Source organism: Eleutherodactylus coqui, chromosome 9, assembly GCF_035609145.1.
Source record: "Eleutherodactylus coqui strain aEleCoq1 chromosome 9, aEleCoq1.hap1, whole genome shotgun sequence".
Classification (NCBI taxonomy): domain Eukaryota; kingdom Metazoa; phylum Chordata; class Amphibia; order Anura; family Eleutherodactylidae; genus Eleutherodactylus; species Eleutherodactylus coqui.
In genome coordinates this window covers 47023214-47095302 of record NC_089845.1, presented here as the reverse complement: position 1 = coordinate 47095302, position 72089 = coordinate 47023214, and the positions used below count along the sequence as shown (strand labels likewise).

General features: G+C 45.2%; 1 long non-coding RNA gene across 1 annotated transcript; it reads left to right on the top strand.

Moving 5' to 3' along the window:
• The first annotated feature begins 32859 nt into the window (after nucleotides 1-32859).
• On the top strand, nucleotides 32860-67673 carry LOC136578772 (uncharacterized). Its single transcript, XR_010786658.1, has 3 exons — nucleotides 32860-32920; nucleotides 33223-33376; nucleotides 67654-67673. It is a non-coding gene; the product is annotated as an uncharacterized lncRNA (long non-coding RNA).
• The last annotated feature ends 4416 nt before the right edge of the window (nucleotides 67674-72089 follow it).

The window sequence follows — 72089 nt, the reverse complement described above, 5'->3', positions numbered from 1 at the left end:
ATCCCACTTTGGATAGCCTCTCTGGGTATTCCAGTCCTGTCATTCCATGTATTAGTTTAGTTGCCCTTCTTTGAACCCCCTCCAGTACTGTAACATCTTTCCTGAGCACCGGTGACCAGAACTGTGCGCAGTATTCCATGTGGGGCCTGACTAGTGCCTTATATAGTGGGAGGATAATGTTCTTGTCCTTCACCCCTATACCTCTTTTAATGCACCCCAAGACTTTATTTGCTTTTGCAGCAGCTGAGTGATTGCTCCAGTTGAGTCCACAATCCACTAGTACCCCCAGGTCTTTTTCCATATCACTTTTCCCTAGCAGTAACCTATTTAGTGTATATTGGTGATATCCGTTTCTCCTGCCAATGTGCATAACCTTACATTTATCCACATTGAACTTCATTGCCATTTTTCTGCCTAAGCCCCATGTTTATCTAGGTCCATTTGTAGCCACATATTGTCCTCCGTTGTATTAATTGTCTTATATAATTTTGTATCATCTGCAAATATTGATATTTTACTGTGCAGATAAATATATTGAACAGAATGGGACCTAATACTGAACCCTGTGGCACCCCACTAACAACAGTGGCCCAATCAGAGTATGAACCATTTATTACTACCCTCTACTTTCTATCTCTGAGCCAGTTCCTTACCCAGATACACACGTTTTCACCCAGTCCGAGCTGTCTCATTTTATATATTAGCCTATTATGTGGCACAGTGTCAAACGCTATAGAGAAATCCAGATATACGAGATCAATAGACTCTCCCAGGTCCAACCTAGACCTTACTTCATCGTAGAAGCTGATCCAATTGGTCTGACATAATCGACCCCTCATAAACCCATGCTGATGAGGAGTTATGCCGTTTCCCCTGAGGTATTCTATGATGATGTCTCTCAGAAACTCCTAGAATATTTTTCCAATTATTGAAGTGAGACTTGCCGGCCTGTAGTTACCATGCTCTCTTTTAGACCCTTTTTTGATTATTGGCAATGATTCAATCCAGCAGTGCAACCCAGTTTCAATAGAGTCCATAAATATAAAAAATAGTGGTCTAGCTATCACGTCACTTAGTTCCCTTAGAACCTTTGTGTGTATTTCATCCGGGCTAAGCGATTTATTGATTTTGATCCTCTATAACCGGTTCTGCAGTTCCTCCTGTGTTAGGCATGCAATATTTAGTGGGGGTTCGTTTTATTCCCCTGCATCTCGTGTGGCATTTCATTTTCATTTGTGAATACACAAGAAAAAAAACTATTTAATAGATTTGCCTTCCCCCTCTCGTCTTCTATGGTTTCTTCTGCATTATTTGTTAGCGAGCCACTGCTTTCAGTGCAAATCCTTTTACTGTTTATATAACTAAAGAATAGTTTAGGATTATTTTAGCTTTCTTTGGCAATCAGTCTCTCTGCCTCCTCCTTAGTAATTTTGATATTTTCTTAACATGATTTTTTTTTTCCCTGTATGTTTTTAGTGCTTCTTCGCTGTCTTTTTGTTTTAGTAGTTTAAACGCTTTCTTTTTTTTATTTATTGCCCCCCTTACAGTCGTGCCACATTGGTTTCCTTCTACTTGTAGTTCTTTTATTTTTAAAGGGCATGAACCTCTCACATGAGGGGATTAGGATGTTTTAAACTACTCCCGATTGTTGTCTATACAGTTATTTATGAGGACATTGTCCCAATTAAATTTATCGATAATAGTTCTGAGCTGATCAAATTTTGCTTTACTAAAGTTTAGTTTTTTGTCACTCCCTGGTAAGGCTTCTTGTTAAATGACAGCTGGAAATTAATTATATTGTGGTCACTATTTCCCAAGTGTCCTTGCACCTACACCCCCGTGATTCTGTCCGGTTTGTTACTTAATCGTAAGTCCTGAATGGCCCTCCCTCTAGTTGGCTCCCGTATAAGTTGGGTAAGATAGTTATCTTTGATTGTTCTCAAGAACTTATCACCCTTGTGAGATTTGCAAGTTTCGTCTTCCCATAATATATATCCGGATAATTAAAGTCCCCTATAATAATTACTTAATTGCGGTTTGACACCTCTTCTATCTGCCTAATAATAACATTTCTGTTTCTTCTGTTGCTTTTGGTGGTCTATAGAAAACACCTAACATGATTTTGTTATTTTTTTCTTGCTGTATTTCTACCCACAGAGATTCGACACGTTCAACTCCTGCACCTATATTTTCTCATAGCTTCGGCATTAAGTACGATTTAACATACAGACATACTCCTCCCCCTTTCTGGTTTCCACGGTCTCTTCTGAAGAGATTGTAACCCTGTAAATTCACCATCTAATCGCACTTATCATCAAGCCATATTTCTGTTATTCCAACTATATCGTAATTTTCATCAGACATTCTCGTTTCAAGCTCACCCACTTTACCGATCAGACTTCTTGTATTTGTTGCCATACAATTTATATGGTGGTTGTTGTTCTTTATATTCATTTTGCTACTAATGGTACTATTGGCTGTTCCGTCAGTTCTAGCTGTACTAACCCAACCCCCTTCTCGACACCCATTTCTATTTCGTGGTCCCAGGTCACTATCTACACTGTCTACCCCACTATTTCTCTTTTTGCCCTCCTCCCAGTCCCTAGTTTAAATGCTCCTCCAACCTTCTAGCTATCTTCTCCCCCAGCACAGTTGCACCCTCCCAATTGCGATGCAGCCCGTCCTTACATTAGAGCCTGTAGCCGACAGCAAAGTCAGCCCAGTTCTCCAGGAACCCAAACCTCAGCGCTGAGCCAATCAGGGGGCAGGTCTGACTCACACCCCCTTCACACCCACTGCAGGCCGGCCGCACGGAACTCCGACTGCCGGGAGCAGGTGAGTATGTATATTTTTTTTATTTTAACACTTTTCTGGATGAATTGCAGGGAAGGGCTTATATATTTAAGCCCTTCCCGACAATTCATCCCACACTCGCCGGCAGCGCATTGCTTTCAATGGAGCCGCTGTATTGCCGGCTCCATTGAATGCAATGCGCTGGACAGCTCCGGCCCGTTTCTAATGAAACGCAGCTAGGAGCAGATTTTTGGGCGATTTTCGGGCACCGGTCACGCGATTTGCGGATGCGCATCCATCATGCGATCCGCAAATCGCGCGAAAAAAACGCCCGTCTGACTAAGGCCTTACAGTTTAACTTAATTGTCCAAAATCAATATTTTTTCCTAACATTCCCCTAGTAACATTGGGGGAAATTTATTAAGACTGGTGCCACACGATCCACCTAATGTATAAAGAGGAGCAGGTGTCTTCATACATTAGGTGCATCTCAGTCCTTCCATGCGCCTACAAAAATGTATGCCAACTTTCTCTTACAATTTATGCCAGTTTCTGATGTAAACATATTCCCTTCCGACAAGCCACGCATACTTTTTCCAAAAATGGCATGAGCCAGTGTAAAAGTCGAAAATATTTTGCACAAAAACTTGTGTCAAATTTTGCAACTTTATTGCAATTTTTCGGTTGATAAATCTTCCAAATAGTTTGTATGGCTGAAAAAAGTGTACATCAAGTTCAGTCTATTAATCTGCAATATTGGTCCAGAGGAAGGCAGAAAACTCCTGGATGTAAAAGCTAATTTTCTTCATCGAGACAAATTCCTTTCCAACTACAAATCTATCAGAATAGATCAGCAACCCTCTAATGGCAAAGTAGTGACTAGTAATATTGTTGTGCTTAAAAAAATGCCCTTTTTGAACTCTTTTAGTAAATTTACCATCACTGTGTCCTCAGGCAAAGAGTTCCATAGTCTCACTGCTCTTACAGTAAAGAACCCCCACTTTCTTTTTATATACTTGATGTACAGGCACCCCCTTATTATACCCTGTTTCCCCGAAAATAAGACCTACCCCGAAAATAAGCCCTAGCATGATTTTTAAATAGTGCCCAGGTAGCTATACATGTAAAAATGAAATATTTTGGAGCAAAATTACATATAAGACCCTGTCTTATTTTCAGGGAAACATGGTAGTTACCATCTTGGGTATAGATAGATAATGGGAAAGATCTAAATTAAATTTCATATTTTTGTGATCTGGCCATGCGTTATTCAGTTTTTTTCTGTGTGTATAAGGATGCATTCATATAATTCACATTTGTCTAGCCAGTCCTTTTTAGACCTGATCTGGACACAGCTGCTGGAAGAATTGTACACTTTGTGTGCCTATGAGGCGTCAATAGCTCTGGGAGATGTCTGGTGTCTGGTGTGTGTTTTCAATGATGTACAGTATTTAGGCTGCCAAGTATACAATTTATTTAAGTCAAAACAGATCATAGGACAAGACAGTCTCATCAATCTCTTACCTCTTTATGGTCTTCTTCAGTAGTAGTCTTCTTGGCTCTTGCCTGTTCTAGGGTTGAATAAAGGTGCATCATTATTACTATTTGGGTTATCTGATGGCGTTTTAGATTTCAAAGAGTTTTTTTGTTATTTTTATTTTGAAAGTAAACTATATATTTAAAGAGAGATGACAAAATGTAGGTGTCATGTCTATCTGCTGAGATCTGTGGTACTACAGGTTCCCTGGCGTTCTCCTGCTCAGGTGTGGGATTGTGTGCCTCCAGTCAGCTAATCACTCTAGGTCAGTACACATAAAGCTGTCTTCCCAGGTGTGGGTTTGGTCAGCTGTCTTCCCAGGTGTGGATGTGGTCAGCTGTCTTCTCAGGTGGGGATGTGGTCAGCTGTCTTCCCAGGTGGGGATGTGGTCAGCTGTCTTCCCAGGTGTTGATGTGTCCAGCTTTCTCTGTTCTCATCCACTCTCTCTCTGTGTGGTGGAAGCAGGTTCTATGTGTGGTGGCTGCAAGAAAAGTTTGTGTCTTGTGGTTTTATTATGTCTCAGGTCTCCTGGTTAGTGAAGGGACTAGTGGTATTACTGGTGGCTGTGACATGGCCCGCTAGCCTACATATTTTGGCCAAAATGTCAACTAATACCAGTGGCGTAGCAAAGTCATGTGGTACCTGGGGCAGAAAATGTTTTTTCACCCCCTCTCAGTGATAGCACCTGCCACACCCACCTTCCTATGCCACTGCCCAACACCATTACTGCCTCCTCACCACTGCCTATCAGACTATTACTGCCCTCTCACTGCTGCCCCTGATACTATTACTACCCCCTCACCACTGCCTCTGACACTATTACTGCCCTTTCATACTATTACTGCCCCCTCATTGCTGCACTTGACACTATTACTGCCCCTCATACTATTACTGCCCCCTCACCACTGCATCCGACACTTTTACTGCCCCCTCACACTATCACTGCTTCCTCACTGCTGCACCTGACACTACTACTGCCCCCTCACTGCTGCCCCTGACACTATTACTGCCCCCTCACTGCTGCACCTGATGCTATTACTGCCCCCTCACACTATCACTGCTCCCTCATCGCTGCCTCTGACACAATTACTGCACCCTCACCACTGTCCCTGACACCATTGCTGTCTCCCTGATGACACACCATTGCTGCCCCCCTGATAACACACCATTGCTGCCCTCCTCACACATTATTGCTGCCCCCTCACACGACTCCATCCTCCTTCCCCCTCAGCCTGACACCCTGCTCCTGCCGCCGCACTAACCTCTCATCCAGTCCACTACTAGCGCTGTACTTCAGTTGGCGATAACTTCCACAGTCCTACCATCACTCCCCTCGGAGCTCCTCCGGCACATCCAGCGGCTCACGTCCTTATAGCACGGGCTCCTGTGCAGGACACCGCTGCAGATTGTCACATGGTCCACGGACTGTACAACGGGGGGAGAAGCAATGCTGACTACCTGCTGTGACGAACTGCTCATTTCCTCCTACTTCAGCCCATCTCCTCCTCCCAAGCCTCACCATGCTCCGGCCTCTCATCCTCCGTAAGTGTGGTACCTGGTGCTGCAAATTTTTTTGGCACCCCCCTCAGCAATAACACACGGAGCATCCTGTACCTGCCGCACCCAGCTTCTTACGCCACTGACTAATACCTGGCATTTATAGCATTAACATCTGCTACTAGTGTTTGCATATTGGCTGCTTTATGGTGTGATTATGGCTCTCTGTGTCTTCTTACTCTGTTCAATTGTCCCTGTTGGTGGTGGCATGTATATGTGTCCTAGCCTGGGGGTGTAGATTCCTAGGGGCAGTAAGATCCAAGATCTGAAGACCCTTGGGCTGCCCCCTATTGGGGCGATGTCCCCACACAGATAGGTCCTTGGTCATCTTCCTTTGTAGAAGATAGGGAGAGGTGCTAATCGGTAGTTGTTTCACCTTGTGTTCCTTATTCTTGATAACGTTCATGTGGGCCCGCTGCTCACTTGCCCACATGAACGTATTAGTAGGCATACAAAGTTTCAATTAATATTTTTAGACTATTACACACATAAAGCATATCAGGATTGTAAACTCGTACAACAATTGTATAAAGTGGATCCATCACACTCAGTACTAAAGGCTGCAGGGTTGGGGTGCCAAACTAATATATACAAGTAGAAGGAAATGGGCACTCCAAAGAAGTGATAGTTTATTCACATTTAGTGTGACAAATCAGTCCACGATTAATGGACCTTCCTCAATCCCAGGATTGCCATGAATTAAGGGTAAGACTGTATCTGATATAGGTACTGCCAGCTATGGAACCTAAATTGCTGTAATAATGTTGTTCCATTCCATAAAACCCTTGAAATTCATGCAAAGCAGTGAGGTAGCGTGAAATTATACCCCTAAATCAATTTTTATTTAAAGGGAAGGTACAAGCTGTCTGGGAGACAGAGATGTCTAAATGCATCATATGACCTTATTGATCTCAGTAGTTCAGCATGATAGGTGTCACATGAACAATCCACTCCCATCCCATTGACCATGCAGTTTTTAGTGCACAGACAGCTGGCTGCCACACTATATATTAGTAATAAGGTCCACCAGCTTCTGCAGTTTTTTATCAGGCTCCATATAAAAAAAAAATTCTACACAATGTTTAACACATAAATTGTGCATCCCCATCCTTAGGCCTTATTTACATGACCATATATATGCAGCTAATTTTAAAAAATTGCCACCATCTGAAGCATTGGATTCCAATGTATTCATTCAGATGAACGATTTTTGGGCAAGAAATAAGACATTGCGACTGAAAACAGCAACCGATTTTATGTGGTGCGTGAAAAGATAGGTCTTGCCCTATCTTTTGCCAAACTTTGCTGCAAGCTCCCGTAAACTTCCAAGGGAGCTGAAAAAAAAGGGTAGGAGTTTTGCAGCATCCAACGCTCGTAAAAGAATACAGCTGGCTCTATTTAAGTATTAATAGTCATTCCGAAGATTTCTGCCGAATGAAGGATATTTTTTTGACATAACGCGGCGGCCGCCCATGCAAATGGCCGGTAATACACTAATTAAGATCGGGACTTGATCGCGGCTATTCTTCTTTTATGTGATTTTTTACGGCATACGGACGAGCGCAAAAACACATGCGGTCATGTGAAAGAAGCCTCATAGTTCAAGTCCCATGATGTGGTAACTGCTTCAATCAAAGCCCCGCACACCGATGGCTGTCAATGATCAGAAGATTTTGGAGATAAGAAGGCAACATTATGTGCAAAATCTGCAGCCATTGGCCTCGATGGTTGACGGCGATGCAGTTTATCACATCATGGGACTATACATTTATTAGTGCAACCTGAAAAAAAAAACAATTAACTGTTCCAATAATAATTTGGGTGTGCCAGAATTACTGAAGTGATTAATTAGGCATTCACTTAAATTAATAATGATTGTAGAAATTTGTTTTCACGATGAGATTCGAGATTAATTTTTAGCAGCTCATCATTCAGTATCAATGTGTCCAGTGACAATGTATGTGACAATGCTTTTATTGTATCCACCACATGTACAGGACTACTGTTATAAGAAAGTACGGTACAGTACATACATTACCGATCCTTTCAAAGTATAATGCACATGTAGACTTAGAGCTTTTAGAACCTCCCATGGTCCATCTCAGTGACAGTATTTAGGTGATGTCACATTTATAAAAAAAAGCTGATGATTATCTACTACAATCTTTTACTTTATAAGATAAATATGAAGTCAGCGTAACTTTAATTTATATTTTTGTCTTTGTTCATCCTAGTTGTAAATCGTTTGTGGCGTTACGAATCTGTGTGGAAGTTGTATGTAAAGTGAAAAATGGAATTCTGTACTGTTTGGGGAATTCAGGAAAATCTTTCCCTAAATTTACAAGCTCCTTTATGGTGATATGACTCAAAATGACCTATAGGAACTTGAAAGGTAGAACTAGCAAAGGAGGTAGAACTAGTAGCGGAGGAGGAGCTGTTGAGCTGAGGAAATATTGCAGTTGAATTCAATGACTCATAGATGGCATTTTCTGTGATTGCAGCCATTCTCTTTCCTTTTTTTCTCCATCCTGCCCATACCGCTATGATACCTTCTCATGCTCTCAGAGTTTACTTATTAAATATCTTTGGCCCCTCACTTCTGTCGCCATCTCCAGCCTTTATAGAAACATAAATAAATTCAGACCAAAGACCACTTCCCTAAATTAATTCAGATTCTAGACCAAACTCCTTTAAATATGGACAAGAATTAAGATAAGGATTTGAAAGGGAGTGTAGAAGGACATAAAACTAAATAAGCACATTGCTGAGAAGCAGGAAAATGATATAAGAACATGATTGAAAACCATGAAAATGAGCTATGAGGACCTTACACAGGGACATGATTGATGATAAAGGCACAGTAATAGAGATACAGGGTCACCATTACAAATAGTGGTGGCAAAAAAATACTGGGTACTACATTTAAAAAAAAACTAATAAAAATATGAGCATAGTCATAAGCTTTTTACAATTCTTGTCAAGCAAATGAGTGATGGAATAATTCTCTATATCATCACCTTTTTGAAACGTAGCTACCCTATGAGTCAATATCCAACCTTTCAACAGGTCTTGCCACAAGGAATGTAAACCAAACCAGAATATCCATGTACAGACAGCTTTTTGGGGGTCATTGCCGCTCATCAGTGTAAGTAGTACTCTGGGTGGCTAGGTGAGAGGCCATCAATGTGAGTCCAAGGGTGGAAGGGTAATGTTCTCCTTGTGGTATAATTCTTGTCAAATACATATCTGCAGAAGCGGAAGCTGCAGACTACTTTATGTATTATTACAGCAGGTAGAGTATAGGCATAAGCTACTAAGTTTTGATTAAACTGTAGGTAGCCATTGCAGCTACACAGTTAGGATGAGTAGCATTGGAAGCTCCAACTCAGATCACACTGGCTTCTATGTGTTATAACCTGCCTGGATGGTGGTTTACTAGGCATGTGGCCACTTTAAAGGGGTTGTCCCGCGGCAGCAAGTGGGGTTGTACACTTCTGTATGGCCATATTAATGCACTTTGTAATATACATCGTGCATTAAATATGAGCCATACAGAAGTTATTCACTTACCCACTCCATTGCTGGCGTCCCCGTCTCCATGGCCCCGTCTAATTTCAGCGTCTAATCGCCCGATTAGACACGCTTGCACAGAAGGGTCTTCTCCCTTCTGGTCGGTCCGGGCACGAGTGGCGTTCTGGCTCCGCCCCCTTCTACGCGTCATCGCGTAGCTCCGCCCCGTCATGTGTGCCGATTCCAGCCAATCAGGAGGCTGGAATCGGCAATGGACCGCACAGAGCCCATGGTGCACCATGGGAGAAGACCCGCGGTGCACCATGGGAGAAAACCGCAGTGCATCATTGGGAAAGGACCGGCGGCCATCTTTAAAAGAGGAAAAGAAAATGCTGCGCGAACTGGGAAGGAGGTAAGCGATTTTTTTTTTTTTTTAATTACAAACGGTATTGATTTTAACGGGGCAGAATGCGGGGATAGGTTGAAAAAAAAAATTGCATTTCGCCGCGGGACAACCCCTTTAATGATGCATTACACCAGTGATCAATGACATGCGTGAAAGCAGTGATCTGTAACATGTATAACACTAGTGATCTATGACTTGAATGACAGGTGATATAACAGATCTAAGAGCAGGAAGATACTTTGGAAGGCATTTAGTATTAAAATGGTGCTTTGGCCTCTTCATTTCTAGAACAGAAGGCATAAAATTTTCTTTCCTAGCAGTTTCTGGATTCTTCTGGCAGATAAAAAATTATGTTTCATCTGATGACGTATGTACAGAGATACAAAGGCACTTTATGAAAGGATGGCATGATAAAACAGAAGGTGGCATGGACTTTGTAGGTATAGGAGAGAGTAGAGGGGACACAAAGTGGCAGGGACTCTGCGGAGGGAGGCAGAGATGAGGAGTGGCGTTTTGGAAGCTGCAAGGATTAAATTAGAAAAATTGCCTTATGTATTTGTATTGCTAGGATTATATATCATGCATATTGAATAGTATGTATTACTACTGTATCTAGTATTTAGTATTCTTGAGTAGTTTTCCTTGTCTTCATTGGGTAAGTCCACTTCAATTTTGGCGAAAATCACAGGAAAATCAAGTTTCCCAAAATGCCTACAACAGGGGTCATAGTGCAGCCAATCAGCAACCAGGGTGCCTTGATGATGTCACGAAATGATTCCTTCATATGGGCCTCAGTTTCATTGGATGCTTGCATCACATGACCTAGCCACATATAACATAAGCACAGTGTAACCAGCGGCTATTTTACAGCTGAGCAGAGATTGGTCTGTTCTTAGGGAGAGATATTCTACAGAGGATATATTGCTACTGGTGTGAAAGCTTGCATACCAGCAGAGAAGTTAAGCAGGGATCTATTGAAGAAACCAGAGAAAGAAGCTGCATAAAGTTTTTATGGCCATAGGATACATGGTCTGTACATTGGGAGAGGGTATAGTTCTGCTGCTATCACTTTATATAGCAGCAAAGCAGACAGACACACTGTACTTTGGCATAGAGAGTATTGCAGTTCTCTGTTTGTGGCCTCAGTCATTCAAAGTTGTGAGTCCAGCCATTACAAATTATTTCCAGGTCTTACACAGCTATCTGTGGTGTGAGGGGAATTCAACTACGCTGCACAAAATGGGGATAGTTCACAAAGATACAAGCTATACTCTGTGGCTTTCCTTTCTCACATATTCTGCCACCCGGGGATTATGGCCCATTTAGTGGGCGGTGTTTTTTGTGAATCTAAAACAAAAAGAATCCCAAACAGGGAAACAGCCAAATAAATAGTGCGTGTAAGTGGCCTCAGATGTTGTTCAAAGTTGTGAATCAGGCCACTGCAAACTATTTGCAGGCCTTATGCACCTACCTGGGGGGTGATAGGAATTAAATTACACTACGCAAAACTGGAACAGTTCCTAATCTTTTTTTTAGCCTTCTGTTCTCGTATATTGTACCACCCAGGGATTGCAACCGAGTTGTCAGTGGTGTTTAGTAAATATAAACCAAAAAGAGTCCCAAACACGGAAACAACAAATATAGTGCATGTCAGTGGCCTCAGACATTGTTCAAAGTTCCGAGTCAGGCCACTATGAATTATTGACAGACCTCAGGCCGCTTCCACATGGGATGCTTTTTACTGTGATTAGCAAGCGTTAACGCCACGCTAATTGCGGTACAACACGCTCCCATTGATTTCAATTGAGCCTTGCAAACCTGTGTTTGAATGCTGCGTTTTTAATGCCCCAATTTTCGAGCGCTGTCTGTTCTATTTTTGTGCTTTTTCGCATTTTTTAACGTACCGCATCACCCATCACAATGATGGGGTGCGTTAAAAAATGCTGTCCAACGCTTTGACATATATTCAAAAATGCTGCTCAAAATCGCGGTAAAATGCTGCAATTTCGAATACAGTGTTTTGTGAACGCATGTGTGAGAGTGGCCTTATACATCTACGTGTGGCATTCTGAAACATGAAGGAAGCAAGGGGTAGAGGACATGCTGGTAGTCGTGGTGGTGGAGGTGTTAGAGGGCAAGCCAAGTTGGCACTTCAAATGGCTTCCACTGAAGCAACAACTCCACGTTCTGCAGTAGGTGAAGCAAGCCCACTGCCATTCCTTAGAATAGGTTCTGCCCATGCGTTACATCTGCAGCATGCAGATCAAGTCATGGAGTTGATCACACAGCATACCTCAAGTACCACCACTTCCTCCCAGTGGCACTTACATAACAGTACATCTGCACCAGTTGGCCAGGAGCATCCTCCGTCTACTTCACCTTTTGCCCAATCCCCCTCATGGATCAGTCTGAGGAGCTGCTTGATCATTCAGTGTCACAGATATCAATGGGGAAGTACAAACAATGATAGGGAGAAGACCAAAACATTGAATGTACTGATATCAACCATTTTTGGTCAGCCTTCCACCGGCAATGTGTACTCAGGGTGATGCGGAAACAGAGCTGCCAGCTCCCGGTGCTCACTGTAGCATACAGTTCCCTCAGGAGGAGAAGGACAACAGGGAGGAAGAGAAGGCGGAAGCGGATAAGGTACTTTATCTAACATGGAGAGATATGATAGCAGCTCAAAAAGGGTGGAGGAAGAAGTCGATATTGTGGGACAGTACCCGACCAAGACAAGGAGTAGGATGTCGGTGAAAAACAAAGGGGCCATCAGTTACTATTAGACACAGCAGCAGCACCATCAGGCCTACATCTAGGTCTGGGCATCCTGGGCATTCTATGAAACCACAGGTGATGACAGAAGAGTGGTCATCTGTAAGTTCTGCGGTAAGAATTGAAAATGTGACAAAAATCTAAACAACCTCATCACAATGTGTAGGAACAGCTAAATGAATTAATACTAGCCTCTGCCTTGAAAAGTCCACCTGGAGGGCAAAGATTCTGCCTCATACTGTCCCCTCTTCTGCTACTGTAGCTGCCTTTTCCTAAATCTCCCTCCCTGTTCATGCAGTAGCCTCTGAGATGCAGTTTTGTGTAGGGTCAGTAGCACACCGACTTCTGGCCTCTCCTCTGCAATTAATGACCACGCTGCAGGCTTCAGAGCCAGGAGTGGTAAATGGAGAACAGAATTGCTGTCTTTCGTTCATCTTCATGCTAAAAAATAAAACTTTTTTAAAAAGTTGCATGTACTCTATAATGGTACCAATGGAAAATTAAAGTGATCACACGAAAAATTACATCACATAGATTCTTTGGCAGAAAAAAAAAATGCTATGGGCTTAAAAAATTCAATTTTTTGTGTTTTTTTAATTGTGGAAAAGTAGTGGCACATAAAGAATTATACAAATTTGAAATGATCAGAATTGTATTGACCAGCAGACTAAGGTCTCGTTCAGACGAGCGTGTTTTTAGCGCAGAATAGGTGTCCAAAAAGATCGCTTGTATAAGAACCAATGCTTGCCAATAGAAGCGTTCACATGAACGATTTTAAGACGCGCAAAATACGCTCCGCTGCCAAAGATAGGACATGCAAGTTCAACGTGTATCTAAAGGTGTGTGTGCGTGGCCTATCTTTGGTGCGTTTTTTACATAGATTCCTATGGGAGATGGAAAACACACACCACGCATCTCGGATCGAGTGAACAGGCTACTTCACAGAGCTTGAATTCATCTGTTCATGCAATCTTTAGAGCAGCATAAAAGCGATCTTTTTGCGTGCCTAATCTGTGCAAAACGCATGCTTGTTTTAACGAGGCCTAAAGGTAACATGACAGTTATACCATATGGAAAACCCCATGAAAAAAATAGCAATGCTCAAATCTCTGGGGGTTGTTTCTGCCCCCCACCCACCACCCCCACTTCAAGAAGAAAAGTTTTGCAATATATTATGTAAACTATAAAGTAGTGGCATTGAGAAATATATATACAGATGATAGTTAAAAAAAATTTCTATTCTTTACATAAAAAGTCTAAAGATAAAAGATACAAATTGGTATCACCGTGTCCAAAAAAGTCCGAACTACAAAAATATATATATTTTTTATTAGTATAGTATGTTGTTGTTAGCCATTTAGTGATTCACAACCCTCAGTGACCCTAAAGGCGAACTCCTTCCATGTTTTTCGGTTTTGCGCTACTTCTTTCAGTTGTGTGATATCCATGCCAGTATCGGCCATTGTGTTCTTTGGCGGCCGGGTCTTCTTCTGCCGCTGATCTGTCCAGGCATTATAGATTTTTCTAGCGACTCTGCTCGTATTACATGGCCAAAATACGTGAGTCTGAGTCCGGTCATCTTCCCCTCCAGTGATATATCGGGTCTTATACAATTCAGGACTTCTCTGTTTGTTACTCTCGCCGTCCAGGGTATACGCAGCAGCTTTCGCCAGCACCACAGATCAAATGCATCAATCCTCCTTCTATCAGCTTTTTTCGCAGTCCAGCTTTCACATCCATACATGACTGTGGGGAAAACGGTGGTTTGTACTATCCTGCGTTTAGTTGCGATGCTCATATCCCTACTTTTCCAGATTTTGTCAATGTTTAGCATTGAGCTTCACCCCAATGCTATCCTAAGTTTTATCTGTGACATAGATTCTCTATCCTTGTGAATTTTCGAATCAAGGGAGATGGAGTCTTGCTTTAATTTGAATTTTGCCCTTTTTTGCAGTCATCATAATTTTTTTCTTATTAAAACTCTGGTAGAGGCCCATTTTTTTACTTTCAATTTTAATCTTCCATATCGGCTGCTTCAGACTTGCTTCTGTTTCTGCAAGCAGAGTTGTGCCATCCGCATAATGGAGGTTGTTGATGTTTCCACCACCTAGTTTCACCCTGGTTTCCAATTCATCTAGGTCCATTTTCCACTCGATCACTTTCGCATATATGTTAAACAAGAAGGGTGAGAGGATGCAACCCTGTCGGGCGCCTTTGATGATCCCAAACTAATCCATGTGCCCATACTGTGTTCTCACATTGGCTTCTTGATTGGTATAAAGTGATTTTATCAGCTTGTCTAGATGTTCCGACATGCCCAGCTCTTGTAGAGCCTGCCATAGCTTGTCATGGTCGATGCAGTCAAAGGCCTTGATGCAGTAGATGAAACACATGTAGATATTCTTTTGATATTCTAAAGCTTTTTCCAAAGCCCAACGCAGGTTTGCAATATGGCCACGGGTGCCGCGTGCTCGCCGGAATCCTGTCTGCGCATCATAGCTGCCACTTCGACTACTTACCTCAGTCTTTCCTTGATGATTTTGAAACGGATCTTGCTTGCATGCAAAATGAGGGCTATTATTCAGTAGTTGGAGCAATTCTGTGAGTCACCTTCTTTGGAAGAGGGATGAAGACAGATCTTTTCCAGTCCTGTTGTCATTGCATGGGTGCCCATACTCTCTGGCACAACACCATGATGATTTTCACTGAAACTGGCAGCAATAGGTTTGCTGGTATGTTATCTCTGCCTGGTGCTTTATTTTTGGCTGGTTGTTTCATTGCCATAAAAACTTCTGATTCCATAATAGGGGCCTCCAATTTGAAATGTTCTGCGTTATGCAATAGTCCAAGTATGTGGTTGTACACATATAGTTCCTGTTACATCCGCTCGGTGCACTAAAGCGCCACTCCTCAGAACGGGCACAAACGGGTCCTATTTAAAACCACAATCACTCACATAGTGTTGCATAGACCAATTGCACCTCTCCATGCAATGATAGAAGGACCGCTGTCCCTTACTAACCAGGGAAAGTGGGGAACCCCTGCCTAAAAGTGGGGTCATCATCCTGATAAGGTGGGCCACACTGTCTTCTTCTAGGACCTAGCTATCCCTGATTAGGGAACTGGAGAGATGCACTAAACACACAGGACATGACACTGTTCTCACACACACACTGTACACAGAACAGGACTACACATAAAGCACTTGTCTGGCACCCTGCACAGACCTAAGATACGTCGCTGTTCACACCAATATGCAGTGCAACACAAACCACATAGAATAGGGCAGTTCACACCTCATGTCTAGCCACCAGCACAGACATACAGAACATGTCGCTGTTCACACCAACATACATGGTTGTGCACACAACATACAACACGAACCCCACCCAGAACTCATATGCATACCAAGGGTCAATCATAGCCAGTCCAAGTGTCCTCACACCAGGGGAATAGAGAGTCAGCCACCGTGCTGACATAGGGAACAGTGTCAGGCATCACCCATCTGACACACACATAGGACATCAGACGTTTGGAGGCAGCACCTGCCCAGAGATAGGGAGAAACCTGTGTGGTCACCGTACCACACACTACACACTGCACGTACGCCAGAACACAAGGAGGGGAGAGACAGCAGGTGCCCAGACCATCTTCAGGGGAGGAGAGAGGGACACTACAGACAAGCATGCACCACACCAACTTTGAGTGGGATAAACAGTGAAGAACTAAAATGACCAGCAATCTCTCCCAAGAGTTTGCTGGTATTTATCTGCAGCAGACAAGGGGAATTGGCTAGTGGAGAATACCACACTGAGCCAGCTCAATTAACCCCTATTTGTGAAGGTGTGCACAAGGGAACGTGTTGAACCACAGGTCCCAGATGCACAACCATAACAGTACCTCCCCTTTCAAAAAGGGGCCTCTGGACCCTGTGGGCATAAAAAAAAGAAGAAGAAAAAAATTATGCAACTCCTCCAAACCATGCACGTGTACAGGATTTATCTCTAAAGGCCCTGACACCAAGGCAAAGGTGGCAAAAAGGAAGGAGTAACAAATAGTGCACATAAAAACAGGACAACTGCACCTTACACAACCAGCCTCAGCCACAGTAACCTGCAAAACGAGTGCACTAGTCCAGAGGGAAAAAAGGTGGAAATCCCTCCTGCTGACATAGCGTGCACAGGCCTTATCCATACAGGCCTAGTGCAGACGCCAGCCAGTCAGCAGCAGAAAGGAAAACTAATACATGTACATACCGCACAGGGGTCTGTAGCAAACAGTAAGGCTGGTCATTATGTTAAGTTTTACTGGGCGCACCTCGCCAAAGCCCACAGGATGCGCTTGCTGGAGCACCGAAGGTACAGTGAACTGTATATGGGAACCTGGACTCACGAACAGACATAACATAGAACTGAAAAACGGCCAACACACGCATTAAAAACATCCCCACACGCATAAGCAAATGGAATTGCTGTAATAAACACAAGGAATTAGTTTGGGAATTGGCCAAGTTACTTAAGCCACAAGCCCAGCTTCAAGGGTCCTCGTGTCTTGCGGTCCCTACTCTAATGAGACAACAAGAACCAGAACCCTGCCTGCAAGCAGAGCCATCGCCTTGATAAAGGCGGCCCTGCACTTGAACGTAAAGGCCACACTAGCCTAGAGATGATACATGATCCAGCAGCACAGGACACAGCTCACACACCAACACACTAGGGCTAGAATGCAAGACAGAACAACCACAGAACAGGACTGTCCACACCTGATGCCTGGCACCTGCACAAACACTGGACTCCACACCCAGTCAGCTCAATTATCCGTCACCTGTGAAGGTGTGCTTCTGGAACCCTGAAGAACAACAGATCCCAGCACCACAACCTGACAGCTCCTCTGTGTATTATCTCTACCTATTCTTGATACTCTGTTGGTCATTCAGTTTCTTCCCATTTTTGCCTTCGATTTTGCCGATGCGTGCAATGAAAGTTTTCTGGTGCAACTTTACCTGTGGGAATAGGCCTCGGATATGGCCTTTCATGGCTTCTGCTTCGAGTTGTTTGCAATACTCTTCCCAATCCATTTCCTTGTCTTTCCTTGCTGCTTGCTGAAAATTTCGGCATTTAGTTGCCGAACTTTGTCTTTGTTGCTGGTCACCTTTGCTGCTCTTCTTTTATTGGCTATTCTGAGGGTTTGCTCGAACAACCAATAGCGTAATTTCTCCTGCTTCTTATAGGTGAAATGCTGGGGATAAGTTGTATACAAATAAAGATTATTATATTATTATAGATGCTTACTGGCTGTTTCAATAACCGTGGACTGTATCTCACATTTGGATTGTAGTACAATACTATAATATTATTTGGTGAAGGCTGTAAAAATAAAATACTGCCAGAGTAGCTGTATGTTTGGTCACTTGGCCCACCCTAATAGTGAAAGAAAAATTAGACCAAAGGGTAATGTCTCCCAAAATGGTAAAAAAAGAAAACAACTCACCTTACAAAAAACAAGCCCTCACACAGCTGTGTCGACAGCAACATAAAAAGTTGTGGGTTTCTGAATTTGACACCTATTTTATATAAATACTTAGTATTTTTTAAAAGTAGTAAAATATATCAAAGACTATAAAACAGGTATCACCATAATTGTATTTACTCATAGAATAAACTTAACATATAATTATTATAGTCCCCTATTCCAAAATTCACACAATTTTACACAGTTGCAGACCATATGCATTAAATCTCCAACATCCATAAAACATTTTGGACAGTTTGAATTTAATCTAATATCCATGTTAAACAACTTTAATGGAGTATAATAAACTCTAAGCACTAAATACAATTGTGATACTTGTTTACTTTCAGATAGAGATTAGAGATGAGCGAACGTGTTCGTCCGAGCTTGATATTCGTGCGAATATTAGGGTGTTCAGGATGTTCGTTATTCGTAACGAGCACCATGCGGTGTTCGGGTTACTTTAACTTCCTTCCCTGAGACGTTAGCGCGCTTTTCTGGCCAATTGAAAGACAGGGAAGGCATTACAACTTCCCCCTGTGTTGTTCCAGCCCTATACCACCCCCCTGCTGTGAGTGGCTGGGAAGATCAGGTGTCCGCTGAATATAAAAGTCGGCCCCTCCCGCGGCTCGCCTCAGATGCCGTGTGAGTTAGATGAGGGACAGTGCTGTTTGTAATGGAGCTGCTGTAGGGAAAGAATTGGTAGTTAGTGTAGGCTTCAAGACCCCCAAAGGTCCTTATTAGGGCCACTGATAGCTGTGTGTTGGCTGCTGTTAGCAGTGGCAAGTATTTTTTTTCTCAAAATCGCCTCTGCAGAGCGTTGCACCCGGCATTAGGGACAGAAGTGCTGCATAGGCAGGGAGAGTGTTAGGAGTGAGTGTAGCCTTCAAGAACCTCAACGGTCCTTTCTAGGGCCATATTTAACCGTGTGCAGTACTGTGCTGGCTGCTGTTAGCTGTGCTGCATATTTTTTTTCTTCTCAAAATCGCCTCTGCAGAGCATTGCACCCTCCATTGATACTGCAGGGAAAGAATTGTGTAGGCAGGGCCACAACACAGTTATTATTCATTGAATATACGCAGTGCTGCCTTTTGGTGGAAAAAAACTGAAAATAATTCTATTTGTCCTGCCTCTGTCCGTCCTAAGGGCGGTGGACACGTGTCGGCTGCGTGTGCAACGTTTAAAAATCAGACGCACCCAGCTACGTTTTACTCCTGGCTTCGCCATTTGCTTTCCTTAATTGGGAAAAAAAAATACCTGCTCTGCCAGAGTTAATAACTCTGCTACCCTCACGTTCTGTGCCACATTAGCAGGGCCACAGCACAGTTATTAAACTTCTCATGTTCATTGAATATACGCAGTGCTGCCTTTTGGTGGAAAAAACTGAAAATAATTCTATTTGTCCTGCCTCTGTCCGTCCTAAGGGCGGTGGACACGTGTCGGCTGCGTGTGCAACGTTTAAAAATCAGACGCACCCAGCTACGTTTTACTCCTGGCTTCGCCATTTGCTTTCCTTAATTGGGAAAAAAAATACCTGCTCTGCCAGAGTTAATAACTCTGCTACCCTCACGTTCTGTGCCACATTAGCAGGGCCACAGCACAGTTATTAAAGTTCTCATGTTCATTGAATATACGCAGTGCTGCCTTTTGGTGGAAAAAAACTGAAAATAATTCTATTTGTCCTGCCTCTGTCCGTCCTAAGGGCGGTGGACACGTGTCGGCTGCGTGTGCAACGTTTAAAAATCAGACGCACCCAGCTACGTTTTACTCCTGGCTTCGCCATTTGCTTTCCTTAATTGGGAAAAAAAATACCTGCTCTGCCAGAGTTAATAACTCTGCTACCCTCACGTTCTGTGACACATTAGCAGGGACACAGCACAGTTATTAAACTTAGATTATTCATTCACTAGAGGCAGTGGGGCCTTTCGTTTTCAAAAAAGGGAAAAAATTATATTTGGCTGCAGTCTTGCGCCAATTTATTTCCTGCCTGTGAAATCAAATCACTGGTAATACAGCATGCTGAGGGGTAGGGGTAGGCCTAGAGGACGTGGACGCGGCCGAGGACGCGGAGGGCCAAGTCAGGGTGTGGGCACAGGCCGAGCTCCTGATCCAGGTGTGTCGCTGCCGATTGCTGCGCGATTAGGAGAGAGGCACGTTTCTGGCGTCCCCACATTCATCGCCCAATTAATGGGTCCACGCGGGAGACGGTTATTAGAAAATGAGCAGTGTGAGCAGGTCCTGTCCTGGATGGCAGAAAGTGCTTCGAGCAACCTATCGTCAACACGCAGTTCTGCGCCGTCCACTGCTGCAAATCCGAATCCTCTGTCTGCTGCTCCTCCTTCCTCCCAGCCTCCTCACTCCACTACAATGACACCTGCTCAGGAGCGGGAACACTCCCAGGAACTGTTCTCGGGCCCCTGCTTAGATTGGGCAGGAGTGGTTCCTCTCCCACCAGAGGAGTTTATCGTCACTGATGCCCAATCATTCGAAAGTTCCCGGGATCCGGGGGAAGAGGCTGGGGACTTCCGCCAACTGTCTCAACACCTTTCTGTGGGTGAGGAGGACGATGACGATCAGACACAGTTGTCTTGCAGTGAGGTAGTAGTAAGGGCAGTAAGTCCGAGGGAGCAGCGCACAGAGGATTCGGAGGAAGAGCAGCAGGACGATGAGGTGACTGACCCCACCTGGTGTGCAACGCTTACTCAGGAGGACAGGTCTTCAGAGGGGGAGTCAAGAGCATCAGCAGGGCAGGTTGGAAGAGGCAGTGCGGTGGCCTGGGGTAGAGGCAGGGCCAGACCGAATAATCCACCAACTGTTTCCCAAAGCGCCCCCTCGCGCCATGCCACCCTGCAGAGGCCGAGGTGCTCTAAGGTCTGGCAGTTTTTCACAGAGACGCCTGACGACCGACGAACAGTGGTGTGCAACCTTTGTCGCGCAAAGCTCAGCCGGGGAGCCAACACCAACAGCCTCACCACCACCACCATGCGCAGACATATGATGGCCAAGCACCCCACAAGGTGGGACGAAGGCCGTTCAGCGCCTTCGGTTTGCACCCCTGCCTCTCCCCCTGTGCCCCAACCTGCCACTGAGATGCAACCCCCCTCTCAGGACACAGGCACTACCGCCTCATGGCCTGCACCCACACCCTCACCTCCGCTGTCCTCGGCCCCATCCAGCAGTGTAGTTCAGCGCACCGTCCAGCCGTCGCTTGCGCAACTGTTGGAGCGCAAGCGCAAGTACGCCGCCACGCACCCGCACGCTCAAACGTTAACCGTCCGCATAGCAAAATTGATCAGCCTGGAGATGCTGCCGTATAGGGTTGTGGAAACGGAGTCCTTCAAAAGTATCATGGAGGCGGCGGCCCCGCGCTACTCAGTTCCCAGTCGCCACTACTTTTCCCGATGTGCCGTCCCAGCCCTGCACGACCACGTCTCCCGCAACATTGTACGCGCCCTCACCAACGCGGTTACTGCCACGGTCCACTTAACAACGGACACGTGGACAAGCACAGGCGGGCAGGGCCACTACATCTCCCTGACGGCACATTGGGTGAATTTAGTGGAGGCTGGGACAGAGTCAGAGCCTGGGACCGCTCACGTCCTACCCACCCCCAGAATTGCGGGCCCCAGCTCGGTGGTGGTATCTGCGGAGGTGTATGCTTCCTCCACTAAAGCACCCTCCTCCTCCTCCTCCTCCTCCTCTGTCTCGCAATCAAGATGTGTTAGCAGCAGCATGTCGCCAGCAGTCGGTGTCACGCGGTGTGGCAGCACAGCGGTGGGCAAGCGTCAGCAGGCCGTGCTGAAACTACTCAGCTTAGGCGATAAGAGGCACACGGCCCACGAACTGCTGCAGGGTCTGACACAGCAGACCGACCGCTGGCTTGCGCCGCTGAGCCTCCAACCGGGCATGGTCGTGTGTGACAACGGCCGTAACCTGGTGGCGGCTCTGCAGCTCGGCAGCCTCACGCACGTGCCATGCCTGGCCCACGTCTTTAATTTGGTGGTTCAGCGCTTTCTGAAAAGCTACCCACGCTTGTCAGACCTGCTCGTAAAGGTGCGCCGGCTCTGCGCACATTTCCGCAAGTCCCACACGGACGCTGCCACCCTGCGCACCCTGCAACATCACTTTAAGCTGCCAGTGCATCGACTGCTGTGCGACGTGCCCACACGGTGGAACTCTACGCTCCACATGTTGGCCAGGCTCTATGAACAACGTAGAGCTATAGTCGAATACCAACTCCAACATGGGCGGCGCAGTGGGAGTCAGCCTCCTCAATTCCTTTCAGAAGAGTGGGCCTGGTTGGCAGACATCTGCCATGTCCTTGGTAATTTGGAGGAGTCTACCCAGGTGGTGAGCGGCGATGCTACAATCATTAGCGTCACCATTCCTCTGCTATGCATCTTGAGAAATTCCCTGCAAACCATAAAGGCAGCTGCTTTGCGCTCGGAAACGGGGGCGGGGGAAGACAGTATGCCGCTGGATAGTCAGGGCACCCTCCTGTCTATTTCTCAGCGCGTACAGGAGGAGGAGGAGGAGCATGAGGAGGATGAGGAGGAGGGGGAAGAGACAGCTTGGCCCGCTGCTGACGGTACACCGGCTGATTGCCTGTCATCCTTTCAGCGTGTATGGCCTGAGGAGGAGGAGGAGGAGGAGGAGGATCCTGAAAGTGATCTTCCTAGTGAAGACAGCCATGTGTTGCGTACTGGTACCCTGGCACACATGGCTGACTTCATGTTAGGATGCCTTTCTCGTGACCCTCGCGTTGCACGCATTCTGGCCACAACGGATTACTGGGTGTACACACTGCTCGACCCACGCTATAAGGAGAACCTGCCCACTCTCATTCCCGAAGAGGAAAGGGGTTCGAGAGTGTTGCTATACCACAGGACCCTTGCGAACAAGCTGATGGTAAAATTCCCAGCCGACAGCGCTAGTGGCAGAAGGCGCAGTACCGAGGGCAAGGTAGCAGGGGAGGTGCGGAGATCGAGCAGCATGTACATCCCAGGCAGTGCAACAGTCTTTAAGGGCCTGGCCAGCTTTATGGCTCCCCACCAAGACTGTGTCACCGCTCCCCAGTCAAGGCTGAGTCGGCGGGAGCACTGTAAAAGGATGGTGAGGGAGTACGTAGCCGATCGCACGACCATCCTCGGTGACGCCTCTGCCCCCTACAACTACTGGGTGTCGAAGCTGGACACGTGGCCTGAACTAGCGCTGTATGCCCTGGAGGTGCTTGCTTGTCCTGCGGCTAGCGTCTTGTCGGAGAGGGTGTTTAGTGCGGCTGGGGGAATCATCACAGATAAGCGTAGCCGCTTGTCAACCGACAGTGCCGACAGGCTAACACTCATCAAGATGAACAAAGGCTGGATTTCCCCAGACTTCTGTTCTCCACCAGCGGACAGCAGCGATACGTAAGCAATACGTAGGCTGCACCCACGGATGGAAGCTACGTTCTCTCTCACCATCCAAAACGGGGACATTTCTGCTTCATCAATCTGTGTCTAATATTCCTCCTCCTCCTCCTGCTCCTCCTCCTGAAACCTCACGTAATCACGCTGAACGGGCAATTTTTCTTAGGGCCACAAGGCTCACTCAAATAATTTTTCTGAACAATTTTTATAAGTTTCAATGCGCTTAAAAGCGTTGGAACTTTAACTTGAACCAATTTTTCGTTACACTGGGCTGCCTCCAGGCCTAGTTACCACTTAAGCCACATTAACCAAAGCGATTCACCTGCCATCTTGGTTGGGCATGGCCAATTTTTACTGAGGTACATTAGTACTGTTGGTACACCAATTTTTTGGGGCCCTCACCTACAGTGTAATCATAGCAATTTGTATGTTCTTCGCCTGCACTCATGGTACAGAAAGGTGTGTGGGGTTGGCCTACACTTTAGCTACATAAATGTAACTTGGGCCTTGGCTATACTAAGGCTACTGAAATGGAACTAAGACTGCGCTCCCACTATACTGCTGCTTCAGAATTGTTACTGGGGCCTGTCTTGAGTGCTACTATTGCTGACATGGAACGAAGACTGCGCTCCCGCTATACTGCTGCTTCGGAATTGTTACTGGGGCCTGTCTTGAGTGCTACTATTGCTGACATGGAAGGAAGACTGCGCTCCCGCTATACTGCTGCTTCAGAATTGTTACTGGGGCCTGTCTTGAGTGCTACTATTGCTGACATGGAACGAAGACTGCGCTCCCGCTATACTGCTGCTTCGGAATTGTTACTGGGGCCTGTCTTGAGTGCTACTATTGCTGACATGGAACGAAGACTGCGCTCCCGCTATACTGCTGCTTCGGAATTGTTACTGGGGCCTGTCTTGAGTGCTACTATTGCTGACATGGAACGAAGACTCCTCCTATAATGCTGCTACTGATATGTTAGTGGGGCCTGTCCTAATGCTACTGCTGAAATGTTACGAATTCTGGGCTCTGCCTATACCGCTGCTAATGGTATGTCTCTGGGGTTTGGAAACAGAGGCTTCCCAAAGACATGATGGCGGCGAGGCCATTTCCCACCAACGCGGTTACTGTTAAGGTGCATATAACCACGGACACGTGGAGAGGACACGTAGTGCCTCAAAAACATCCCCCTCCTCCTCCAACAGGGAAAACATTCTTGGCAAATGCCTTTGCATTGGTTCGTCTGGTGGCAGTCCAAGAATTTCACCTTTACCGACACAACAAGAGAGCCCCCACACCATCCCCCCGCCACGGCCCACTTAATCCTGGCCGCATTCCGAAAACCAACAAAATACAACCGTGCTACTAGGTCCGCAGTCACCACCACATTACCACCAACGCGGTTACTGTTAAGGTGCATATTACCAGTCTGACTGGGGCATGCAGACACCTTGACAGAATGAATAGTGTGTGGCACATAGGTTCCCCATTGCTATGCCCACGTGTGCAGCTCCTGATGGCGGTGGCACAGGATTATATTTCTCATTGCTTCTGTACAGCATTGTGGGCTATCGCCCCACCCCCTTTAAAGAGGGTTGCTGCCTAGCCGTACCAACCCTCTGCAGTGTGTGCCTGCGGTTCCTCTGGCAGATGCACTTATAAATAGACATGAGGGTGGTGTGGCATGAGTGCAGCTGAAGGCTGCGCAGGGACACTTTGGTGTGCGCTGTGGACACTGCGTCGTGCGGGGGGGGGGGGGGGGTTTGGCAGCATGTAACCCAGGAGAAGTGGCAGCGGAGTGTCATGCAGGCAGTGATTGTGCTTTGTTGGAGATAGTGTAGTGCTTAGCTAAGGTATGCATTGCTAATGAGGGCTTTTCAGAAGTAAAAGTTGTTGGGAGGGGGGGGCCACTCTTGCTGCTATTGTGGCTTAATAGTGGGACCTGGGAACTTGAGATGCAGCCCAACATGTAGCCCCTCGCCTGCCCTATCCGTTTCTGTGTCGTTCCCATCACTTTCTTGAATTGCCCCGATTTTCACAAATGGAAACCTTAGCAAGCAAGCACCTCCAGGGCATACAGCGCGAGTTCAGGCCACGTGTCCAGCTTCGACACCCAGTAGTTGTCGGGGGCAGAGGCGTCACCAAGAATGGTCGTGCGATCAACTACGTACTCCCTCACCATCCTTTTACAGTGCTCCCGCCAACTCAGCCTTGACTGGGGAGCGGTGACACAGTCTTGCTGGGGAGCCATAAAGCTGGCAAAGGCCTTGGAGAATGTTCCCCTGCCTGCGCTGTACATGCTGCCTGATCTCTGCGCCTCCCCTGCTACCTGGCCCTCGGAACTGCGCCTTCTGCCACTAGCGCTGTCGGATGGGAAGTTTACCATCAGTTTGTCCACCAGCGCCCTGTGGTATAGCATCATTCTCGAACCCCTTTCCTCTTCGGGAATGAGAGTGGAAAGGTTCTCCTTATACCGTGGGTCGAGCAGTGTGTACACCCAGTAATCCGTAGTGGCCAGAATGCGTGTAACGCGAGGGTCACGAGAAAGGCATCCTAACATGAAGTCAGCCATGTGTGCCAGGGTACCTGTACGCAACACATGGCTGTCCTCACTAGGAAGATCACTTTCAGGATCCTCCTCCTCCTCCTCAGGCCATACACGCTGAAAGGATGACAGGCAAGCAGCATGTGTACCCTCAGCAGTGGGCCAAGCTGTCTCTTCCCCCTCCTCCTCATGCTCCTCCCCCTCCTCCTCCTCCTCAACGCGCTGAGATATAGACATGAGGGTGCTCTGACTATCCAGCGACATACTGTCTTCCCACGCCTCCGTTTCCGAGTGCAAAGCGTCTGCCTTTATGCTTTGCAGGGAACTTCTCAAGAGGCATAGCAGAGGAATGGTGACACTAATGATTGCAGCATCCCCGCTCACCATCTGGGTAGACTCCTCAAAGTTTCCAAGGACCTGGCAGATGTCTGCCAACCAGGCCCACTCTTCTGTAAAGAATTGAGGAGGCTGACTCCCACTACGCCGCCCATGTTGGAGTTGGTATTCCACTATAGCTGTACGCTGCTCATAGAGCCTGGCCAACATGTGGAGCGTAGAGTTCCACCGTGTGGGCACGTCGCACAGCAGTCGGTGCACTGGCAGATTAAACCGATGTTGCAGGGTCCGCAGGGTGGCAGCGTCCGTCTTGGAGTTGCGGAAATGTGCGCTGACCCGGCGCACCTTTCCGAGCAGGTATGACAAGTGTGGGTAGCTTTTCAGAAAGCGCTGAGCCACCAAATTGAAGACATGGGCCAGGCATGGCACGTGCGTGAGGCTGCCGAGCTGCAGAGCCGCCACCAGGTTACGGCCGTTGTCACACACGACCATGCCCGGTTGGAGGCTCAGCAGCACAAGCCAGCGGTCGGTCTGCTCTGTCAGACCCTGCAGCAGTTCGTGGGCCATGTGCCTCTTCTCTCCTAAGCTGAGTAGTTTCAGCACGGCCTGCTGACGCTTGCCCACCGCTGTGCTGCCACGCCACGCGACACTGACTGCTGGCGACGTGCTGCTGCTGCTGACACATCTTGATTGCGAGACAGAGGTTGCGTTGGAGGAGGAGGAGGAGGGTGGTTTAGTGGAGGAAGCATACACCGCCGCAGATACCAGCACCGAGCTGGGGCCCGCAATTCTGGGGGTGGGTAGGACGTGAGCGGTCCCAGGCTCTGACTCGGTCCCAGCCTCCACTAAATTCACCCAATGCGCCTCAGGGAGATATAGTGGCCCTGCCCGCCTGTGCTTGTCCACGTGTCCGTTGTTAAGTGGACCTTGGCAGTAACCGTGTTGGTGAGGGCGCGTACAATGCGGGAGACGTGGTCGTGCAGGGCTGGGACGGCACATCGGGAAAAGTAGTGGGAACTGGGAACCGAGTAGCGCGGGGCCGCCGCCGCCATCATGCTTTTGAAAGCTTCCGTTTCCACAAGCCTATACGGCAGCATCTCCAGGCTGATCAATTTGGCTATGTGCACGTTTAACGCTTGAGCGTGCGGGTGCGTGGTGTTGTACTTGCGCTTGCGCTCAAACACTTGCGCTAGCGACGGCTGGACGCTGCGCTGAGAGACATTGCTGGATGGGGCTGAGGACAGCGGAGGTGAGGGTGTGGGTGCAGGCCAGGAGACGGTAGTGCCTGTGTCCTCAGAGGGGGGTTGGATCTCAGTGGCAGGTTGGGGCACAGGGGGAGAGGCAGTGGTGCAAACCGGAGGCGGTGAACGGCCTTCGTCCCACCTTGTGGGGTGCTTGGCCATCATATGCCTGCGCATGCTGGTGGTGGTGGCTCCCCAGCTGATCTTGGCGCGACAAAGGTTGCACACCACTGTTCGTTGGTCGTCAGGCGTCTCTGTGAAAAACTGCCACACCGTAGAGCACCTTGACCTTTGCAGGGTGGCATGGCGCGAGGGGGCGCTTTGGGAAACAGTTGGTGGATTATTCGGTCTGGCCCTGCCTCTACCCCTGGCCACCGCACTGGCTCGGCCTGTGCCCACACCCTGACTTGGGCCTCCGCGTCCTCGCCCGCGTCCACCTCCTCTAGGCCGACCCCTACCCCTCAGCATGGTGTATTACCAGTAGTGCAGAAACAGAACGCTGTAATTAAATGTGCCGCTTATTGGCCTGTGGTTGGAGGCTGACTTCGCTTACCGAATGCACAGCAGAGCCAGGAAATAATTTTGCGCAAGCCTGCTGTAACACTTAGCTGGCTGCGTATGAATTAGGAGGACAACTACACCCAGCACAGACCCAGTACACTGAGGACAGTCACAGGCAGCCCAAATAGATTTTTTTCCCCAAATGTTTTTGGAAAGGCCCACTGCCTATATTCAATAAATATATGTCTTCTGTCCCTGCGTCACCACTACTGGCCCTGGAGTATGTAAAATAACTGCAGACTGTTGCACTGTGGACTGGAATACAGCGGTGATGTAACAGCAAACACAGAGCCAGGAAATAATTTTGCGCAAGCCTGCTGTAACACTTAGCTGGCTGCGTATGAATTAGGAGGACAACTACACCCAGCACAGACCCAGTACACTGAGGACAGTCACAGGCAGCCCAAATAGATTTTTTTTCCCAAATGTTTTTGGAAAGGCCCACTGCCTATATTCAATCAATAGGTCTTCTGTCCCTGCCTAACCACCACTTCTGGCCCTGGAGTATTACTGCAGGGCGCAATGCTCTGCACGGCCGATATACAAAAAAAAAAAAGTGCAACACTGCAAAAAGCAGCCTCCACACTACTGCACACGGTTAGATGTGGCCCTAAGAAGGACCGTTGGGGTTCTTGAAGCCTACAATAACTCCTAACACTATCCCTGTAGCAGCTCCAACACAATAGCACTTTCCCTGAACTATGTCAGAATGCATCTGTGGCGAGCCGCGGGAGGGGCCGATTTTTATACTTGGGTGACACCTGATCTCGCCAGCCACTCACTGCAGGGGGGTGGTATAGGGCTTGAATGTCGCAGGGGGAAGTTGTAATGCCTTCCCTGTCTTTCTATTGGCCAGAAAAGCGCGCTAACGTCTCAGAGATGAAACTGAAAGTAACTCGAACATCGCGTGGTACTCGTCACGAGTAACGAGCATCTCGAACACGCTAATACTCGAACGAGTATCAAGCTCGGACGAGTACGTTCGCTCATCTCTAGTTGATAGCAAATATGTGGGATTTTTAATTTAAAAAAAAAATTTTATGCTAATATGAGAAAAAGCATAAAAAAGGGTTTTTTAACATTTTTTTGTACTTTATTTTTCTCCTTTTTTTACACATTCTGTGTTCCTCTGAGGGACTTTTACTGCAGCACTGCAGATCCCTACGATAAGGCATGGCAGGACTTCTCTCCTGCCATGCCTTATCGCTTACTATAGCGTTCACAGGCTATGACAGTACAGGACGTACGTATCTGGTGTCCTGTTGCCATAGCAACCAGCCGGGCTCTCGTGATGTTATGGCTGCAATCTACTTAGATTGCAGCAGGGAAGGGGTTAACAGCGGGACGCCGGCTACTAGTGACAGCTGGCTCCCGCTGCGGGATAGCGCGAGATCTGCTATGATCTCGGGCTATCCCTATGACATAAGGGTACGTCATTTTGCGGGAAGTACCCCGCTCCAATGACGTAAGGAAGCATAGATGCAGAACCTATTGGGTGATCTATTCTAAACTAGAATAATAGGAGTATTTCTGGTATTCTCCACCTCTACAGATCACATGATTCCATTAATTAGTGTGTGAAAGTAGTTGGGAAGGGAAAGCCATGTGAGAAGCTCTGACCAGTCAGCGCAGCATGCAGTGTCTTAGACTACCAATGATACCAATGCTCAGTGTGCATCAGGTAGTCAGAAAGGCAGTTCAGTCATCTCTGCTTGTCCAGGCCTGGAGGGCTGCTTTAAAGACTTTGCTTTTTATGGTGTTCACTAAGCAGCAAAAATGATGTTAGCTGCATTCTACTGGACAGTATGATTATGGCGATATCAGATTTTTGTAGTTTTTGTTATGTATTGCTTTTTTTTAAAAAAATTGAAAAAAACCTTTTTTTTTTACTAATAACTTGCTTTGCGTTGACAAATTCAGAGTCTCGTTTTTTTTTTGTATTTTACCACCAATGAAGCTGTGTGAAAGTTGGTTTCTTGTGTAACGAGCTGTAGTTTTTATTAGTATCATTTTAGATCATTTTCTGTTCAATTTTTGGGGGAGCTGAAGTGACCAAGCAAACAGCAATTTTAGCATTGTTTTTCTTTTTTTAAAGGTGTTCCCCATGTGAGATAAATAATGCTATATTTTAATAATTAGCCTTTTTTGGTACTAATTGCGTTTTCTTTTTGTCTGTTTTTTTTGTATAGAAAGAATGAGAGCAGAATTTTTTCAATTTTGTTCATATATGTTCTTAAAAATATTAAAAAAATTATGAATCTTTTTTCCTTTCTTTTCTTGGCCTTGTAGTTGGACTTGAACATGTGATCGCTTGTACAATACACTGCAGCACTTGTATTGCAGTATATTGTGCTTCGGCTGTTGTACTATCACACTCTACTAGAGGCAAGGTGTAACAGATGTACTACTATGAAAGTCTAAAGGCATTCACTGCCATGTCAACTGTTTGACACACTGCAATTGCATCATGGGGTCTGATTCGATGATTGAGAGAGACATTTTTCTCTGTCTAATCACTTAAATACCAATGTTAGATTGACCAGAGCATCTGAGGAGCTATACATCTGGGATGGTAATTATCCACAACCCTGGCCACTATGAGTGAGTGTCAGGTGTGTGATACAGCTATCACCTGCTGTGCATCGATTAGGCTCAGATCCATAGGCCTGTTCTGACTTTATGGCATAACATATCAAAGTATGTTAGGCCGAAAAAAGACATATGTCCATCCACTTCAGCCTATTACCCCACAATATTGATCTGGCAATCGGAAAAATTCCCAGATGAACAGCAATACAAGTACTGGATCAACATCATGTTGGGAAGGGGTTACGCAAATGAGTCAGAAGTATTGGCTGATGTCCCAATGAGTCTAAGGCCAGTTTCATACAAGTGTATTATAAGCACCTTTATCTATAATACAGGCAAGTGTCTTGGCTCGATTGCGTGTATACTAGATCCCTATCATACTCTGAGTTCAGGTCAATGACCGTGGTCAGGCTGGGACATCATATGCAATCATAACACACTTATGTGAAACCGACCTAAAGGTTTGAGGTGCAGGGAGGGCTCTAATCAGTCACATTCAGCACACAATGCCAAGTGACATGATCAACTAAATAGCTGTGTGAAAGGAGGGCTGAACAAGGCAGGAGCAGTTAATGAGCACTCAGCAAAAGGATTGATTTAATAGGCGAAGATACAATTCAGAACATCTACAATATAAGTTATTGGAAGAAAGTGCAGTCACATAGGGCAGTATATGTTTGTCATGTGATTCTATAATAATTGCTATAAAGACATACAGACCAAGATCCGATGACAGACTGCATCTTAACTGGGAATCCTCTGAAATAATTGATTTCCTGCTACAAGTATAAATGGAACACAAATATTTATTTCACTTTTTAAGAGAATTGCATTTTTTCATGTCCGTGTTTTCATGAAATATTTAACGTTTTTAAACACAAAGCTTTTTAATGGTGATACCAGATATATGACTCTATTAATGGTGTGATATATCCATTAACACCATTACAAGGGTTGTGTAGATTTAGGCCGTACGCAGCTATTCTAGCCACGCTAAAAAATTGCGACTGTGAGAAGCATTGGATTCCATTGCATTCATTCACATGGTTGATTATTAGCCATGTAAAAACGTCCGGCCGGCGAAGATAGGTCAGTGGGCGGCTGATTACTCCAGACGATCTTTTGACGCACCCGGAAAAGATAGGTATTACCCTATCTTTCGGCCGCGATCAGCTGGCGGCTCCCATAGGTTTCTATTGGAGCTGCCGGCAAAGGGTGCGTGAGGGAGTTTAGCAGTGGCTAGCGCTGCTAAAACATGTCAGCTGTCTCTATTTAAATAATAGAAGCCATGCTGAGTATTTCTCCCGACCGAAAGAATTCCGGGCTGTGGCCTACCTTGCCGTGTGAGCGGACGAGAAAACACGAATTTTAGCCGTGATTGGTCATGGCTTTTTCTCATTCATGCAATTTTCGGCTGCGATGTATAAAATCACAACGCTCGTGCGAATGAGTCCTTAACCTGCCATACCAGTCACGGCCTATGAATAGGGGGGGCACTGTTTGTAGAAAAAAAGCAGGCCCTTTTTGTAACTTATATAGCACCTTTAATGAATCTTAGGTAAAAATGTTAAAGATACTCCTTATCAGTTATAGATGGGATCCAATGAATAGTTCAGGTCTTTCCCAAATAATTCCGTCTGTCTCCTTTAAGATTTAAAGTGGCCTGGAGTTATTTTGAATTCGCAGTGCGTTCGTCAGAAATAGCAATGTATGTGAGAAAATGAATGATTTTTTAAAACATCTAAAATCCATAATTGAACACCTTTACCATAATATAACCAATAGATGATGGGAGCCTAATAGTAAACAGGGGAAGAAAACGACTAATTGCTTTCTTGCCGTATTGGCGGTGGTAAATAAGAAGTATTTAGTTTGACCTTCATATGGCATTTCTTTTAACTTTACTTATCCTTTTTATTTAATTCTTCCACTCCTGTTGTTCAATTAGTGTTTGACCCCTTTAGCAGAGATGTAAATTAAATGACATTTCAATGCCATCCCATATTTAAAATTCTGTGTTAGTTGTGGATCATAAATGATGATCTTCGTTCTTTAGCTAATTTATTCATTTAACAATTTCCCTCCAGAAGTTCCAGCAGAAGGCTCTGAAGCAAACTAAGCAGAATAAATCCAAGTCGGCTGAATTTCTGATGGGTGAGCCTTGCTTGATGAGTTATTGCTCATAATTTGTGTAAGGATTAATTAACTAATTACAGACAAATGGCTGTGGGCGAAATTTTGCTCTTGCTTGTCATGGTGCAATTTGTAATTATTTTAATCATTTATTCTCTTTTTTGGGGGGGGAGAGTTAATTTTAACCTAATTCTGTTTGGGCGACATTTGAGGACGATACACTCCAATCTTTTAGCAATGGAATTACTCGAAGGAATGTTCTTCTTGTCATTGAAATACTTTCACAATGATAGGCTTCTGTGACCTCTATGTTTTTTTTACAGTCAAGGCAGAAACAGAAGGCATTGAAAATCCACTCCGCACAGATATCTCAGATTCTCAATCTTCGGTGGGAAATATTATTAGATGTGACAACTTGGATAGCACCCTTATAACTCACCAAAAAACTCATGCAACAAGCCCATGCTGAACCAAGAGGTGAGACGCCACTCTTCATTACACTCACAATGAATGACAGTGGCTGGATTTTGAACATAACCTATGTTCTTCAAGGCCGAACGTATACATTCCTTTCGTACAAGTTATAGCAAGTTTTATAGAGGAACAAAGAACTCCAATTGAGTCATTTGCTCGGCCTATTAACATTTTTGGATGTCTGGCATCTGTCAACAAATGGCTACTGTTAAAATTTGCCAATTGCTTCCTTTTTTCATGCGGTATAATAACAAGCAGAATAGGATTAAACAATGTAGCGAGTGAAGAATGATGTCTGGAAATGCAAATTAGCTGCAGGATCTTAAGGCAAAGTGCAAACTATGGGAATTTAAGAAATGTATGTAAAGATGACATGAACAATACACAAGTGAACTGAAGTAAAACATTGAAATGTAGAAGCGAATGACTATAATAATGTATGAATGAAGGTATAAATGTAAGCTACTATTATCATTTATGCCACAACAGTTTTGATACATTTTCTCATTTAAATGTCATAAGCGCTTAGAAATAGTTACAATTTGTACATAATTAGGGTTAGTTCTAGAGATGAGCGAACACGTTCGGCCCCGCCCCTTTTTCGCCCGAACACCGAACTTTGCGAACACCTCGGTGTTCGGGCGAAAAAGTTCGGGGGCCGCCGTGGCAGCGCGGGGGGGTGCGGCGGGGAGTGGGGGGGAGAGGGAGAGAGAGAGGGCTCCCCCCTGTTCCCCGCTACTGCCGCCCGCGCCGCCGCGCATCTCCCCGCCCCCCGGCGGCACCCGGACACTTACGCGCGAACACTCCAGTGTTCGCTAAAGCCGGTGTCCGGGTGCGGATGTGTCCGTTACGGACACGTTCGCTCATCTCTAGTTAGTTCAAATACCGACATACTGTACAAATAATCATAGATTTGCCACATTAGAGAAATTAAAGGGGTTGTCCCGCACCGAAATGGGGTTTTTTTTTTTTCAACAGCCCCCCCGTTCGGCGCGAGACAAACCCGATGCAGGGACTTTAAAAAAAAACCGCACAGCGCTTACCTGAATCCCCGCGCTCCGGTGACTTCTTACTTACCGGTTGAAGATGGCCGCCGGGATCTTCTCCCTCGGTGGACCGCAGGGCTTCTGTGCGGTCCATTGCCGATTCCAGCCTCCTGATTGGCTGGAATCGGCACGTGACGGGGCGGAGCTACACGGAGCTGATCTCCGGCACGAGCGGCCCCATTGAGAAAAGAAGAAGACCCGGACTGCGCAAGCGCGTCTAATTTGGAGCTTAGACGCTGAAAATTAGACGGCTCCATGGAAACGAGGACGCTAGCAACGGAACAGGTAAGTGAAAAATTTCTTATAACTTCTGTATGGCTCATAATTAATGCACAATGTAGATTACAAAGTGCATTAATATGGCTATACAGAAGTGTATAGACCCACTTGCTGCCGCGGGACAACCCCTTTAAGGATGACTCTTTTTATTTAAATTTGACTCATATCTAAAAGTATTTCGTTTTATTTATCTCAAAAAATAGATAACATGATACACCAGGGGCGTAACTATAGAGGATGCAGTGGATGCGGTTGCACCCGGGCCCAGGAGCCTTAGGGGGCCCATAAGTCCTCTCTTCTCCATATAGGGAGTCCAGTACTATGAATAAAGCATTATAGTTGGGGGCCCTGTTACAGATTTTGCATTGGGGCCCAGGAACTTCAAGTTACCCCTCTGTGATACACTATATGGTTGTGAGCCTATTTATATTTGAAGTTATGCATATTTTAATCCTAATCATGTTAAGATATACAACTAAATTGGGACAACAACCATGAATATAGGAAACTATTGCAAAAGTATGAAAAGCAAGGTATAAGTCATTAGATTACCTATTCTGAGTATATGAGCACTAAGGCTGCTTTCACATCTGCGGCAGGGGTTCTGTTCGCCTGCTCCATTTGGAAAGGGGAATCCCCTGGCCAAAACAGGTCTATTTTATGACGGAACTGAACAGCACCAAACGGACCCAATGGACTATATTGGGGTCCATTCTGTTTCCGCTCAGCTGCCTAGCATTTTACAGGAAGTTGGAGTGCTGCATGCAGCGCTGTTTTTTCTGGTATTTTGTGCCAGTTCTACAATGGAACCTCTAAACAAATGTGAACCTGGCCTAATGCAATGATGAAACACTGGAAGAAGTGTGTCAAATGATTTGTAGGTGCTACCTATCATGAGAAATAGAAGCAATATATGCTTTTCTAAGATAAGATAGTCTCCCAAATAATATGGAAGCAAAAAGGATGTCCTGCGGTAGGTACAACTCCGACACAGTCAAGGTCAATCTGTGTTCCAAAATATGTGCTCGGTAGATCTGTGCTTGCAGTCCTCCTATCAGGGGCGTAACTATAGGGAATGCAGAGGATGCAGTTGCACAAGCCTTAGGGGGCCCATAAGGCCTCTCTTCTCCATATAGGGAGCCCAATACTATGACTAAAGCATTATAGTTGGGGCTCTATTACAGATTTTGCATTGGGGCCCAGAAGCTTCAAGTTATGTCTCTGCCTGCAATAATAACAGTAATAGTTCATTCTTTACTTCCAGTAGATGAAAATTTGTAATGGTCATGTGATGAACATCCAGGTGCTGGGCTTGTTACAGTCATTGTTCTGATCACATGGAAATAGACTATGAAGGTTCTTATCAAATGACAGCAAGTAGGGTTCTTGAAAGAAGTAAGGAATTGCTAGAGAAGACATATTTGAAAATTGTGTAACTTTTCATTGTCCACAGAATAATATTTAGTAACACACCTATAGTGGTGGGTCATAACCGCTATTTTTGAATAATGGCTAGAATAGTGTTAGAAAATAGAGATGAGCGAGCATACTTGTTAAGGGACAATACTCAAGTGAGTGTCATCCTTTTCAAGTACCTACCTGCTCGTCAGAAAAGATTTGGGTGCTGGGGGGGTGAGCGGTGGGTTGCGGAAGTGAGCAGGGGGGAGAGAGAGATCTCCTGCGTGTTCACCCCCCCCCCAACCCCACCGCCCCCTGCTGGCACCGAATCTTTTCTGACGAGCAGGCAGGTACTCGAAAAAGACGATACTCGCTCAAGTATTGTCCCTTAACAAGTATGCTCGCTCATATCTATTAGAAAACTTATGTTATCTAGTAAAAAAGTGTATCTTTAGAAGTCAGTACACAGAAATGTTAGCAGGTAACAGTGATTAAAGTTTGTCTATAAGGCCTTAGTCAGACGGGCGTTTTTTCGCGCGATTTGCGGATCGCATGACAGATGCGCATCTGCAAATCGCGTGACCGATGCACGCAAGTTTCCCGCAAATCGCCCGAAAATCTGCTCCTAGCCGCGTTTCATTAGAAACGGGCCGGAGCTGTCCAGCGCATTGCATTCAATGGAGACGGCAATAGAGCCGCCTCCATTTAAAGCAATGCGCTGCGGGCGAGCCCGGGATGAATTGTCGGTAAGGGCTTAAATATATAATATTGCAATTCATCCTAAAATGTGTTAAAATACAAAAAAATTGTATACTCACCTTCTCCCGGCAGCCGGAGCTCCGCGCGGCCGTCCTGCAGTGGGTGTGAAGGGGGTGTGAGTCAGACCTGCCCCCTGATTGGCTCAGCGCTGAGCCAATCAGAGGCATGCCTCACTCACACCCATTCATGAATTCATGAATGGATGTGAGTCAGACCTGCCCCTGATTGGCTCAGCGCTGAGAGGCAGCAGTCACTCACCCATTCATGAATTCATGAATGGGTGTGTGAGTGAAACCGGCCTCTGATTGGTCAAGGCAGATCATTCAGCAGGCGGGGATTTTAAAGCCCCGACGGCTGAATAGTGCCGAGAAGCAGTTCAGGAGAACTGACAGCGGCCACGGCAGAACTCCGGCTGCAGCGGAAAGGTGAGTATACAATTTTTTTTAATTTTAACACATTTTAGGATGAATTGCAGGGAAGGGCTTATATATTTAACCCCTTCCCGACAATTCACCCCGCGCACGCCGGCAGCCCATTGCTTTCAATGGAGCGGCTGTATTGCCGCTCCATTGAATTCAATGGGCAAACATCGTTCTTCTCTGCCACAGCTGTTACAGCTGTGGCAGAGAAGAATGATTTGTCTTCTATATGTTCGCAATGGCGTCGGCGCTGCTGCCGCCGGCCCCATTGAGCGCATATACAGAAGAGAACAGGAATCGCAGATCGCAGATAGGTGCGATCTGCGATTTTTTGTTCTATAATTTATCGGACGAGCGCATAAAAAGCACTCATGTGTCCGATACCATTGCAAAGCAATGGTTTTATAAAATCGCCGGACGCATGCGCATGCGCAAATCGCGCGTAAAAACGCTCGTCTGACTAAGGCCTTAAAGGTTATTCAACTTAAATATATTGGTAAAATTATGGGACGCTATTAATTCTACAACTGGAAGACATTTAACAAAAAGTTCCCATTCAGCTCTACTCTTACTACCGATTCTTCTCTGCCTGTGCAGCTGATCTGTTGATTTTGATACTTTTAAGTTCAGCATCTAAGCATTAAGTGGAAACAGCTAAGAAAATAAATTAGCTCAATATTGCACATAGGCATGTATGCTTCACTGAGGCAGAAGGCAGGGGAACCATTAGGTTTTATAGGCTCCTAATTTTCCTCTTTCCAAAAATCCACTTGCAAGATCCTTGACATGCTATTTAAGTGGTGACCTCTGTAGCAGTATTTGCTTTCAGTGCTTCTTGTACAGTGCTAGATTTGATGAAGTGTTCTTTATGTACTCCTTGGAAGTAATCATGCATTTTGGCAAATATCCAAGAACTTTTCCCTCAAGAACATTTGATACAGAGTGTGTTTATGTGGTTTACATGTTCACCTTTGCCACAACACTGTCATAATAGGGGACACACGTTGGGTTTCTACAAAACAAAACTCCAGCTATAATTGTGCTAACTTTGTTTGAGCAAGAAAGAAAGAGTGGGGATTACTGTTACAACGGGACGCCTCGTATTGGGATACTTTGTGAGCACATCTGTATAGATTCCTGTCTATTGTTTAACTTACAACTTTTCTACGATATACAGTAATACAGAATACAGTAAAAACACACATTTTATTTATTATTTTTATGTTATATATTTGTCTATTTCCTTTATAGGAAGTGGTGACCATAATGCATTTTTTCACATTTTTTTGTAAGTTTTTGTTGTTGGTAAAAAAAACCCGAAAAATTATTTTTTCCTGAAAAAAATAATTGGTCCCTTTGGGATTTTCTAAGGAAGTTGTGTAAGAATTGCACCTTGTGTATTTCTTTACATCCAACACTCACCTGGTGCCCGGTGGGGTAACCCTGGCTGGGGATATCCCACCTGCACCTTGTATCCAACTTTGCATTGTATTGGGTCCTTGTCCACGATCTGGTTAGCCGGAGAAATGTCTGGTGATTAGAAAAGCTCACTGGCGTACCAGAAGCTTTGGAAAATAGTCACCAAAGAATAAAGGTAAAGTAGCTCTGCTGGACCAAAGTATCACTTCTAGTATAAAGTGTTCAGATTTCCCTCTGTTTTATTGCAAATTGATATTGCTACACATTTTAGCACCATAGTGGGCCTTTTCAAGCTTTTTGTTTTTCATTTTACTCCACTTAGAATTTTTTTTAAGTTTTTTAATACATTATATGTAACATTAAATAATGCCATTGAAAAGTACAACTTGTCGCACAAAAAACGGTTACGTCAATGGATAAATAAAGGAGTTACGGTTTTTTTTAAAAGGGGAGAGAAAAAAACGTAAATGGGAAAAAAAGGGCCACATCCTTAAGTGGTTATTTAAGACAGCTGCTCTGCAGCACAGAAAGCAAAATATGGTTTGAAATTGGATGCAAACTATTTCTTACAAGTGTCTTAACCTTTGTGGATTACTTTGAAACTCTCTGATTCTATATAACTAGTGTTGGAACAGACTGCATCACAACAGCCTTTATGCCAGGATTTGGACAGTTTTACTTTTCAGGGCGGAGCACATTGCTATCCTAATGCAAAAAAAGTCAATTAACAAAATAAAACAGACAATTATAACCCTTAGGTCTCATTCACAGGAGCATATGCTGGTGTGTACATAGGTGCGCACAAAACACGCGTCCGTGAAAGCAATGGTCTGCCGGAAACCCTTGCAGTGATTTTTCAGGGAAGGGCTTTAAATATAAGCCCTTGCCTGAAAATCATCCCTAGCTGGTGTAAAAAATAAAAAAAATAAATACTCACCTCTCCGCCACTGCTGGAGCTCAGGCCCGTCTAGCCGTTTGGGTCCCGGCACTGTAATGAAGTTCTTTCAGCAGGCGGGGATTTAAAATCCCCGCCTGCTGAAGGGGCTGCGTCTGATTGGCTGAGCGCTCAGCTAGTCACAGGCAGCGCTCAGCCGTTCATTGAATGACAGCTGAGCACTGCCTGTGATTGGTCACAGCACTCAGACAATCAGAGGCAGTGCTTGGCCATTCAATGAATGACCAACCACAGGCAGCGCTCAGCTGTCATTCAATGAATGGCCGAGCGCTGCCTCTGATTGGCTCAGCGCTGTGACCAATCATTGGCAGTGCTCAGCTGTCATTCAATGAATGGCTGACGGCTGCCTGGGATTGGCTGAGCCTGCTGAAAGACCTTCATTACAGTGCCGGGACATAAGCTAGATGCACCTGAGCCCCGCCACCGGCGCAGAGGTGAGTATATATATTTTTTATTTTTTACCCAAGCTTTGTATTTAAAACCCTTCCCGGAAAATCACTTTGGGGGGTGCCAGCATCCTATTGCTTTCAATGGGTCCGCTGTCGGCAGCAGTGGCCCCATTGAAAGCAATGACAAAACATCGTGATCCTCTACCTCTGGCAGGGAATTCTTTACTCCCTGCGGGGTGTCCCCTTGTCACTGAACACAGTAACGGTGCTGTCACAGTGTTCAGGGACAAGGGAACTCCCCGTGGGGAATATTGATGCGCATCACGGACCTATGGTGCATGCACGTCCAATGTTTTGCAGGTACATGCATTTGCACGCCTGTAAAATACTGACATGTGATGACACTATAGGGAACCAATTGTTCTAATAGACGCATGGTTTTGTGCAGACGTATGTAAGCACGTAAACACGCGCATGTGAATGAGCCCTTAGAAGTGTAAGTCTGTTGTACAGAGAATTTGCCAAGATACCCAAGGTAGCAGTCAGAATAGTTTCCGATACCATCAAAAGGCACTTGGAAACTGGTGAAAACTCTGATAGGAAGAGGTCTGTCAGACCTACAAAATCAGATGATACATTTTTGAGAGTCAAAAATTTGCATGATCGACGCCTCACAGCACAAAATCTTCAAGCACAACTTAATGTTGCAAAAAACAGACAAGTTTCCCTTTCAACTGTCAAGAGACGTTGTCTATCTGCAGGTTTGAGAGGTAGAGCATCAGTAAGAAAGCCACTGCTAAGATTGGAAAATTTTAAAAAAATCTTGCCTGGGCCAAGCAAGACTGATAAATCAAAATTTGACATATTTGGTAAATCATGCAAAGTTTTTGTATGCCATTGAGCAGGGGAAAGGATGGTTCCTGAGTGTGTAACACCAAGTGTCAAACATGGAGGAGGACGCACGATGGTCTGGGGCTATTGTGCTGGATCCAGAATTGGCAAGTTGCACAGGGTGACTGGCACACTGGACAAAAAGGGTTACCACAGCATCTAAATACTCTATGCAATACTCTCTGGTGTACGCCTAGTTGGTCAGGGTTTCATATTACAGCAAGACAATGATCCAAAACATACTTCTAGGATTACATCTAGATTAAATTTAGTAAAACAAAGTTAATCCACTATTTTTATTTATCTTAAAGGGGTTGTCTCGCGAAAGCAAGTGGGGTTATACACTTCTGTATGGCCATATTAATGCACTTTGTAATATACATCGTGCATTAAATATGAGCCATACAGAAGTTATTCACTTACCTGCTCCGTTGCTAGCATCCCCATCGCCATGGATCCGTCTAATTCTGATGTCTTCTTGCTTTTTTAGACGCGCTTGCGCTGTGCGGTCTTCTGCCTGGTGAATGGGGCCGCTCGTGCCGGAGAGCTACTCACCGCGTCGTCATCGTAGCTCCGCCCCGTCACGTGTGCCGATTCCAGCCAATCAGGAGGCTGGAATCGGCAATGGAACGCAAGGAAGGAGAAGAAAATCCACGGTGCACCATGGGAGAAGACCCGCGGTGCACCGTGGGAGAAGACCAGCGGCGCCATCTTTAAAAGAAGAAAAGAAGAAGCTGCAGAACGCTGATGTAGGTAAGTGCAATGTGCTTTTTAAAAACTAACCAATGCTTTCTTTTTAACAGGGCAGAATGCGGGGGTAAGTGAAAAATTTTTTTTTTTGCTTTCGCCGTGAGACAACCCCTTTAACTTATTTATTCTATGCTTTCATTTCAAAGTATATTTGAAACATTAAATTATGTAAATAGGAATACTAAAAATGGAACAATTGAGGTGTTCAAAAATTTTTACCATTAGTGGATGAAATTCCAGTGTTAATAAATTCCTCCCAGTATGTTTACAGTAAAAACCTTAAGGCCCATTTAGATACAACGATTATTACTCAATATTCACTCAAAAGCCATTTTTTGAGCGATGATCGTTGGGGCTAACTGCACTGACATCCTGCAGTTTTGATTAAGCAGTCGCTGATCGTTGTCTTTCAGCATGCTGAAGGATTAGCGATCAGTTATCAGGAGTTCACAGCGGGCTATAGCTGATACTATTGTTTCAGCTATTTCCCACTCCCTGAACACAGGCGGGGTATGAAGGACACAGCGGTCCAGCTGTGTTCTGCATCCCCCACTTGGAGCGCTCAGTTGTATAACAGCTGGGCGCGCCGAGCAGAGAACAGCTGGATGCAGAAGACAAACGGCCCCGCTTGTCTTCGGCATACCCCGCTCAGAGCGCAAGGTGATCGCTCAACGTTTGAGTGATCACCTTGCGCTGTAAAGGCACACAATGATTACCGCTCAAATGTCACTTAAAAAAAATATTTTGAGCGATAATCATTTTGTCTAAATGGACCTTTATTTACCCCCTTAATGACCCATGATTACTATATCTGTCATGAGTCACAGGGGTATAGACTGAGCTTGGAAGCCAATCCTATGCCATATCCATTAAATATCAGCTGTTTCATACAACTAACAGCTGCTGCTAATGGACATGGCCAGAGCTTGCTCTAATCATGGCTACTTACCCACTTACATGCTAAGTTCAATGCTGACCACAACATCTAAGCAGCTGGTTACCATGGGAGGTGGTGAGCTCTCCTTCAATGGAAGTGTTCAAACAAAGGCTGGACAGACATCTGTCTGGGTTGATTTAGTGAATCCTGCACTGAGCAGGGGGTCGGACCCGATGACCCTGCAGGTCCCTTCCAACTCTACCATTCTGTGATTCTATGATTTCTCCCAGTTATGTGATTTCAGAGTGCTGATGGGTTGCTATGGTAGCCTGGGGCCTAGTGAAGACTCCCAGGCTTGCCATAGAGTTCAGCCTATTAAGACCTGTCTGTGTCAAAATAAGCTGTCGTCAAAAAGGCAATACACTGCAATACTGAAGTAATTCATTGCACTATACATTGCAAGTTAAAATGCCCTTATTGACTGAAAATCAAAAGTAAGAATAAAAAACTTAAGCATTAGAAAAAAATATATATTAAAAGTACAAAAAATTCAATTCTCCCAGTTTTCACATTAAAAAAATCCAAACAATAAAAAGGAAGCATAATTGGTATTGCTGCATCCGTAAAACTCTTAAATATAAAACACTGCATTATTTATTATGCATGGTGAGGGCTATAAGTAATAAAAATATACAATGCCATTTTTTTTGCCACTTCAAAACAAAAAAATAGATCAACAAGAAGTGATTAGTCGTATGTACCAACTAATAAAAACTACAGCTCGACTTTCCAAAATGAAAGTCCTCACACACCCCCATCTATGAAAAAGTTGTAGAGTAGCTTATCAAAGGTGGAGATGGAAAAATGACAATGAAGAACAGGAAAATAGCTGGTCCTTAAAGGGGTTGTCCCGCGCCGAAACAGGTTTTTGTTTTTTTCAACAGCCCCCCCGTTCGGCGCGAGACAAACCCGATGCAGGGGTTAAAAAAGAACACCGGACAGTGCTTACCTGAATCCCCGCGCTCCGGTGACTTCTTACTTACCTGCTGAAGATGGCCGCCGGGATCTTCTCCCTCGGTGGACCGCAGGGCTTCTGTGCGGTCCATTGCCGATTCCAGCCTCCTGATTGGCTGGAATCGGCACGCGACGGGGCGGAGCTACCAGGAGACGGTCTCCGGCACGAGCGGCCCCATTCAGAAAACAAGAAGACCGGACTGCGCAAGCGCGTCTAATCTGGCGATTAGACGCTGAAAATTAGACGGTTCCATGGAAACGAGGACGCTAGCAATGGAGCAGGTAAGTGAAAAACTTCTGATAACTTCTGTATGGCTCATAATTAATGCACAATGTACATTACAAAGTGCATTAATATGGCCATACAGAAGTGTATAGACCCACTTGCTTTCGCGGGACAACCCCTTTAAGGCCGGGCTTACATGAGAATATCTCAGAGCGTGCCGGCTGCAAGAGATTTGCGCACTGCACACAGCTAGTATGGAATAACATTGCATATTAGCTGCATTCTGCTTATCATCATGTATTATCTTGGCATGTATGTGAATGAAAGCATTGAAATCAATGAGTTGGATGTTCTTCATATTGAGCGCGCAAAATTTTCATGCGCAAATATACACGCAAATATGTTTGTGTAACACAGAACTGACTGTAATACATCAGACGGAGGTAAATGAGACAAAAGGTCAGGTAAAGCCAAGCAGTCATGTTGTGCACTCTATGATAGGTCAAAATATACACTTCTTTGTACAAAGCCTGAAACTGAGAGTCACATCAAATACAATTGTCCAGTAAGGTAGAACTGCATCAACATGAATTTACTATTAACCATCATTTCACTCTTCTATTTTACTGCAGCAGCTATGCAAGAAAATTAAGTATTTACATTGCTGTCCTCACCCCGAGCCACTCATTCATGGAATGGTAGAGTCGGAAGGGACCTCCAGGGTCATCGGGTCCAACCCCCTGCTCAGTGCAGGATCACTAAATCATCCCAGACAGATGTCTGTCCAATCTCAGTTTGAAGACTGGAGAACTCATCAACTCCCATGGTAACCTGTTCACCTGTGGTTCACTTAGCAGTTATATGCACAATGAACAGCATGTGACCATTGCAGTTTCTTCCAGGATGCAAAAAATGAATTAGAAAAGCACCTATTGGGCATTGCCACATCCATAATGACCTATACAATACATTTACCACACTCTTTATTCCACTGGGAAATGCGATTTTTAAAAAAAGCCAAAATGCTTCCAAAAAGCACAATAAAAATGATCAAAGAAGTCTGATGTGCCCCAAAATAGTACCAAAAAAGATTATTATTAGAGATGAGCGAACGTACTCGTCCGAGCTTGATACTCGTTCGAGTATTAGGGTGTTCGAGATGCTCGTTACTCGTAATGAGTACCACGCGATGTTCTGGTTACTTTCACTTTCATCTCTGAGACGTTAGCGCGCTTTTCTGGCCAATTGAAAGACAGGGAAGGCATTACAACTTCCCCCTGCGACGTTCAAGCCCTATACCACCCCCCTGCAGTGAGTGGCTGGCGAGATCAGGTGTCACCCGAGTATAAAATTCGGCCCCTCCCGCGGCTCGCCACAGATGCGTTGTGACATAGCTGAGGGAAAGTGCTATCATGTTGGAGCTGCTGTAGGGAGAGTGTTAGGAGTATTTTAGGCTTCAAGAACCCCAACGGTCCTTCTTAGGGCCACATCTAACCGTGTGCAGTACTGTGGAGGCTGCTTTTTGCAGTGTTGCACTTTTTTTTTTTTTGGTATATCGGCCGTGCAGAGCATTGCGTCCTGCAGTAATACTCCAGGGACAGAAGTGTGGAGGCAGGGACAGAAGGCATATATTATTGATTGAATATAGGCAGTGGCCCTTTTCTAAAAAATATTGGGCAAAAAATCTATTTGGCCTGCCTGTCACTGTGCTCAGTGTTCTGGGTCTGTGTGTGCTGGGTGTAGTAGTTCTACAAAATCATACGCAGCCAGCTAAGTGTTACAGCAGGCTTGCGCCAAATTATTTCCTGGCTCTGTCTGGGCTCTGAAATCACCGCTGTGTAGCAGTTAACAGTGCAACACTCTGCAGTTCTGTGACACACTCCAGGGACAGAAGTGTGGAGGCAGGGACAGAAGACATATATTATAGATTGAATATAGGCAGTGGGCCTTTTCTAAAAAATATTGGGCAAAAAATCTATTTGGCCTGCCTGTCACTGTGCTCAGTGTTCTGGGTCTGTGTGTGCTAGGTGTAGCAGTTCTACAAAATCATACGCAGCCAGCTAAGTGTTACAGCAGGCTTGCACCAAATTATTTCCTGGCGTTCTGTAAGCGAACTCAGCCTCCAACCACAGGCCAATAAGCGGCACATTTAATTACAGCGTTCTGTTTCTGCATTACTGGTAATACAGCATGCTGAGGGGTAGGGGTAGGCCTAGAGGACGTGGGCGCGGCCGAGGACGCGGAGGCCCTAGTCCGGGTGTGGGCACAGGCCGAGCTCCTGATCCAGGTCTATCGCAGCCGACTGCTGCGGGATTAGGAGAGAGGCACGTTTCTGGCGTCCCCACATTCATCGCACATTTAATGGGTCCACGCGGTAGACCTTTATTGGAAAATGAGCAGTGTGAGCAGGTCCTGTCGTGGATGGCAGAAAGTGCTTCCAGCAACCTATCGTCCACCCACAGTTCTGCGCCGTCCACTGCTGCAACTCAGAATCCTCTGGCTGTTGCTCCTCCTTCCTCCCAGCCTCCTCACTCCATGAAAATGAGACATTCTGAGGAGCGGGCAGACTCCCAGGAACTGTTCTCGGGCCCCTGCTCAGATTGGGCAGCAGTGGTTCCTCTCCCACCAGAGGAGTTTATCGTGACTGATGCCCAACCATTGGAAAGTTCCCGGGGTGCAGGGGATGAGGCTGGGGACTTCCGGCAACTGTCTCAAGACCTTTCAGTGGGTGAGGAGGACGATGACGATGAGACACAGTTGTCTATCAGTGAGGTAGTAGTAAGGGCAGTAGGTCCGAGGGAGGAGCGCACCGAGGATTCAGACGAAGAGCAGCAGGACAATGAGGTGACTGACCCCACCTGGTTTGCTACGCCTACTGAGGACAGGTCTTCAGAGGGGGAGGCAAGGGCAGCAGCAGGGCAGGTTGCAAGAGGCAGTGCGGTGTCCAGGGGTAGAGGCAGGGCTAGACCGAATAATCCACCAACTGTTTCCCAAGGCGCCCCCTCGCGCCATGCCACCCTGCAGAGGCCGAGGTGCTCAAAGGTCTGGCAGTTTTTCACTGAGAGTGCAGACGACCGACGAACAGTGGTGTGCAACCTTTGTCGCGCCAAGATCAGCCGGGGAGCCACCACCACCAGCATGCGCAGACATATGATGGCCAAGCACCCCACAAGGTGGGACGAAGGCCGTTCATCGCCTCCGGTTTGCACCGCTGCCTCTCCCCCTGTGCCCCAACCTGCCACTGAGATCCAACCCCGCTCTGAGGACACAGGCACTACCGTCTCCTGGCCTGCACCCACACCCTCACCTCCGCTGTCCTCGACCCCATCCAGCAATGTCTGTCAGCGCAGCGTCCAGCCGTCGCTAGCGCAAGTGTTTGAGCACAAGCGCAAGTACGCCGCCACGTACCCGCACGCTCAAGCGTTAAACGTGCACGTAGCCAAATTTATCAGCCTGGAGATGCTGCCGTATAGGGTTGTGGAAACGGAGTCCTTCAAAAGTATGATGGCGGTGGCGGCCCCGCGCTACTCAGTTCCCAGTCGCCACTATTTTTCCCAATGTGCCGTCCCAGCCCTGCACGACCACGTCTCCCGCAACATTGTACGCGCCCTCACCAACGCGGTTACAGCCAAGGTCCACTTAACTACAGACACGTGGACAAGCACAGGCGGGCAGGGCCACTATATCTCCCTGACGGCACATTGGGTGAATTTAGTGGAGGCTGGGACAGAGTCAGAGCCTGGGACCGCTCACGTCCTACCCACCCCCAGAATTGCGTGCCCCAGCTCGGTGGTGGTATCTGCGGCGGTGTATGCTTCCTCCACTAAAGCACCCTCCTCCTCCTCCTCCAACGCAACCTCTGTCTCGCAATCAAGATGTGTCAGCAGCAGCACGTCGCCAGCAGTCGGTGTCGCGCGGCGTGGCAGCACAGCGGTGGGCAAGCGTCAGCAGGCCGTGCTGAAACTACTCAGCTTAGGAGATAAGAGGCACATGGCCCACGAACTGCTGCAGGGTCTGACAGAGCAGACCGGCCGCTGGCTTGCGCCACTGAGCCTCCAACCGGGCATGGTCGTGTGTGACAACGGCCGTAACCTGGTGGCGGCTCTGCAGCTCGGCAGCCTCACGCACGTGCCATGCCTGGCCCACGTCTTTAATTTGGTGGTTCAGCGCTTTCTGAAAAGCTACCCACGCTTGTCAGACCTGCTCGGAAAGGTGCGCCGGCTCTGCGCACATTTCCGCAAGTCCCACACGGACGCTGCCACCCTGCGCACCCTACAACATCGGTTTAATCTGCCAGTGCACCGACTGCTGTGCGACGTGCCCACACGGTGGAACTCTACGCTCCACATGTTGGCCAGGCTCTATGAGCAGCGTAGAGCTATAGTGGAATACCAACTCCAACATGGGCGGCGCAGTGGGAGTCAGCCTCCTCAATTATTTTCAGAAGAGTGGGCCTGGTTGGCAGACATCTGCCAGGTCCTTGGAAAGTTTGAGGAGTCTACCCAGGTGGTGAGCGGCGATGCTGCAATCATTAGCGTCACCATTCCTCTGCTATGCCTCTTGAGAAGTTCCCTGCAAAGCATAAAGGCAGACGCTTTGCGCTCAGAAACAGAGCCGGGGGAAGACAGTATGTCGCTGGATAGTCAGAGCACCCTCCTGTCTATATCTCAGCGCGGTGAGGAGGAGGAGGAGGAGGAAGATGAGGAGGAGGGGGAAGAGACAGCTTGGCCCACTGGTGAGGGTACACATGCTGCTAGCCTGTCATCCTTTCAGCGTGTATGGCCTAAGGAGGAGGAGGAGGATCCTGAAAGTGATCTTCCTAGTGAGGACAGCCATGTGTTGCGTACAGGCACCCTGGCACACATGGCTGACTTCATGTTAGGATGCCTTTCTCGTGACCCTCGCGTTACACGCATTCTGGCCACTACGGATTACTGGGTGTACACACTGCTTGACCCACGGTATAAGGAGAACCTTTCCACTCTCATACCCGAAGAGGAAAGGGGTTCGAGAGTGTTGCTATACCACAGGACCCTGGCGGACAAACTGATGGTAAAATTCCCATACGACAGCGCTAGTGGCCGAAGGCGCAGTTCCGAGGGCCAGGTAGCAGGGGAGGCGCGGAGATCAGGCAGCATGTACAGCACAGGCAGGGCAACACTCTTTAAGGCCCTTGACAGCTTTATGGCTCCCCAGCAAGACTGTGTCACCGCTCCCCAGTCACGGCTGAGTCGGCGGGAGCACTGTAAAAGTATGGTGAGGGAGTACCTAGCCGATCGCACGACCGTCCTCTGTGACGCCTCTGCCCCCTACAACTACTGGGTGTCGAAGCTGGACACGTGGCCTGAACTCGCGCTGTATGCCCTGGAGGTGCTTGCTTGTCCTGCGGCTAGCGTCTTGTCAGAGAGGGTGTTTAGTGCGGCTGGGGGAATCATCACAGATAAGCGTACCCGCCTGTCAACCGACAGTGCCGACAGGCTAACACTCATCAAGATGAACAAAGCCTGGATTTCCCCAGACTTCTCTTCTCCACCAGCGGACAGCAGCGATACCTAAGCAATACGTAGGCTGCACCCGCGGATGGAAGCATCGTTCTCTATCCCCATCAAAAACGGGGACCTTTTCGCTTCATCAATCTGTGTATAATATTCCTCCTCCTCCTCCTGCTCCTCCTCCTGAAACCTCACATAATCACGCCGAACGGGCAATTTTTCTTAGGCCCACAAGGCTCAGTCATATAATTTTTGTAAACAATTTTTATACGTTTCAATGATCATTAAAGCATTGAAACTTTCACCTCAACCAATTTTTATTTTAACTGGGCTGCCTTCTGGCCTAGTTACCAATTAAGCCACATTAACCAAAGCGATTAATGGGTTTCACCTGCCCTCTTGGTTGGGCATGGGCAATTTTTCAGAGGTACATTAGTACTGTTGATACACCAATTTTTGGGGGCCCTCGCCTACAGTGTAATCAAATTAATTTTTAGCCCACCTGCATTACAGCTGACGTTACATCAGCTGTGTTGGGCACTGCAATGGGATATATTTATGTACCGCCGGTGGCTTCCTGGCACCCACCCATGCTGTGGGTCCACAGGGAGTTGTAAATGCATCTGTCCACTTCTAAAGAACCCCAGTCTGACTGGGGCATGCAGTGTGGGCCGAAGCCCACCTGCATTAAACATGACATTATTACCTCAGCTGTGATGGGCAATGCAATGGGATATTTTTATGTACCGCCGGTGGGTTCCAGGGAGCCACCCATGCTGTGGGTGCACACGGAATTCCCATTGCGGAGTTGTACCTGCCTGTGACTATTTATAAAAAACCGCGGTCTGACTGGGGCATGCAGACACCTTGACAGAATGAATAGTGTGTGGCACATAGGTTCCCCATTGCTATGCCCACGTGTCCAGCTCCAGATGGAGGTGGCACAGGATTGGATTTCTCATTGCTTCTGTACAGCATTGTGGACTATCGCCCCGCCCCTTTTAAAGAGGGTCACTGCCTAGCCGTGCCAACCCTCTGCAGTGTGTGCCTGCTTTTCCTCTGGCAGACGCACTTATAAATAGACATGAGGGTGGCGTGGCATGAGGGCAGCTGAAGGCTGCGCAGGGACAGTTTGGTGTGCGCTGTGGACACTGGGTCGTGCGGGGGGTGTTGGGCAGCATGTAACCCAGGAGAAGTGGCAGCGGAGTGTCATGCAGGCAGTGATTGTGCTTTGTTGGAGGTAGTGTGGTGCTTAGCTAAGGTATCCATTGCTAATGAGGGCTTTTCAGAAGTAAAAGTTGTTGGGGGGGGGCCCACTCTTGCCACTATTGTGGCTTAATAGTGGGACCTGGGAACTTGAGATGCAGCCCAACATGTAGCCCCTCGCCTGCCCTATCCGTTGCTGTGTCGTTCCCATCACTTTCTTGAATTGCCCAGATTTTCACAAACGAAAACCTTAGCGAGCATCGGCGAAATACAAAAATGCTCGGTCGCCCATTGACTTCAATGGGGTTCGTTATTCGAAACGAACCCTCGAGCATCGCGAAAAGTTCGTCCCGAGTAACGAGCACCCGAGCATTTTGGTGCTCGCTCATCTCTAATCATTATGCAAACAATAGGCTTCACACATGAAAAATAAAAAAAGTTCTAGGTCTTTGAATGCAGCGATGCCAAAAACAAATTATTTTCCAAAAAAGGAGTTTGTATTGTGGAAAAGTGGTAAAACCGAAATAAATATATGCAATTTTGATATCATTGTAATCGTACTGACCCATGGAAAAGTTAGCGTGACATTTAAATCACATAGTAAACACAGTTGATGTTTTATTCCACCGTGTCCCTGCAAATTTTTAAAATAAAAGTTATAGATTATAAGTACCCCAAAAACTACAGCTCACCACACATCAGACACGACCTCATATGGGCATGTCGATGGAAAAATATAAAAGTTCCGCTTTTTGAAAAAAGTACCCAACTAGACTGCTTCCTAAAGTGGTTAAAGGGTAGCATTGAAAATGACAACTCATCTTGCCAAAAATAAACCCTCATAAAGATAAAAGTCACCTGTCACCCGCGCCGTCACCCGAACCTTTTCTCTCGAGCAGGCAGGTACTCGCTAAGGGCAATGCTCGCTCGAGCAATTGCCCTTAGCGAGTATGCTCGCTCATCACTAGCTATATGTGTTGTAACTCACCACAAAGGAGCCCACAGACCGACAAACCCTGGAACTAACCCTGAGCTGTGTGCTGGGGGTTGACGGAATTGGGGCCCAAAGCAATTAGCTGATCACTCATTATCCCATATTCTGAAAGGGGTTGTGTATTTTGGCACAACCTCTGTAAGGGAGCCAAGACATAACTATAATTAATAGGGCGTAATGGAAAATTGGGAATGGACCCTCACCTTATTGACAGTAGACCGAATTGTAATAATGCATCAACTAACTTATACTAACTTGAGTAGCAAATAATAGATGGACAGAAGTTTCATACTGAATGTTAGACATACTGCACAAGAGTTCCCACATAGTGATGACTGATAACAGAAATCCACCACCATGTATTCTCCCAACTAACATTAACCCCTTAAAGGGGTTGTCCCGCGGCAGCAAGTGGGTCTATACACTTCTGTATGGCCATATTAATGCACTTTGTAATGTACATTGTGCATTAATTATGAGCCATACAGAAGTTATAAAAAGTTTTATACTTACCTGCTCCGTTGCTGGCGTCCTCGTCTCCATGGTGCCGACTAATTTTCGGCCTCCGATGGCCAAATTAGCCGCGCTTGCGCAGTCCGGGTCTTCTGCTGTCTTCAATGGGGCCGCTCGTGCAGAATGCCGCGTCCGTGTAGCTCCGCCCCGTCACGTGCCGATTCCAGCCAATCAGGAGGCTGGAATCGGCAATGGACCGCACAGAAGAGCTGCGGTCCACGGAGGGAGCAGACCCCGGCGGCCATCTTCAGCAGGTGAGTATGAAGACGCCGGACCGCCGGGATTCAGGTAAGCACTCTCCGGTTTGTTTTTTTAACCCCTGCATCGGGGTTGTCTCGCGCCGAACGGGGGGGGGGGGGGGGGTTAAAAAAAAACAAAAAAACGTTTCGGCGCGGGACAACCCCTTTAAGGACTGGCCTCTTTGGACTTTCGGGACTAAGCAATTTTTTTTTTCATTGACACATTTCAAAAGCTAAAGTTTTAATTGGCTCCATTTTGAAGAACATATCATTTATTGGTTGATTTATTTTAATTTATTAATTGTTTTCTTTGTACCATTTGTGGCTATATATAATTGTGTTATTTTTATTATTGTTTTTATGGAGGAATGGGGAAAAGGAGCAGTTTTGGTACTGTTTCTTTAAAATTTTTCATGCCACACGTGATTTAAATGATGTATAATCTTTTCCAGGAATCATTTCATTTGCAGTAGTATCATATATTTATTTTTTATGATATTACATGTTATTGAACTTAATTTAAAGGTTTTGTCTCTACCCACAAGACTAGAAGGTGCGATTAAAGGGGTTGTCCCGCGCCGAAACGGTTTTTTTTTTTTTTCAACCCCCCCCCCCCGTTCGGCGCGAGACAACCCCGATGCAGGGACGTAAAGACAAAAACCGCTCAGCGCTTACCTTAATCCCCGCGCTCCGGTGACTTCTATACTTACCGGTGAAGATGGCCGCCGGGATCCTCTTCCTCCGTGGACCGCAGCTCTTCTGTGCGGTCCATTGCCGATTCCAGCCTCCTGATTGGCTGGAATCGGCACGTGACGGGGCGGAGCTACACGGAGCCGGCATTCTGCACGAGCGGCCCCATTGAAGACAGGAGAAGACCCGGACTGCGCAAGCGCGGCTAATTTGGCCATCGGAGGCCGAAAATTAGTCGGCACCATGGAGACGAGGACGCCAGCAAAGGAGCAGGTAAGTATAAAACTTTTGATAACTTCTGTATGGCTCATAATTAATGCACAATGTACATTACAAAGTGCATTAATATGGCCATACAGAAGTGTATACCCCCACTTGCTGCCTCGGGACAACCCCTTTAAGTGAATGCTTACATAATACTTTGGAATACATATTATTCTAAAGCATTATTGCCTATCAGTTTAAAACTGTTAGGCTATGATTCTGGCAGACATTGGAACCTTTGTCAAGTTCTTCGCTGCTATTTAAACTCTATGGCACTCTAAACTCACGGATCTTGTTTTGTCTAAGTTGGGCGCTCTAGAAGGGGAAGAGAACAGCATATTTATGAGGTCATTGGGCCCAATAACAGCTAGACCTATCTGCAGGATTTTTCACTCTACCATTTTCAAAGCGCACAACTTAGAAACAACTGTGGTCTTCCTGGGAGTCAGTGGGCTAACAGAGGGAGCCCCCCCCCCCCCACTCTATCAAACATCTTAGATGCTGCAATTGCTATTAATCATGGCATCTAAAAAATTAACCAAGCAGATTTGGTACATTCATCCCACTTGCAACCCAACGCTTTGTCTGTATTTGTGACAAAGAGCGAGCAGGGTAGTAGAAGAGTCAGCGGCACGCCCCTTATAACCACCTTCGTGGGGAAGACAATCCAGCGGGTGGTGCCAGCAATCCAAATGACGGTCGACTCACCGGTCTCCAATTCGTAATAAAAAAATACAATGAGATGCGGCACTCAGGAACCTAACTTCATTCAATGTTTCTTTAGAAGAGATCCATAAGGTTTATTATAGCTCCATAAAACATGCGACGCCTCGACACAACAAGGTCTCTGTCAACTTTGTTGTGTCGAAACGTTAGGGCAGCAGAAATGCTCTCGTTTATGACCTAAAGGTTTCAGGTTCAATCCCTGCATGGTTCAGGTAGCCGGCCATCCTTCCGAGGTCAGTAAAATGAGTACCCTGCTTGGTGGGGGGGTAATTAATTAATTACTTGAAAACGCTGTAGAATAAGTTGGCGCTATACAAATAACAAGATTATTTAGACATAAATAGGCCATACTGTAATGGGTTTTTTTTAATTCGGCAAATTATGTAAACACTTTATTGTCAACCTCTTCCTACCATGCTTGCCATGCAGTCTCATGAGTATATACCAACTTGGCTGAGTATTTTAAATTGCTTAGTATCCTAAAAGTCTCCACAATCAATGATTTTGGCTGTTGTAGATAATGTAATTCTCAGCCACTAAAACTGAGCTCCTAGATTATGTAACCAGAGATGAACACTATGTTTGCCTATAGTGACTATGTAGAAGTCTTCATCATATGACTATGGGATTCTAACTTTAGAGGCAGCGGAATTGTGTTTTTAGTGGTTATAGGATTTGTATTTTAGAGACAATTTATATACTTGTACAGCTACTGTATGTACAGAAGATATGGCTAGTGCAGTTATTATGGGTATTGCAATTATTTAGCATGGCAAGAACTAACTGAAATGGATGTTCCACATTTTAGTATAATACTTATACTCTTCCCCAAAAAAACTTTTTTAGAAAGCAGAGACATAAGTGCAGTGGAGACGTTTTTTTCTTTTTAGTACTGATTATTTCAGAACAGGTTTCACATGATGTTCTATCCATTTTACTTCAACATTGTAAAAGATGAACCGCACATAATGGCATAAATAATAGGCAAGGATGTCATTGTGACTATCAAGGATAACGTGTTCGTAACAACAATGATTGATTAATAAGGCCCGACTCGTAAGGTATAGGGCATCTGGAGTCATAAAAGAAATATAATTATTACTTGAGATGAGTTTCCAATTGAGATTTTATATTGGCATGTGATTAATAATTTATGGCAGAAAGGTTGGAAGCAATGACCTACCGTAATTGAAAATAAAAGCCACGTACAAATTAAGGTTACATTATTAATATGAAATATTATAAATTTCATCACGACGTTAATAAAACATAATGTGAGTAGAAATGTATAATAAAAAGAGATTTAGTATCAGCAAAGAGACACTGTGCTTGTACTTAACATTCATATTTAACATTTCACTTAGACATTTTATCATAATGTACTCACCTCAATAATCAATGAAATATTCAATGTGCTGGAGCCATAGACACATGTCATGTAACCAACCGAATGACTACTAAATCACAGTTATCTAGAATTAAAATGAGTTTTCTACTGTTATTTTGTGTGTTTCTCTCTATTTATATTTATGTATACATACACCCAGCAATTCATAGTATTTGGTGAACAATGTAAAGAATACACTGGAATGGTTTTTTTTGGCAACTGACTAAAGAAAAATTGTTGAAAATTAGAGTTGAGCGAATGTATTCTTCTGAGCTTAATGCTCGTTTGAGTATTACCTGTTGCAGCCGTTCTGAGGCCTGCACCGGACTTGCAGGCCAGACCAGGTTTTGGGTGTGCCCTTGCTTCTCCTGGAGCTGAGGGGCGTGATGGTTGCAGGAGTGACGTCAGTCAGCACCTGGTGCTGAGTAGCTTGGCTCCTATTTAAACTGTGCTAGTATTGACCCCTGTGCTGGTCAATGCTTCAGTTGCCGCTGGACAGTGATGGAGGAACACATCCTGGCTGGAGCTCCTCTACTCCAGCTAAGTCCTTTTCTGCTTTATTTGGTTATTTGTTTTTCCTTTCTTTGGTTCTAGGACTCCCTTACAGGGACTTGTCAGTGGCCTAGGCATGCGTGTGGGCTCGCACTTTTCAGAGCGATCGGTCCGCCGAGTAGGCAGGGCCCCCTCCCGGGTTAGGGGACTATAGGGAGAGAATTCCCCTTAGATTTATGTTTTCTTTGCACAGTTGTGCTTTTTGTTTGTATTATTGAGGTTGCACGGCCTGAGGATGCAACATTACCATACTTGATGGTGCTCGCTACACGAGCGAGCATCACGCCGTGTTCGACCCCGCCAAAATTTTGGCCCCTCCCTGCTGAGCACGTCAACGGTAGTTTGTGGCTGGCTTGGCGGAGAAGAGAGAGAGAGAAAGAGAGAGAGAGAGATTAAAAAAAAAAAAAAAGCTCGGCGGGGCGGGTCCCATACAAAAATGCTCAAGTCTCCCATTGAAGTCAGTGGGTACTTGCTCATCTCTATTGAAAATAAATACTAATTTATATGTATCAGAAACTGCTGCCATAACTGCATCTCAATATATAAAACCCTAAGAAGGAAAGTTTCACAAAACTTTTTCACATCTGAGCAATGAATCCTCATAGTTCTTTCACTATTTAGTCTTTAGAAAACACCATTCCTTGACAATCTTGAGTTGGAGATGTGCTGCTGTATAAATTATTTATTTAGCTCCAATTTAAAGGAATAATGCTGACTAATGATGAAATGAAGTAAACTTTGCAGTGATTTTAATTTACAGTAACTTTGTCGAGCTTTTCCATTCAATGGTCAGGCACTTGTAGCTTTTCTCCTCTTCCTAATTGACTATCTAGAAGTTGTTCTCATTTTCTGCCTTTTTGCAGACACAGTGCAGCTGTAGTGCTGTCATAGTCATGACCACTAATTATTCAAGCTTGCTAACTCACATTACACTTGGCATTCCGTCCTTCTCTCCCCTTTAAGTACACTAATATACACTGAATTAGGAACAGCTGGTGCATGACATCTTGTGATCAGTAACGCGGTAACACATGATGACCACGTCACGATCTGCTCTTAGATAATGTGATGACCTGTCCTCTGTGCAGCAGAAGTCAACATTTGGAAGTCATGGGTAAATGTGGTGACTTGAGTGACTTTAACCACAGGCACATTGTTGGTGCTCAGAAGTTTGGTGTCAGCATTTCTGAAATAGTTGCACTTGTTCATGTTCCAAATTACGGTATCAAGACTGTACCAAGACCATAGACCAACATTGATCAGAAGATCACACAGCAGAAGACCACATGTGATTGATCTTGGAGGTGAGTGTTAGGTGGCACGTCTGGTATCTCAGCAACAGAGTGTTGCAATGAACCAACTAACCCATAAGTACAACAGTTAGACAAATTTTCACATTCACTATTTGGCGTACCTTGTGTTGATTAGAGTTCAATATCCAAGAGACCAACAAGGATGCAAGGATGCTCCTGTTGACCCTGTTCCATTACCAACAACACCTTACATGGGCTCAGGAAGGACATCCATGGACCTTAGACACATGGCAGAAGGTCATCTGGAGTGATGAGTTCCATTTCCTGCTGTACTATATGGATAGCCGGGTCTGTATCTGGTGATAACAGCATGAAACCATATCCCATGGAAGCTCTATTGGCATTCAATAGGCCGATAATGACAGCGTGATGACCTGGGGAATGTTATTCCGGCATGGCCTAGAACAATTCTTGAATGGTGAATGCTATAGGGACCTATAAGCTGTCCATCTGTACCCATATCTTCAAAAAGTCTTTCCCAATCACAGTGCCATCTTTTAACAGGACAGCACTCTGTGTTATTGAGCTCAGATCACTAGGGAGTGGTTGGGGGAATACAACAATGAATTCTTCACACTGCCTCGACCCCCAAACTGACCAGACTGTAACCCCATTGAAAATGCTCGGGATATGCTGGAAAGGGCTGTGAAACCTATTTCCAGTTATCTACAAAATGTATGCCAATTGATGGAACTGCTGCAGTGGGCATGGCTTCAGTTGAGTATGAAGGGTGTTTGCCACTTTTTGGAATCTGTTTCTTGACATTTGAAGCCATGATCACCCAAAAAGATGGATCAACCCATTGAGTAGATGTTCCATTCAATGTATATGTCTTGATTAAATTCTGATGCTTCTGTTATTCTCTCTACAAACATACAAAAAAAGTGTAATTCCCTGTATGGGAAAATATACTTTTATATTATTTTAACTCTTTCTTTCCCTTTATCTTTCTTTGTTTATCTGCCTATACTACTGACATCAGCAGGAAGCAAGTAAAGGCTTACAGTTATTCAAATCTCCTACTCTGTTTCATATTGAAATAAATCAAGTGTAAATCTTGCAAGTGAATAAAGCTAATAAACTGTATTGAGCACTTACTTTTTTATTGTAATAGTCCAATCGGAAGTTGAGTTTTCACACTGAGGTGCATCCTAAGGAGTTTTTTAGTGAGCACCTTCTTAACACACCGAATACTAGGTTAAACTGGGGGAGCATATTCATTTATATTGACTATATACTTAAAAACAGTATCCCAAGTGATTAGAGATGAGCGAGCACCCAAATGCTCGGGTCCGCGTTATTCGAGTCAAGCCTTTCGTAAAATTCGAGAGCTCTACTCGAGTAACGAACCCCATTGACTACAATGGGAGACTTGAGCATTTTTGTACGTGGAACGCAGGGTCCCGAGCTTTTTTTTTTTCTTGGTTCGTGTTCATTCGCTCTCTCTCCCCTACCAGACAAAAAATTTGCCAATGATGCGTGCTGCGTCGCGGCGGGGAGGGGCCAAATCTGGCACGTCACAGCGGGGAGGAGCCAAAAACTGGGGCGGGGTCGAACACGGCTTGATGTTCGTTCCAGTAACGAGCACCATCGAGTACGCTAATACTCGAATGAGCATCAAGCTCGGCAGAGTATGTTCACTCAACTCTATTGGTGACCAATGAGTGGAACAGGTAGCCACAGGTGGTGGTGAGTTCTCCTTCAATAAAAGTCTTCAAACAGAGGCTGGGATGATTTTGTGAATCCTGTATTGAGCAGGCGGTTGGACCCGAAGACCCTTGAGGTTCCTTGAGACTCTACCATTCTATGATTCTAGATAAAGTAGGATAGCAACAGTATTATACTATGTATACTGATAAGGGTCTTTATGGGGAGAGTGCTGTACTCTATTGCCTTCAGACTCCCATTCATTTCAGCTGCTGTAAAACACACACCTTGCTGTACTGTCTATATAGACAATGTAAGTTAGAAGTACTCGGCAGAGTATGTTCGCTCAACTCTACAAGTGATGAAACAGGGAACTTCATTCACTGATGCATTTCCTATAGAGCATTTAATAATTGCTATTGCTTGAAGGAATCGTGAACCTAATCTCTGATCTTGAACACATAGTTTAATTGTAGATGGTATACTAGTATACTATTCATATTATAAGACATCATTTTCTTTCTGTTTAGATGTTCTTGACAAGAAATAATAGGCATTAATAATGGCATTTGGTCAAATGAAATAAATAGATTATAGTCAATGAATCGTTATTTCCTTTCTTCTTAAATGATCTTATTTTGTACCCAAGAATTAGTAATTTGTTTATTTTCTTGTATAACACAGAAACACCTTTCAAGCCTTGTATTTAAAATTTAATTATAAGCAACGGTGAGACAACAATTATACTTGTTTGACAGTCCTCTTAATATATTTACAGTGCAATTTAGCTAGATGAAAATTCCACATGGACCTATTAAATTTAAATATGTTCATGTGTTTTCAAAGCAGAATATGAATGATTAGCGCTCAACTTTTAATTCTAAGCTATTAACAAATTACCTTTGGCAGTGTGCAATTGGCTTCAAATAATCATAACGTACTATACTTGTAAACCCCTACAGGCTTTAACATAAATTAGTTCACTTTTTAATCCTTCATAGTATTTCTTTCCCTAGGTATGAAATATTAGAAACTAGAAATAAGGTAATCATTGAAATTAATTGTTTAAGGGCTCGTTTTTGGCTGCCCACGTACATGGTGTATTATCATTCATACTAGACAATATTCTTAAAGCTGTAGGGCCCGTAGAATTGAAATTCCTGTAATCCAAATAATTCTCACGTTTGCTGAAACAATGCACAAAAATGTGATGAAGCTCACCTGACAGATTGTGGCCTTGCCTGACATTTTCACGAGATGCATTCTACGGCTCGAACCTAATAGCTGCGATAAAGTAAAATCAGTAAAGCGAGAGATTTAAAGTTTTACTGTGGTATTTCATATGTATATCTACAAAAAGTTGTACTTTATACATTTACTAATATTTCTAAACTTTAAGGTTGTGTAAAAGCTATATGTTGTGTATCTATCTCATATCTATCTATTTATTTAATATCTATTTATCTTTCTATCTACCAATTTATCTCATATCTATGTATCTATCTAATATCTATCTATCCATCTATATCTAATATCTATCTTTCCATCTATATCAGATATCTATCTTTCTATCTATCCATCTATCTCATATCTATCTATGTCATATCCATCTTTCAATCTATCTTATATATATCTCATCCATCTATCTATCTATCTCATATCTATCAATCTATCTACCTAATATCTATCTTTAAACCTACCTAATATCTATCTATCTATCTATCTATCTATCTATCTATCTATCTATCTATCTATCTATCTATCTATCTATCTATCTCTCTCATATCTATCTATCTATCTATCTATCTATCTCATATCTATCTATCTATCTATCTGATATCTATCAATCTATCTATCTACCTAATATCTATCTATCAACCTACCTAATATCTATCTATCTATCTATCCCATATCTATCTATCTATCTATCTATCTATCTATCTATCTATCTATCTATCTATCCCATATCTATCTATCTATCTATCTATCTATCCCATATCTATCTATCTATCTATCTATCTATCTATCTATCTATCTATCTATCTATCTATCTATCTTTAGCTCACCTTTAATTTTTTGTTTTCAGAAACACACAAACATTTTAGCATTCGTGTTTCGGCAGCACAAGGACCTCTTGTGATTCAACTGAACCAGATTTAGATCACCATAGGATTCTTCAGGGATCTATGTTTGTAAGAAGTAAAGAATGGTTGCTGTTGGCATAATATGGAAGCTAAAGTGCTTTTTTTAGTATGGCCATCTGAATATGGCTTTAGACTTCAATTTAGTCTATCAAATAGCTTACACTTTGCTTATCATTTATAGCCTATCCTCTGATCTTTGATATCAACTCGTGAGACTAAAAGTGCTTTTACACGGAACAATCTTTTGATTTTCCGCGATCCATTGAGAATCTAAATGATTATCGTGCAGTGTAAATGCATGCATGACTGAATGACGAATGAAAAGTCTTTCGCTTCTCATTCATTGTTCAGTTCCTGCATGCAGAAAACTGAATGATGTATTGTTCTGTGTAAACAGGCAGTCATTCGCTTATGAACAACTGCCTGTTTACTCTGAATGGAGGTGGGCGGGACGGAATGATCCCCAACCCCCTCCACCTCCATTCAGTCAGCGATGCTTGTTCTTGTGTAAAAGCACAGGAAAGATTACACTAGGCAGCGTGATTTTTGTGTCTAAGAAAAGTTTATTTGTTCCTGTTAGCTTATTGCAAAATATATTGGAAAATAGCTTTCATTTCAAAAAAAGTTTGCTTTTGGGGTCAGGACATCGATAATTAAAAATATATGGTTTTGAATTTCAAATGTTTCAAAGACATACACAGTGAGAAAAGAAATCACTTACAATCATGAGCCAAAGTCATTATATAATGTGGAGTATGTCCATACAGGTCAAAATTAATAAAAATGTCTGGTTCTTTTCGATTGACGATTGTGTATTTGGTTGCTTTCCTGTACGAACCCCCAGATGTAGTCGTCCATCATATTCTCGCTGTATTGTCCTTGATAGTGAGGCTCAAACTGCTGCATATCTTGGTGGAACCTTTCTCCTTGTTCCTCAGAGTATGCTCCCATGTTCTGCTTGAATTTATGTAGATGAGAATCCAGGATATGAACCTTGAGCAACATCCTGCAGCCCATAGCCTGGTGGTACTTCACCATCGTTTCCACCAACTCCACATAGTTGTCTGCTTTGTGATTTCCCAAGAACCCCTGAAACACGGCAACAAAACCGTTCCAAGCTGCTTTCTGTACTTTCGTGGGCATGTCAGGAAATTTCAAACATTGTATGATCCTCTTGATTTGTGGTCCCACAAAGATGCCAGCTTTTACCTTGGCCTCAGTCAGCTTCAGGGAGGAAGTTTAGTAGATGTTTCATCACTGTAGATTCTTTATCTAGAGCTGTGACAAACTGTTTCATAAGCCAGCATTTTATGTGAAAAGGTGGCATCAGAATCATCTTAGAATCTACTAGGGGTTGCCACTTGACATTGCTTCATCCGACAGTGAAGTCAATACGTTCAGGCCAGTCTCGTCAATGGCCAGTCTCATCGATGGTAGTGTTCAGTTTTGGTTCTGCTATCCCAAAGACAAAGATAGCAAGGAAACTTTGTGAAACCACCTAGAAGACCCATTAGGAAAGCAACCATCTTGAAGTCTCCAATTATCTCCCAACCATACTGATCGTACTTCAGAACTTGCAACAGAAATTTGACACTACTATTGTTACGGCACTCTGCCCCCGGAGCACCAGGTGGGGTGCCCTGATCTTCCCGCACCCCACTGTCCCTGCCTACTTGCCTCGGCCCTGGCTAACCCCAGGCGGACAACTGGGCAGCGGTCCCTGCTCTGGCTAGGGACCTGGCGACTACCTAGATGGAAACTCACTAACAGGGGACAGAGTGCCGACAGAAGAGGCAGGTGGAACAAACCAACAAAACTTACAAGTACAAGCAGGGCTGGAGATGGAGCTCACAGGCAGATAGACAGGACCTGAATAGCAACTAGTGCTGACTGAGACAGACCAGACTAGAGGCTAGCAGAACCAACAGAAACAGACTGAGCAAAGGATAGCAAGAAGGAGCTGACAGACAACTAGGGACTGGCTGAGGTAAACTGCAGACAGACTGACTAGATGAAAGCAGAACCAATAACTGGCAGTGAGCTCAATTCACTGCCAGTCTTTTAACCACCAGGTTCCGCCCAGGGGCGGAGAGTGGGAGGAGGCAACTCCACCCACTGCTGTATAAGAACGGAGGAGTGCGGGTTGCACCCTACGGGCGGACACGCCCACGCCGCCGCCCACCGGCCGCCCCAAGCCGCTGGGATAACCCCGACACAGGGCTCCAGGCCGCCGGAGCCGCCGCCGGAGCGACGCGCGCCGACCACGGGACCCCGTGCCGCGCTGCATGGTAACAACTGTACTCCTCCTTGAGATGTGCAGCGTAAGCCACTGGAAGGGATGGAAGTTGATTTCTATTGTGGAGCAGAACTGCTTTCAGGCTCTTGGATGACCAATCCTGTGCATTGCAAGGTATCCCAATTTCACTGAATAGACCTGTCACATCATGGCAGTAACAGAGTCCATCTTAAATGGTGAAGAAGATATAAAATATTTGATAACTTTTTTTTTACTTGTAACTTGCACACTATCATCCATAATTTGCAGCTCTTGGATCCCTGTACAAATCCTTTACCAGGGACCCTCCCCTACCATGTGCCATTTGTAATATTGAGGTCTTCTTAAGTGATAAAGGGACATTAGGGCCTCCTCAGGCACGAGGACCTAGATGTGAGTGCTACCTCTGCGCTCTATATAGCGTTGCCTTTCCACAGAGCAATGTTGTACCATGAAAGAATGAATGAATTACAACCTGGGGCATGGAAAATGAGCAATAAGACTGCTTTTAGACTAGTCAATTCTCGTTTGAACGAGTGAACGAGCGGGTGACGTCATCACTAGCTTGTTCTCTCTTGTGCAGCCTGTTTAGATAGGCAGATTCATTGTTGACTTGTTCATCGAGAATCGATCAGTATTTGACATTCTCTATAATCACTGAACGAGAAGCTAATGAGCCAACAATGATTTTTATGCCTGCAGAAAATGAATGAAGAGCGAGAAGCGAACAATTCTCATTCATCATTCAGTCGTTGGCTCGCCCTTAGACTGAACAATTATCGCTCACTTTTGCTCATTTGGTTGATTTTTAAGCGATAGTCATTCTGTCTAAAAGCACCGTAATCTAACCGGTTACTCAGATATGTTCTCTAAGTTCCCACATGACCCTGATTTTTTTTTTATGAATGCATTCATAGCCGAATGGAAATCTGGGGTTAATTCTTTATTGTGAATGATTTTACTTTTATTCATCCGGCTAAAAACAGATTAAAACTGATATTATATACTCTACTGCTTTGTCTACCAACATATGGGCTAGTAAATGTATAGCATCACAGTGGCTTGTGCTAGAGGAAAACAATTACATTGAATGTAGTAGAATAGCTCTTTTATTGCAGTACATAAGACTTTGATTACATACTGCCAAGATTCATACCAACCTAGTAGTTGTTGACAGATAAAGTAGAAAAAAATGAAACTCATTTATTTCTCTTTATTGAGACCTCAAGGTAAAGCAGATTTTCAGCCCTTGTACTTACTACAATGATAGAACAAAGACTGACAGCTAAAATGTGCCAGTCCAGAAATATAAATTAAACCCAGTTTCTTATCAAGGTTTCATTTAGTCTTCGAGAAAAGGAGCTACTGCTTGCATTATTGTTTTGTCCTCCCCCACAAGTTGTTCTAAATAGCTGCACCTATTACTTGTTAACTCTTTGTCTTTTTATTTGTTTGTTTCCCTGTCTTTCGGTGAAGGTAGATTAAGGATAACAAGGTTGGTTGATACTGGCATAAATGAGCTGGTTTAGACCCATAAGGTAGTTTTGTGGTCATCTACCTGTCAAAACAGACCTTCCCAAAAATATCTGCACTCCATATCATATTGCTGATATGATTGTTTAGTTATATACTTTGCATGTTAATGTATCAATTTTGTTTATTGCTTTTCATCTTTAACCATTTGATTAATCACATGCTCAATGTTTATACATATATAACAAACAGCAGTTCTTCCGGTGCTGGACCAGGTGCACCATTGGATGACCTCTAGAGATGAGCGAGCACGGGGGTAAGCGGCGAGCGGCGGGAGTTAACGGGGGGGGGGGGGGGAAGAGAGAGAGATCTCTCTCACACTCCCCCCCGCCACCCTCTGCCCCCCGTTGCCCCCCCCTCCCGAGCATGATCGGAGGAGAAGGCAGTTACTAGAGATGAGCAAGGCTCACTCGAGTAACTGACCTTACCGAGCGTGCTCGCTCATCTCTAATGACCTCATATTACACTGCATTTTGGCCATAGTGGTAACTGTAAGGAAAATGAGCAGCCAAAGGCAACTGCTTGTTGAGTCTGCAGGCTTATCCACATGGGCGAGAATCTCGTGAAAGTTTTGTGTGTTGCGAGATGCACAAAACTCACAAGAATATGAACTCCATTCTTTTGAATGGGCTTATTCACATGAGTGGTTTTTCCCTCGCAGTGGGGCTGTGAGGATGAAAGTCACTGAATATTTTATCTTTTAGTATTCCCATTGGGCGCCCCATCCGTTGTTTTCAATGAGACATTAAAAGACCTTAAAATAATTCAATGGGAAACACTGGTGATCCTCTGACGCATGTGAAGTACACGCTTGAGTATCGCCATTTCACAATCTCTTTTGAATGAAATGCCTTGCATTGGGGTGAAAATTGCACATTGGCAAGCGCGATATCAGGTTGAGTTTCTCAGCCCCATAGTGTACTCACCCATGTGAATGTAGCCTAAATCTTGTTCGTCGTTCAGTCATTGGCTCCCATTTATACTGAACGATTATCGTTCAGTTGCGCTCGTTTGAATGATTATCTGATCAATATTATTCCATCTAAATGCAGCATAAGGAGATGATGGTGTCAGTTCTCATACTAAGGGCTTAAACAGACAAACATGTTTTTCTCCCATTTATGCGGCCATAATAACCACGGCCACATAACGGGACAAAATTGATTTCAGTGGTTTCTCGCCCGTTAATACCGTTTTTCCCGATAATAAACCCTATTTCGTTTTTTGGGGGACGCTTGAAATATAAGCCCTCCCCTGAAAATAAGCGCTAGCTAACCTGCAAAAAAAACCATCAACACTCACCTGGTCCACGGCATCCCGAAGCCTCACGATGGTCCCCGGTGGTGCTGGGGCAAGCTGCAGTGTCCTCCGCGCTGACATATCAGTTTCTTTCTGGTGACGGGGCTTTAAATACCCCACCTCCAGCAAAGGAGGTGCTGTGATTGGATCGATCGACAGTCAATCATAGCCGGCGCTCAATCATTCGCAGCCATTCAGTGAATTACATCACTGCATTCAGTGATTGGCTCATCGAGGGTTGGCTCTGATCGCCTGACGCTTAATCCAATCACAGAGCTTGCTTTGCTGGAGGCGGGGTATTCAAAGCCCTGTCACCAGAAAGAAACTGATATGTCAGCGCAGAGGACACTGCGGCTTGCCGCAGCACAGCTGGGGACCATCGCGAGGCATCGGGATATTGCGGAATAGGTGAGTATAACACCCCCCCGAAAATAAGACACTGTGCCTCTTTTGGGGCAAAAATTAATATAAGACAGTGTCTTATTTTGGGGGAAACACAGTACTATGTAAGAGAAATAGTGCAATACCTATTCTCCAAATTCTTTTTTCAAACTTCTACTCTATGGTGTGGAGTTTAAAAAGCCTGACGAAGAAAAAAAACCAAAAATGTTCCGTAGCGGCGAGCATAGTTGCACATACAACCATCTGAAACTGCTCTAAGGCTGAATTATCATGGCTGCATAAACTCATATGACTGGTTGATATGTTGTCTGATTTCCACTGGCCCCACACATTGCATGTCCTACACTGCTTTGTGAAAATGGACATGCATTGAACTTTTTCACACAGGCCATCCATCTGTGTGAAAAACTCTTTACTAGAGATGAGCGAGCGTACTCGGAAAAGCACTACTCGCTCGAGTAATGTGCTTTATCCGAGTATCGCTGTGCTCGTCCCTGAAGATTCGGGTGCCGCTGCGGCTGACAGGTGAGTCGCAGCGGGGAGCAGGGGAGAGCGGGCGGGAGAGAGGGAGAGAAAGATCTCCCCTCCGTTCCTCCCCGCTCTCCCCTGCAGCTCCCCGCTCCGTGCCGGCACCCGAATCTTCAGGGACGAGCACAGCGATACTCGGATAAAGCACATTACTCGAGCGAGTAGTGCTTTTCCGAGTACGCTCGCTCATCTCTACTCTTTACCTAAATGGGGTCTTGGGCCATTGTGGAGCTGTGTGCTGTCAGTGGAATACACTGATGGCACATGGCCCAAAAATACAGCTGTGTGACTGGACCCTAAAAGAGTTCTTGGTGAGAAAAATACTAATGGTTTAATAATTATGTATCGCACTAGTAGATTGCAATGAAATGGTGAATTACTCTTCTAGAGAATGTTGTACAATGCCGAACAAAGATTTCAACAAAAGTTTTGCATCCATCTCACCCTTTGAAATGAATTGCATTTCTTTTTGTCTTGCCTGACATTGTGGCTGTAAGTGACCTTTTTACAAATTTACAATTACGTTGTCAAGTCTTAACAGCTCAGAAAGTCTGAATACATATATAGGAACTTCCTGGTGTATATGTATTTGTAAAGCAGCAATTCTTTTATTCAATCATTGTGACTAAAACTGCATCCAATTTCTCTGTACAGGAAGCGGAAAATACTTTGACGGCGCAATGAAAAAGCCTTGCGAATTGGAGAGGGGCACACAGGACGAGATAGAATTAAGTATAACCAAATGTTCTATTCATAAACCTTACAATGTATATGAATTCTATTTCCACCTGTTCCATATTCAGCAGTCTGTCCACAGATGAAGCAGCATGACTACAGCTATTCTTACAGAAATCTTTTTTTTTCAGCAGATCTGAAAACAATGCTGCTTGTGCACTGAAGCTCCAGCTTCGGTCTTAACTAGAGATGAGCGAACGTGTTCGGCTCCGCCCCTTTTCGCCCGGACACCGAACTTCGCGAGGAATTCCGTGTTCGGGCGAAAAAAGTTCGGGGGTCGCCGTGGCAGCGCGGGGGGTTGCGGCGGGGAGTGGGGGGGAGAGGGAGAGAGAGAGGGCTCCCCCCTGTTCCCCGCTGCTGCCGCCCGCGCCGCCGCGCCTCTCCCCGCCCCCCGGCGCCCCCCGAATACTTACGCGCGAACACGGAAGTCCTCGGAAAAGCCGGTGTTCGGGTGCGTAAGTGTTCGTTAAGAACACGTTCGCTCATCTCTAGTCTTAACGTAACTCCGGCAGTATAAATTTAATATTCTTTTGACATTTCTGTATTTGGTTTTATCTTCCAATACTATCCATTTATAGACAATAAGAAAAAAATTGCACATAAATAAAGACTATATGAGGGCTTAGTCACACGGGCGTTTGTAAGCCCGATTTGCAGATGCGCTTGCAATCTGCGTCTATATATATACCCAATGCTTTGCAATGGGGTCGGTCAAATGTCCGTTTTTTATGAGGATGTGCCGAAAATTATATGACACAACGATTCGCAGAACGCATGTAACTGCGTTCTGCGCAAATCGTTGTTGTTTTACATGTGCTCAATGAGGCAGCAGCAGCGCCAACGCCATTGAGAACATATACTAAAGATCATTCTCCTCTACCACAGCTGTGGCAGAGGAGAACAGTGTTCTCCCATTGAAGTCAATGGAGCCAGCAATACAACCGGCTCCATTGAAAGCAATGGGCTGCCGGCAAGCGTTGTATTAATTTTCTGGAAAGAGCTTCAAATATAAGCCCTTCCCTGAAAAGCATCCAAAAAAAGTGTAAAAAATTCAAAAAGATATATACTCACCTTTTGCAGTTGCTGGAGATCAGCCGTGTCCAGCCGGCTCTTCTCCTGAACTGCTTTCTGTAGTATTCAGCAGCCTGGGATTTAAAATCCCCGCCTGCTGAATGGGCTGCCTCTGATTGGTCCCAGCCCTCAGCCAATCAGAGGCAGTTGTCCAGTTGATCCCAAATTGAGCATCACTCTTTCCAAAAAGATGGAATTAAAACATGCCAAACTTTTCAAATTACTTTTGTGAATAAGCTGCCATAAGTGTACATGAGGATCAAGGCTTCATATATATTTGGGGTTCTATTTGGAGCCTCCTTCACTGATTTCTGCTAAAATCAAAATAGTGCATCATGCTATGCTATCCGGAAAAATCCCAGAAAGCCAGATGAAGATTGAATGGACCAAATTATAGTAAATGGTTCTTTTTGGTAACATTCAGCAAATGGTGAGCCTTCCTACTAGTGATGAGAGATTATTGGAATAATTGAGTCAAGAGTGATCGGCTTGATAATTTTCCAAAATTAATTGGGAATAGGGACCGCTCAATTCCTATTAAAGTCAATGGGATTTATTATTAAAATAGTAAAGGTCAAGTTTACTAATTTGACCTCCAAACGGTCCCTTATGCAGCCAAATTACATGGGAATACAGCCATAGTGATGAATGTTGCTCAGTGATTAGCACTATTGCCTTACAGTGCTGAAGTCTTGGGTCCAAATTTCATCAATGACAACATCTGCATGTACTTTGAAAAGCTCCGTACAGACATTGCCCTTGATCAGATTCGAACCTAGAACTATAGAACTGCAAGGCAGCAGTGCTAACCACCACACTTGGTCTTTCTTCACCAAAGGAGGAGAAAAATAAACACAAAGAGAACATGAAAACTCCACACAGATATTGTTGATCAGATTTGAACCTGGAACTCCAGCACTGCAAAGTAGCGGTGCTAACAACTGAGCCACCACACTTGTTCTTTCAGCTCTAGAGAAGGATAAAAATAAAGACGAAGAGAAAAAAATACATACAGACATCATACTTGGACAGATTTGAACCTAGAACTCCACAAGGCAGCAGATATTGAAACATATTCTTTTTTTCTGATGTGTTTTTATTTGTAGATTTTTTCTCAGTATTTTCTGTAGATGATTTCTGTACAAGCAGTTATACAGACATCCAGCAAATACACCGTGAAGCTATGATCCCCAGGCAGGATGCATCTGCTGGATGCATGTATAACTGCTTGATAAAGGGGGGCTTTATTGTGGTTACCCCCTAAACGCGCCACAAAGAGGATCTTCCTGTACCTATCTGACTCCTGATATTAAACCCTTGGATGAGCCTTCACTGTACCTGTTATCTGGGTCTACAAGTGTTCTTCGAATTACAGGGGGTTGTGGTGGATGTCCTTTGTCCCACATACCACCCTGGTGAAGTAAATGGATTTGGTTTCCCATTGAGGATCTTTCCCTAAGGCCATCTATCTTTTTTCTTTCTGAGTGAAGCTGGACTCTGGGTTTAGTTTTCAGCCCTTATCTCTCCTGTTCTGCACTTTTTAGCAGCTAATTTATGACCACAACATAGATAAACTTTGCTGTGGTCATAAATTAGCTGCTAACAATGAGCAAAAGAAGAGACAGCAGAGAGAAACTGAGCTATTAGTCCAGCATCACTGACAGATCTCCTAATGTGCAGTGTTCATAGATGAAAATATGTGCGTTTAAGTGAAAAAATACTCCAAGGTGTCCATAGTATTTAAAGGAGATGTCCCGCGCCGAAACGGGTTTTTTTTTTTTTAAACCCCCCCCCCGTTCGGCGCGAGACAACCCCGATGCAGGGGTTAAAAAAACCACCCGCACAGCGCTTACCTGAATCCCGGCGGTCCGGCGTCTTCATACTCACCTGCTGAAGATGGCCGCCGGGATCCTCTGTCTTCGTGGACCGCAGCTCTTCTGTGCGGTCCACTGCCGATTCCAGCCTCCTGATTGGCTGGAATCGGCACGTGACGGGGCGGAGCTACACGGAGCCGCTCTCTGGCACGAGCGGCTCCATAGAAGACTGCTGAAGACCCGGACTGCGCAAGCGCGGCTAATTTGGCCATCGGAGGCCAAAAATTAGTCGGCTCCATGGAGACGAGGACGCTAGCAACGGAGCAGGTAAGTATAAAACTTTTGATAACTTCTGTATGGCTCATAATTAATGCACAATGTACATTACAAAGTGCATTATTATGGCCATGCAGAAGTGTATAGACCCACTTGCTGCCTCGGGACATCTCCTTTAAGTTACCTGGATATATGCATTGGCTGATGACACCCAGTTATACACCTCTTCCCGCAACATCTCTGCACCCTTCCCCCAAAACATCACCGACTGTCTATCTGCTGTCCCTAACACCATGTCCTCCCTTTTTCTTAAACTTAACCTCTCAAAGACTGACCTCCTTGTCTTTCCGCCCTTTACCAGCTGACCTCCCCCCAACATCTCCATATCAGTATTTGGCACCACTATAACCCCCAGGCAGCACGCCCGCTGCCTTGGGGGTCACATTGAATTCTGACCTCTTCGTTACCTCCCCACCACCACCCATATCCAATCTCTGGCCTGAACATGCCACCTACACCTGAGGAATATTGCTTCAATCTGTCTATTTCTCATAACAGACACGCTAAAGACACTCGTTGTCACCCTCATTCATTCCCGACTTGACTACTGCAACTCGCTGCTCATTGGCCTTCCCCGCACCAGACTCTTCCTCCAACAATCCATACTAAATGTGGCAGCCAGGCTCATCTTCTTATCCAGCCACTTCTCAGACGTCTCTGCACTATACCAATCGCTGCATTTGCTGCCCATATACTACAGAACTCAATTCCAACTCATCACCCTCACCCATAATGCTCTCCATGGCTCCCCGCCTCCGTACATCGCTTCCCTCCTGTCTATATATCACCCAGCCCATGTGCTCCACTTTACTAATACACTCAGACAAAACACCCCTCTAAGACGAACCTCACAAGCTTACCTCCAGGACTTCTATAGAGCAGCACCGATCTTCTGGAATGCTCTACCCCAAAACATCTGGATAGTCCTTGACGCAAGGAACGTCAGACTCACCTTAAAGATGCACCTCATCAAAGAAGTATACCAAACTTCCTGATCTAGTCCCACACACCCCCAATATGCCCCCTGTCCCTCCCTCTGGCTTTCCACTTTTACCTATCCTGTATCCTTTCTGCCCCATACTTTCTGTATTACCCCCACGCCATTTGTGTACTAAAAACTGTATATCACACATT